This window comes from Mercurialis annua, linkage group LG7, assembly GCF_937616625.2.
Source record: "Mercurialis annua linkage group LG7, ddMerAnnu1.2, whole genome shotgun sequence".
Lineage (NCBI taxonomy): Eukaryota > Viridiplantae > Streptophyta > Magnoliopsida > Malpighiales > Euphorbiaceae > Mercurialis > Mercurialis annua.
In genome coordinates, this window is record NC_065576.1 from 40879583 (window position 1) to 40951671 (window position 72089).

At 31.5% G+C, this 72089-nt stretch overlaps 5 protein-coding genes across 11 annotated transcripts; 4 read left to right on the forward strand and 1 right to left on the reverse strand.

The window, feature by feature from the left end:
• The first annotated feature begins 10958 nt into the window (after positions 1 to 10958).
• LOC126655763 (protein CUP-SHAPED COTYLEDON 3-like) lies at positions 10959 to 17580 on the forward strand. The gene is made up of 3 exons (XM_050350055.2): positions 10959 to 11218; positions 15163 to 15428; positions 16915 to 17580. Exons 1-3 carry the CDS (start codon positions 11050 to 11052, stop codon positions 17314 to 17316), a joined length of 837 nt encoding a protein of 278 aa, XP_050206012.1. The 5' UTR covers positions 10959 to 11049; the 3' UTR covers positions 17317 to 17580.
• Positions 17581 to 24449: 6869 nt separating this feature from the next.
• Positions 24450 to 27346, forward strand: LOC126655764 (proteasome subunit beta type-5-like). Its single transcript, XM_050350057.2, has 8 exons — positions 24450 to 24546; positions 24684 to 24826; positions 24904 to 25033; positions 25115 to 25221; positions 26038 to 26172; positions 26250 to 26353; positions 26700 to 26800; positions 26886 to 27346. The coding sequence occupies exons 2-8, from the start codon at positions 24713 to 24715 to the stop codon at positions 27011 to 27013; spliced, it is 819 nt and encodes a 272-aa protein (XP_050206014.1). The 5' UTR covers positions 24450 to 24546; positions 24684 to 24712; the 3' UTR covers positions 27014 to 27346.
• An 11070-nt stretch (positions 27347 to 38416) lies between these two features.
• On the forward strand, positions 38417 to 44226 carry LOC126655761 (putative lysine-specific demethylase JMJ16). 7 transcript variants are annotated; one of them, XM_050350049.2, is made up of 10 exons: positions 38417 to 38590; positions 39251 to 39331; positions 39422 to 39555; positions 40321 to 40392; positions 40852 to 40929; positions 41072 to 41590; positions 41673 to 41897; positions 42004 to 42165; positions 42733 to 43101; positions 43465 to 44226. In XM_050350049.2, exons 2-10 carry the CDS (start codon positions 39265 to 39267, stop codon positions 44098 to 44100), a joined length of 2262 nt encoding a protein of 753 aa, XP_050206006.1. In that variant the 5' UTR covers positions 38417 to 38590; positions 39251 to 39264; the 3' UTR covers positions 44101 to 44226. The 7 variants fall into 7 exon arrangements, with proteins under 7 accessions (XP_050206006.1, XP_050206007.1, XP_050206003.1 ...); XM_050350050.2 differs by having other exon boundaries at positions 39255 to 39331; XM_050350046.1 differs by having other exon boundaries at positions 39251 to 39555.
• Positions 44227 to 45025: 799 nt separating this feature from the next.
• Positions 45026 to 47178, forward strand: LOC126657188 (uncharacterized). Its single transcript, XM_050351841.1, has 4 exons — positions 45026 to 46130; positions 46210 to 46657; positions 46775 to 46865; positions 47089 to 47178. Exons 1-4 carry the CDS (start codon positions 45026 to 45028, stop codon positions 47176 to 47178), a joined length of 1734 nt encoding a protein of 577 aa, XP_050207798.1.
• LOC126655762 (probable arabinose 5-phosphate isomerase) lies at positions 46966 to 49284 on the reverse strand. The gene is made up of 3 exons (XM_050350054.2): positions 48538 to 49284; positions 47485 to 47708; positions 46966 to 47409 (listed from the first exon to the last, which is right to left on the reverse strand). Exons 1-3 carry the CDS (start codon positions 49165 to 49167, stop codon positions 47253 to 47255), a joined length of 1011 nt encoding a protein of 336 aa, XP_050206011.1. The 5' UTR covers positions 49168 to 49284; the 3' UTR covers positions 46966 to 47252.
• Between the last annotated feature and the right edge of the window lie 22805 nt (positions 49285 to 72089).

Sequence of the window (72089 nt, forward strand, 5' to 3'; positions counted from 1 at the left end):
CCTTTTTAATTTTTTTGAATATTTATCCAAATTTGTTAAAAAAATTAAATCTACCCCAATATGGCCTAATTGGCTAAAAACCCATCAAATTTTTCAAAATCGATTTAATATTTTTTAAAATTAATTAATTTGAACTATATGAATTCCAATTGGCAACTCTTTTTTTTAATTTTAAAAAGAAAATTATATATATATATATATATATATATATATATTTAATTCCTATTATGGATATAATTAAATTAATTCTGAAAAATAACTAGTGAATCGTCAAATTAAAATAGATTTTCCAATTTAAAAAAATTAAATAAATTTTTAAAATGTTGAAAAATGTGTAACTTTTTAGTACCATCATCCTATAAATAACGAAAAGAAAAGAGAAACAAAATCATAGTCTATAAAATAATTGGAGAGGAATATAAAGGCGTCACTCTTTGGATTACATCATTTGGACACAAAACAGACCTAACAAAAATTCTTCACCTCATACCAATAAACCCTAAGCCTACAACTCAACATAATTCATCATTTTAATGTTTTTCTTATTTATTTTTTCTGGATTTCTTAAATAATTGAATTATTATTCAAATGATTTGGAGCTTACTTTATGTGTGACGTGTATATATATTATACTACATATTATGCTCTCTCTCACCAGTCTTCCGCCGCATTCACCTCCCGTTAATTTAGGCTTCCAATAATCTTAATATTTTTTTAGTTCTATGTCAATCATTCATAGCAGTGTTTTAATTTTTAAGAACGATTCAATCACAAATAGATTCTTACTTAAAAATTACAAATATGAGTCAACTTATTTGAACTAGGAAAGCTGCAGAACAAAAAGTTATTGAACTGATTAGTTCGGTTCAACTGTTATTAATTGTTAACTGGTAGCTGATAGAAGATAAATTATACGTGTTTGGTGAAATTTGATTAGTTGTTATTGTTTAGATGTAAGTGACTTTAAAAGTTACTATTATTAGGACTGAAATTCCTTCAAATTTAAAGTGAATTTGAGAGGGTCATGTTCACGATCAACGTTCATTACAAAATAAACGGTGTAGATCAAAAAAATATAATTTTAATCAAATTAATTTACACCGTTCATTTTACGATAAACGGTATAGATCGTGAACATGACCCTCTCAAGTTCATTTGAACTTGAGGGCATCCCAATCCTAATTTTTATTTTTACTTATTAAATTATATAATATTTAATAAAAATATTAACAGTTATTTTTTAAATTTATGATTTGTGTATTTTTTTTAAAAAATTATTGAACTACAACTATTCTAATAAATAAAATAATTTTATAGTATAATTTATAAATGATTGGAGTATTTAAAAATTATTCAAATAATTTTGTATATTAAAAAACGATACATTTTAGTAGGGACATTTTTGTTTAAATAATTAAAATATTATAACAGCTATCAATTGTTGGCAAAAAACTCTAAAATGGAGTTTTCCCAACAGCAGTTGTTGGAGGCAGTGTTTTAATAACCAAATCGGTGTCCCAGCCGGTTGAACCGGTTCAATCGGTTTAATAAATTTTGAAAAAAATTACAATTCGCTTGTTTTTTACCGGTTCAAGCTCTGGTTCACCGATCCAATACTCATTTTTTTACCGGTTCAATATGGTCCAATCAAAAGATTCAGTTTTTATAGTTTTAAATCGAACCACTGGCCTGTTCACGGTTTAACCGGTTCGACCGTTCGGTCCAGTTTTTAAAATTACTGGTTAGAGGTTCAAAAAGTTATAAAATGTTTACAAAAAGATTCACCAAACGTCTAAATGGAGCTTTTTAAAAAGAAAAAGCTAAAAATTCCACCGGAAAACTGAACCAAAACACCTCTTAGAACTGTCATTCTATAAATTTAAGTAAAAAATTGAAAAAAATTGGGGTACAATTGAAACAATAAAATGCAAAATAGTATAAATATTTGATACGTTTTTAACGTCAGTATAGGATCGAAAAAGAGTTATAAGATCGGATTTTTTAAGGTATTAGGCCTTTGAAAATTAGTAGCTAGAATTCATTTGATTATTTCATATTATACGTTCATTAGCTCAATCAATTTGAAAAATCTGAAAATTCTCATGACATGACTAGTTAGAGGTTCACTTTTGTTTACATTAAATTGACGATATACATATAAATTAACATCCTCTTAATTACTCATCAATTAACTTATGCTTTTTGTCCGACAAGATCATACATAATGGCGAAAATGACAAATTATCTATACAATAGCTACTTTGGCATGTGTTTACGTAGGAAAAATCTTGCCTTGACCCAGTAAACCAATTTATTGCTATCAAACTCTGAAATGAAAAAAAATACTATTATATGTTAGATTACTAACATCTGATTGATTTCGTTTATAATTTAAAGATATGGTTTAGATAAAGATCTCCCATTTTATATTGTTGGGGTTGCGAAAACGAATCTGTACGACTTTACCCATAAAACAATTTATTTTAGTTTGAAGTTATTATTTTTAGGCCTAATGGTAAAAAAAACCCAAACTTTTACGATTTGTTGCAATTATATCCAAACCTTTTAATTTTTGCAATAATATCCAAATTGCATTTTTTTTTTGTAATAATATCCAAATTGCATTTTTTGTAGTAATAATAGTCAAATTGATGGCTAAACTTGTTGTTTTCAATTAAGATATTAGGCTATTATTATGTTTTGATGTGCAATAATATAATAAAAGTCCCAAAAAATGGAAAAAAACTCAAAAAAATTCATATAAAAAGTGCAATTTGGATATTATTGCAACAAAATTATGCAATTTGGATATTATTACAAAAATTTAAAGGTTTGGATATAATTGCAACATTTCGTAAAGGTTTGGGTTTTTTTTTCCATTAAGCCATTTTTTATTAATTTTTAATTTAATTTGATTTTATTGGTAATTATTTTAATTTAATTTTAATACAAATTATATCAAAACAACAAACGGAAAAGCCATCTTACCCAAGTGATTCAATTCAGTTTAAAACATTTATGATTTTTTAAAAAGAAGTTTTCTTTGATTTAATAAATACTCTCTCCGTCCACAAAAGATAGACTTATTTCTATTTTTAGTGTCCCAAATTATATGCTTGTTTCTATTTTTAGAAAGTAGTTAATTAAATAAATATACAAAATGCCCTTAATTTTATAGATTCAATATTAAAAATAATTTTGTACATTACTGTATGAGTAATTTTTAATTTTTAATTAATAAAAATACATTAAAAAGAAGAACGCACTAATTTTTTAATAAAAATATTATAGAGAATTAGGATTATTTTAACTAAATAAACTAAATTTTTTAATATTTGTGTAAATGAAACAAGTCTATCTTTTATGAACGGATGAAATATTAGTTTAACTTGGTTGGATTTTATTGCAAATGCGCAGTTTAGACAGAATTGTGCATCAACAATGTCATGCTAGCAATTTTTATACATCAACAAAGTCCATGTCATTAATCCTTTAATCAAGATTATGCTACAAGTGTCAAGTGCCATGTCAACTTCCCATGCTCCATGCGTGTGAAATTATATTTTGTGAATAACAGAATAGCAATTATTTTTAAATTCATTTTGAACTGATTTCTTCGTATAAATAAGAAGTCGTAACTTGAATTCATTAATCAGATGTTCTTAAAGATGTCGTCTTATAATTGAAACCCGTTTAGTAAATCTTATAATCCATGTACCAAATAAAATATTCAATTTTACAAATTTATTATAGTATTTGTGCCTTTGAAATCTCCTTCTTTCTTTCTCAAATCTTCAGTTTCTTTTTTCTTGACAACCGAACAATTTTTTTTTACTAAGCAATCAAACAGAAATTTTTCAATCAATTCAATGGCGAACAACACAATAAGACTTGAAAAGACACTATCAAATTCTTTTTTCTTGCATTCGAATGAGAATCCTTCGATGATTTTTGTTTCTAATCTTTTAAATGGTAGCCATTATCATTCCTCGTATAAATCCATGAGAATTGCTTTGATTTTAAAGAATAAATTTAAGTTTGTTGATGGATGAGTTCATGTACCGAATGTTAACATTTGTTTTCTGCCCAGAAAAGATACAACACCATGTCACTCCCACCATAGCTGAAAGAATTTCTTAATTCTCATTAGATTATCATAACATACAATGTACATTTGTTAAAAAAATATGATTATCAACCAAATTATCAGCCAAGAATCAAAACTGATAATTCATATGCAAATCAAGTGGAGTTTGGAGAGTAGTTTTTCCCATCATAGCAGAGAAATTCCATAAACTAATGCCCCTGATTTGACGTATCTAGATCTGGTTCCAAGATTTTTTCTGCTCATGTGAATGCATTGTCTGTTAATTTTTAACCAGCTCCTCAAACACTCGAAGGTATGTCACATTGCCTTTTTTCTTCCGTATGTGGATGGTAGAGGGTGATGGACACACTAAATTTTCCCATCAAAAAGCTTTTCATAGAAAGAAAATGAATACCATTTGCAAGCATTAGAAAAACTCTAGAAGTTGGGTTGAAAGCGATTTAGAGATTGAATATGTGATTGTAGATAAGTATTCTGGCTTATATTTGAGTTTTAGCCCTCATGTCTGCTCTAGTACTCTCTTTTCGATTGATAATGGGCTCGTAAAAAAACAAAAAGCTAAATTTTCAATCATTTTAGAACAGATGAGGTGATCAAAGCGCCAAATCAGATGCATGCTTACAAAGCTCCCGAACCATATATTATGTCTATTTTATTTTACAAATCTCATTGGCATATTATAGATAGAGATTACTAGTCTTGTGTTGGATTTTTTAAATTCTAAAACTATGTAGAACAACCCGAACCACACTCTTATTACTCGAATTCTCAAAGCACAAAACTCAACTTCCACGAAAGATTTTAAACCCATTAACTTATGCAGTTTGGTATAGGGTTAATTCCATAAAAAGTCACGACCTTTATACGAATTTTTATTTTAATTACAACTTTTAAAAGTTGTCATATAAAACCACGACCTTTTATTTTTTGTTTCAAATCTATCACCAAATTAATTTTTGGTATATTTTTGATGACGTGGCCACCATAATCTGGCATATTTGAAAAGCAAATAAAAGGTAAAATTCACCAGAAAAATAGTCGGTGATAGATTTGAAAAAAATGAAAGGTCATGGTTTTATATTGCAATTTCTAAAATCGTGATTAAAATAAAAATTCGTGTATAGTTTGTGACTTTTTATGGAATTAACCCTTTGATATATAAACTTATATTTAAAATTTTAGCAAATAGTTTGAAAATGCCTTGTTTTTCCGAGATTATGTCTAAAATAATATTATAAATATATAATATACTATAATTTAGACAAAATAAATATTTATGTCCATCATTTTGACCATTTTATTATATATACTTATGAAAACAAAGCTTAATTTCTTAAAACATCACGAACTTTAGCGTGCTTTGCAATTCTAATACGAGTTTTTAATTTTGGCAATGTTGGACACCAACTTTTATATTTTTGCAATCTAAACGCCGAGTGATTGTCATTAAAAAATAACGTGGACGCAAGAACAATGTTTATTCCGTGTCCATGTCACTGTTTTTTTGGCAAACATTATTCGGTATTTGAAATTACAAAATAATTATAGTTGTTAAAGCCAAAATTAAAAGTTCGCGTTAAAATAATAAAACAGTTAGCGTTTATAATTTTTGAAGCAATTAACCTAAAAATATTTGAACAATTTAATCTGTTTAATTTGCAAATTGAGAATTATATCCAAACTCCAATTAAGAATATAGTTCGAGTTTTCTGTTTTATTAATTGCATCCAGCTATGAAAGAGAAATTTCACGTAAATATATTGCACCAAATATACACATTTTACTCAGAATTAGGTTATAATTGTTCCAGTTTATAAAATTAACAGATCAAACTGCCTTATTTTTTTAAGAAGATATAATTAATAAAATGGTCAAAATATGGATAGATATAATATTTTTCTTTGATGAATATATAGTATATTCTAAAATCATATATATGAGCATTTACATGTTATACCATAATTTTTTTCAATGTGAAATTCTATAAGTGAATGAAAATTATCATGAGCTCCATTATTTTGAAGGTAGGCTAACCATGCATTATATATGTGACCCCAGTCCCAGTCATCATCTACTATATTGGAATCCTAATTATTATCATAAGATGATACATGTTCATAAGATGATACATGTTGTGACAAATACCCCTTTGTCTATATTTCAATTATTATTGCCTTTCTAGCATTACTGAATAAAAACAAAGAAATTTCACTAAAATTTAATTAGATTTATGAGTTTCCATATAATTCAGTATACATATTGTAGTTGATGACATATGATGTAGGGTCTATTTGTCCTTCATCATTAGTGGACCCTACATCTCAAATACAGACCCCACTTTTTATTTTTCATGAAATCCAAAAACATTCTTATGTGATCAAAAATTGAACATTTGGGTCAATTTGGCTTATATAATTTCACAAAAAGAAAAACAATTTTTTGCTTGGGCTGTCCAAGTTTTTTTTTTAGATTTTAGATCAATCACCAATAGTTCACGTGCTTGGGACATGTTTGTTCTTGGGAATTTTGCATTAGAGATGGCCCCCGGTTTGATGGAATGATCCAACCAATTAAAAATTATTAATCTCTTAGACAATAGCTACCTGAGTTTATAATAATAAAGTTTAATTCCTTAAAAAATCCCATTTTATATTTTTTTTTCGTTTATATCCTGAACTTATAAAAACACCATGTGTATCCAATTTTGAGTTTTTATGTTTCATGTCTACCCAAAAACATTAAATTATACTCTTTTCATTTGAAAAACTATATACTAATTAGATATTAATATTATTAATAGTACAAAAATACCATCTTCTTCAAAAAAATTAAAAATAATAATAATTTTTTAAAAAAATATTTCCGATTTTTTTTTAATTTTTTTAAAAATATTTCCGACAAAAAAATAAAAAAAATAAAAAAAATAAAAAAAATTATTATTTTATAAAATTAAAAAAATTAATTAATTATTTGGATGTATTTGATTATTTTTTAAGTTAAAGGATTTATTTGTATTTTTTAAAATAGAAAAAAATATGTTTTAAACTCTTTTCCAAATGAAAAAGAGTACAATTTAATGCTTTTGGGTAAGGATGAAATATAAAAACCCAAAATTGGGTACAAATGGTGTTTTTACAAGATCAGGGTATAAACGAAGAAAAAGTACAAGGTGAAATTTTTTTAAGAAATTAAAGCTAATAATAATCAACCCATCACCTTTTTTTTAAATGAACAAAAAATGACACAAAAAGTAAACAAGAAAGACTACGATTCTGAAAGAGAAAAAAATAAACTAAAATTCAAAAGAATACAATCCAAATTTCTGAAAAAATACATGCTAGAATAAAGAAATTTACATCGTTACATTTAAAAAATAAAGACCGTCCTATTAAAACTTCATTGCATAATTGCAAGAATATCTGTAGACTTGCTACGCCTACTGCGAGATTTCCATAGTTTTTAGATAATGGATTCTCAAATCAAGTACCATAATTTGTGGTATTTTTTCGGGTCGAACCAAATGCCTCCATTGCAGAAAAAATTCTTCGAAAGTCCTCGACATAATTCAATAAATTCTGAATTTTGACAGAACTAGATCCCACACAGAATTGGCAAAGGAACAATGCATGAGAATTAATATGATCTTGATCTTTCAGAACTCCACTATCGTCACAATTAGAAAAATCATGAGAAACGATATGTCGATCAGTAAGAAAAGAAAGAGAAGTTATACAGGTATAAAAGGCTATCCACAAGAAGAACCTCACCCGCAGAGGCGACTGAGAATTCCAAATAAGAGCAAACGGTTTGCAAGAAGGAATTGACCGATTTTGCAATTTAACAAAAGAGCTTGGAGTATAATCTGAATTGCCCGACTTTTAAATAACTTTGTCGTTGCAGGCAGGTAGAGGAGCTATTAAAGATGATGCTTGACACCCAAATTTAAAGATGTTTAAGTTCCTTTTTTTCTAAAATTCTTAAACGCCTGCACCACATACATCCGTTGTTGAAAAAAAATGTTTTATTGAATTTAAAAAAATTGAATTGTTTTGTAGACTCCATACCTCTTTCAAAGAGTTAATTTTTTTATTATGAGTTAATTTTTTATATATATATCTAATGGTCCATGAATTAAACTTCTAAAATATTAAAAAGAATTATTCAAATTAAATAAATAATTAAAGAGAGAGAGCTAAATTATTGGACAAGCATTCTTCTAATTAATGTGTATGATAGTATCTAAATGATTAACAAATGAATATTCATCTATTAATACGGCTAACATCAAATAAAAAAATTAAGTGGTATACAAATAGCATATTTTTATTATTTGTTTGTTAATCATAATTTTTTTAAAAGAACAATATTAAGAATGCGAAATAAAGGGTAGGTTCGAGGCAAGAACTATGAGATTCGCCTTTGATTTAACATTTGAAATAACATATTAAGTGACCCAAAGAGGACTTTGAGAGGAAAATAACACAAAAGCTTTCATAAAGCAAAGACAATAGTCAATTATAAGAAAGGTAAATCAAACTTATCTATTGAAGAACATCCAAATAATTATTAGATAACATGATGATTATTACTTAATATTCCTTCATCAATCTAATTATAATTAATTTCCTTCATCTTTAGGGAACGTGAATGCACTTAAACAAAATTACCCATTGATTCCCATTTTGTGTTAGACCGGGTGTTTTCAAATATCTATAAATTTAAAAGGTTTAATGTTTTAAAAAAGGGTTAATCACATATAAAATCACCACCTTTACACGAATTTTCAAAAATAACACGACTTTTAAAACGTGTCAATTCAGGGCATCACCTTTCATTTCTTTTCAAAAATAACATGGACACGTTTTTAGATAAAATTTTGCTTACTTGGACACCCGATGGGAGTGCCACGTGTCATGCCACATCAGCAAAAATGCCATTAAAAATGTGTCCATGTTGTTTTTGAAAATAAATGAAAGGTGGTGCCCTGAATTGCCACGTTTTAAAGGTCGTGTTATTTTTGCAATTTTGTGTAAAGATGGTGATTTTATATGTAATTAACCCTTTAAAAAACCCTGACCTTTCATCCCCTTTTCAATCCTATCCTGACGTTGTAAATCTGTCAATTTTACCCTGCATTTTTTCATTTCAATTGTACCCTAAATCATAAGATTGACCTTTTTTTATTTGACAAAAATTCTCTAAATTAACCCTTTTTGCATTAGATTAATTTTTTATATTAAATTGACCATTTTTTTAAAAAACTTATTGAACTTTTGTCAAAAAAATAAAGGTCAATTTTATGCTTCAGGGTACAATTGAAATGAAAAAATGCAAATTGGGGTAAAATTGACAATTTTTCAACGTCAGGGTAGGATTGAAAAGGGGATGAAAGGTCAGGGTTTTTTAAAGCATTAAGCCAATTTAAAATGCATGAAATGTATAAATGTATAAATTTTATTATTTTTATTGAATATAATCAATCTCTTTATGAGAATAATTTTAAAATAATTAAAGATTAAACAATCCATCACTCATTAAAAATTATTTGGATTTTTCCACATAAAAAGTGAATTTTTAAATTAAAATGTTTTAGAGAAAAACATTTTTGTAATATATAAATTTCATGAAACAAGGTGCAACAAAAAGATGACTGAATAATTTGCTGATAAAAAATTATTACGAACTAAAAGCAGATAGCAAAAATAAAAAATGATATAAAGGATTGGAGAAAACAGTTTAAAGTAATTGAGGGTAAACTCGTCTCTTACATGTACTCTTCATGATCATTAAATTTGAAATGTTTGTTAGTGTGTCTTGTCTATTTAAGAATATTGAAGTTTGCGTTCTCTGATGCCAAGTTTGCACTCGCGAACGATCCATAATCCGACTACTTTCACAGATGCAAATGAGGTACTTCGCATCCGTGAACAATGCAGATGTAAAGTTTCGCACAAGGAATAATGCTTCGCGTTGGGCACATATCCCTTGGCCTTCACAACCTACGCATAAGTTTCAATAATTTTTGGTTCGCGCTCGCATCCAGAAGTTCACACCTACGAACATCTTCGCATCCAAGATGAATTGATTAGCCCCCACGAACTAGCCGCAACTATCTAATTTGTTCGAAGTTTGCAACAACAGGCATACTAAATTTAACCGCGAGCATACTGGTTTACTGGCGGGATTTTAGTTTGTTTCTCAATAATTTTGAAACACTCTTGTTAGATCTGTGCTTTCGATTTCATTAGTGCTTCACATTAGTCATACACACATATGGAGACTTAATACGGTTCTAGTTGATTGTCAAAATTAAATTAAAAAAAATATCAAAATGATTAAAATCCAACAATTTTTATTTTAATAGACAATATATTTATTTAACCTTATCTATACCTTAATTGTTTTTGTTGAATTAGTAACTAATTTTTTATTCATTTAAATAAAAAAGATTATAGAAATAATGCACTTTGATTTAAAAAAATTAATTAAATTTCTTATTTTCATTATAATAAAATAATAATAATGAAAAGTAGTAACATGAATGGAAAAAAGAGTATTTTGGAATGTTTGTACAAATAAAATTAATTTTGTCCATATATATTTGGATTCAATTGCTTTTAATTCTTCTTAAATTTCACAGAAACCCAAAAAGATTTCTTGCAATTTTGGTTTTTCTTGAAACTTCCCAATGATAACTAACTAGTTACACAAGCATATATGGACCCTTTGCCATAATATTATAAGAATTTATAACCAACAAAGGCACTTGTGTTGTGTCATCCTTTTCATAACTATATATATATCATACCAACCCTTTCTTCCTTCATATAAATATTTTATAATCCTTAAGACTTTATAACCCCAAAAACATTAATTTCTTCCTTAAATAACTAAAAAATCTTGATTTGGTTTTTAGAAGAGAATAATAAGAACAAAAAAAGATGGGGTTAAGAGACATTGGAGCAACTCTGCCACCTGGGTTCAAGTTCTATCCAAGTGATGAGGAACTGGTTTGTCATTATCTTTACAAAAAGATTACAAATGAACAAGTTTTGAAGGGTACTTTGGTTGAAATTGATTTGCATACTTGTGAGCCATGGCAGCTTCCTGGTATGTATTTTTCTTACACTTTTTCTTTAATTCTTCTCTCCATCTAATTTCTTGCTAATTCCATGCATGTTTATGTGATCATTACTAATATTAGAGTAGTATATTCTTGCTCTTGTTGGATGATAAATTACTAAGATGTTTTGATTTTGGTGAGGAAGATATCAAAAAGGTACTTATAAAATAAACATTAACTAATTAGAAGTATAATCAGGAGCGGAACTAGAAGGCGGATGGGCGGGCAGCCACCCCTTTACCGACCTTCCAGTTATGTCTTTACTATTTCCCACGGCAGATTCAGGATTTCATTTCAGCTCGGGCTTAACCTTTAGTTCACTTCACTTATAATCTCTCTCACAGTTCGGGTTTAACCTTCCTCTTATTTTGAACTCATTACGAATTTTACCTGTGTTTCTTAAAATATTTGATGCGAGCTCGGACTAAAGCCTATCCTAGTCTTAGGATAGTTCCACCATTACCATTTTATCCTGTTTTTTTTTTCAGTCACCAGCCGTTTTCGTATTTGTTCGACCTCTTCTTACATTTTTGGATTTTGCTACTGTGTATAGTTATATTATACAATACAATATATTTGTCTTTCTAATTATTTATTCTTCCATTATTTATTTCTTCTTTCGTAAACTGCAAGAACCCCAAAAAACTAATTGGCAATAATTACCATAGACCTTGCTTAATTTGTTTCTTAATTATCACTTAAGAAAGTCATCTGCAAAGCTAATGTCTGCGCAGAATATTTCAGTAAATATTATATAAAATTTAATATTTTCCTGTGGCAATAATTCTATTCTTTGCTGTAAAACATTGATATGATTAGCATATTTAGTTACATCAGTGGATCATGAGAATATATATATATATGGAATAATAATATTATAATAATAATATATAGAAAAATATTATAGAAATTGAATGAAACATGATTTTGGTTACTCAAAAATCAAAATAGTTTGATATAGTTCACATGTACCACCTTTCTTGGGATGCTTATCCTATAGCTGGCTAGCTAGCAAGATTTTGCTTTCATGGCAAGTCTTATACCCGCGTATTCTCCATTATAGGTTCACTATTTTCTTTTGATCTACCAATTTAATAACAACTTAAATTTACATGTATAGATTTAATTTAATTTGATTTGATATCATATCACTTTATTAAATTCATAAGAGATTCTAAATTCGGAATCTTTGTATGTTTATTATATATATTACAATTTAGATGTAATTAAGTTTACTATTTTTATAGTAGATATTAAAAATATTTAGCTACTCATATATAATGCACAACATAGTAGTTTGCATGTGCGCGCGCGTTTACTGGCGCAAAAAAAACGTTCTTCGAGTTCTTATAATTTATTCAAAATTTTCATTATTTATAAATATATTCCAATTTAATAATTATGTTGATATGATCTATCAAATTATCTTTCAACTCAGAACAGTATTTGTTGTCTTTTTTTTTCATTTTGAGTTCCGTTTTTTTCTGGCTTCAACGCTTGAAATATGGAAAATTTAAAATTAAATTTTGTTGTTATTTTTTATACTTTTAATTAAAAGTTTGCTTAATTATGAAAATTAATTTTATTAATAAGAAATTAGTATAAAAATACAACTAAAATTGAAAAAATTAAATTAATAAAACAATTGAATAATAAAAGGCTAAATTTGCAAACTTAAGTTTGTATATATATTTATAAAAAGTAGATAAAATCAATATTATAAAAATCCTAAATACATATACAATTCAAATTAAAAAATTGCATGTTTGTGACAGATCATATACACTATTTTAATTTGAAAGTATGATATGCTATTGTTTTTTTTTTCATAATGATTAAGATAAAGATAAAGATCATAATATATGATGCATGTTTATTTTGCAATGCCCATATTTGCTATGAGAACAGAAGTGCTTCAATCGCCAACCTTAAAATTGGAATTCAATTATAGTAAGTAGCAATGATTACATTAACAAAACTGGTAAAGTTGATGACATATTTCTAGTCTTTCTATAGCTAACAACTTCCCCAACTTTTAATTTTTTTTATCTTCTTTCTTTGACTTGTACTGCAATTCTGTTTTACTTCTTGTTTTTTGGTTAAAGAGATCATCATTCTATTGTTGTTTTAGTAGTGAGTACTATAAATTATATCAATTGATTGGAGTGGTAAAAATAATAGTTTGATGGTGTTGGAAATTAAAGAGAATTTTCAAACTTTAAAAACTTTGAATAAATTTATAAAAAAATTAAAAAAAAAATTCTCTTTTTAAACAAAAAAATTGGACATAATTTCAACAAAATTACCAAATAAGGATAAATTGATAAATTTTAGAAGATTTGGATAAATTTGTAAATAATTAAAATGTTTGACTTTTTGACCCGTTAGACCTAAAGACTTAATTTCTCCATAATTTTAAAAGTTTAACTGTGATTAACTACAATATAAAAAAAATTAGTAATTAAATTTTATAGCTTACATGATAATTTAGTGGCTTACTTAACATTTGAACCACTTTATATATAAACATGTTTAAAACATTATAAAAACTATACAGTTCGAAATATTATCATCAACAAGTATTGAGCACTAATTTTAATTCAATAAAATACCAAACGTTTGAGAATATGAGTTATTGAAATAAATGTTCAAACTTAATTTAGGGCTAAACTAGACAATTTATTCAAAGTCTTTAATATACAACGTGAAAACCTAATTATCCAAATTAAAAAAATTGCATGAGATATGAGTTATTGAAAAAAAAAGGATAAAAATATAAAATGAAATCATCCGACGCAACCAAGAAAACTTTAAATTAATCAAAATCTAAAAAAACTTTTGAAAAATATTAGTTATAAATTACAACTAATTTTTTTTTTTTTTTAAAAAAAGAGCTCTATATGTGCTGTAAAGAGAAGGCTTGTTTAAGATGACCTAGCTTGACTTTGATATGAATTGATTTGTAGATCCGTGTGATTTCTTATCTTTATATCTTATTTACGGGTCAATATGATGAACCAATGCACAGTAATTACATTTTCATAATTACATGATTTTTTCTTAATTAATATACTCTCAAGTTAATTACTAGCAGGGCAAGTTCATTGAAACTTCATTTTTTATAAAATAAATGATAAAAATTAATTTAGCTAGAATTAGACTTTTTTTCATACATACTGTTTGTTTATAAAGAATGATGTGTATTCATTGAATTTGACCTTCAAATTGAAATGAACTTGCAATTTTTAGATAAACTAAATTCAATTTACAAAATTATGGCCTGATGTTTAACGCTATGAATTAAAAAAGTCGCATCATTTTTAAATAAAACGTATTATTTAATCATTAACTAATATGAATGCGTTAATTAGTAGTTGTACGTTTCAAATAAATGATCCATAATTCTATGTGGTGGATATTCATTAAAAAGAATTCTACGTGATGGCTTTGATTTACCTAAAATTTCTCTACTTATACAAGTTAGTTTTTTTTTCCTGTTTTAATTTAAGTTGCAAAGTTACAATAAATCGGGATAAACACAATGTATCACATATATTGTACTTACTCCATCCCATTAAAGAATTTTTTTTAGTTTCTACATAGTTTCATAAAATCATATTTTTAATGTTACTTTACCCTTTTTAATAGCTTTATTCATGTTTTAATTTACACATAGTTTTAAAAAATTAGAATGAAAGAAAAAGTCTTTCACCCATTAATTTTCATTTAATGTACAATTTAATTAGAAAAAAAAACTAATCCAATTTTATTTTCAATTTTGAGAAAAAACACAAGAAAAAAAATTAGTGATTTCATCACTAAAATGAAACTCCATTGGAAACATGACAATGTGTAGTGAAAGCTTTGTTTTATCTAACTATATTTATATTCGTAAACCTAAATTATGTGTTTTTTTGCTCAATTATTGCAGAGGTGGCTAAGCTGAATGCAAACGAATGGTACTTCTTCAGCTTCAGAGATAGGAAGTATGCAACCGGATTCCGAACCAATCGGGCGACGGCATCTGGATACTGGAAAGCAACCGGGAAAGATCGTACGGTTGTGGATCCTTCAAGTCGTGAGGTTGTAGGGATGCGAAAGACTTTGGTGTTCTACAGGAATAGAGCTCCTAATGGTATCAAAACTGGTTGGATCATGCATGAATTTCGTCTTGAGACCCCACATATGCCTCCCAAGGTTAGTCCACATTTCTTGTCATTTATACGTACGTAAGCTGCATGTACGCATAATATACAAGTATTTAACTAAGTAATTGATTATTGTACTATGCTTTTAGTGTCTTTTAAGGTTTTTTCAAATGAAATTCGACTAATTTATGTCTACATGCCGTCTGTCTGATGTAGAGATGAGAGAAATTGAAGAATAACCGGATTGTACGTCATATAAACATAAATTAAACAAATTTTATTAAAAACATGTCAGGGTTATGGTAATTAATTGTAAGGTTTTAAATGCTAATAGCCAAACTGCAAATAGAAAAAAAATACAGTGACTTTTAAAATTAATTATCCATATATATTGAATAATGCTATATACATATAAAAATTATTTTTAAAAATTGAGAACCAGAGTTTCAATGAACGCCCTAATTCAGGAATAGGATGAGCGGTCATTTTCTCTCATCTCCAATCACCGGATATTTTTTGCTCGTTTCCTTATTCCGTCTAGTATTGGTTTCTTGTTTAATTATATCAATCCGTCTTCTTTCTCCGGTCATCGTAATTTTTTTATTTTCTGATGATTTAAACCCGTTTTTGAACTAATTTATAAGGGAAGTAATTTCAAGAAAGGGTATTATTGGTTGTGAATAATAGTTGAATTTTATTAGCTAAAAATAGGAAAAACTAGAGAAGAAGTAGACATGCAAGTTGTTAAGTTACTCAATTATATGTGTAGTCAGGTGGCATTTTCATTGAATCGTAATTTTCATTTGTTGTCCCTTTCTTGTCTCTTTGTGTGGTTTCATTTCATGTTCGGCAGATTTCCATCATTCAAATAATTTAACATTTATTCATAAAAAAAAACACTTTTTTTATTGAAGTGCAGTTTTAAATTTTACTATTTTGAAAAAACCAGCTTGGTTTTTTAATTTCATGATAAAAATCTGATCAACCACTCATTTCAACATCAAATAATTAGGGTATTCAATTTTAAGAATTGCTATATTTTTGTGTTATTTTATTGTGGTAAAAACAAAAATTGATTTATTTCAGTTTAAGCACTTAACTTTAAAATTACAAACAATGAAATTAAGATTTAAAGATTATCACAAACCTCATTTTCTTTTCTATTGCAATTTCTAGATTATTATATGATGATTTTTAAACTTTTCATGTATATTTCTTAATTACTGATCAAGTTGAAATTATGTGACAATTAAATATTTTCAATAATGAATATTATATTTTCACAGTTATTATAATTTTATATTATTTTATTTTAATATAAGAAAAATGGCGAGGGGCGATTCGGGTTACACATATACTAATTTTATCTAAAATTACTAAAACACTTTCTGTTGGCTTTAAATTTTGAAGTTTAGTGTTCATTTGAAGTTCTCCAATCAAAATGAAATAATACCAAAATTTAACAACCCTAAATTTTTTGAATAATTAATTAAAATAACTTGAATTTAAAAGATTTTATGCTTATAATTTTGCAGGAAGACTGGGTATTATGCAGAGTTTTCCACAAAGGTAAAGGAGATGATCTTGAATCAAACATCAACAACAAATTCAACTCATCAGATTTCACATTTGATAACACAATCAATCATCATCAACTTCAGCTTCCTTGTGGGTATCAACAACAATTATTATCAGCATCATCATCAACACCACCACCACCTCCTGATCAAACATTGCTGAACTTTCTTCAACTTTCCCAAGAAACAAACACTACCAACAACCCCATTACTGAATTAATAAGCTCAAAAGGAGATGATAATGGTGATTATGGGTTTTTCTGGGATGAGATGAGCTTGGAAGAAACAAGCTTGGCTGATGGATCAAGTGGCTTAAGATTTGATTTGGGTAATAACACTAATAATATGGTTTTCTTATAAATTTTTATTTTTATTTAGGTAATAGTAAAAGAGTTTTTATACATACATCCATTTGTTGATTTATGAAAAAAATTATAGTATATTAGTGTTTGGATTTTTTGAGAAACAAATTCTCAAAAGGTTTGATTTGCTTCAAATAGTGTTAGGAAGGATTTGTATTAGTGTGTCTAATTTGATTAGGGTTTTGTTTTGTTTTGTTTGCATACAATGTTTATGTAATCATATATGTACAAATTGAATCATTATAAATATATATTCTCATAATCTTATAATTTTTTTAAAACAAATTACTCTAACATTCCTCAGAGCATCTCCAATGGGATGCTACTTTTTATGCTAAATTTAGCATGAAAAAGTGGTAAAATGCTATAGATAGCATAGCATTTCAAATTTTACTATAATGTACAAAGTTAAAAAGAAATGTTATAATTATTTATTAAGATAATTATCTCTTAATTTTATTAATTGCTAATTATTTAATAATTTTTTAATTAAATATTTTAAACTAAAATTTATCTAATATTTTTTTAATTTAATAATGAGTTTTTCAAAAGATATAATTAAAAGAATCGATGAATTATATAAAAATAAATTATTTAATTTTTTTATTATATTGATGTATGGTCTACTATTAAAAAATCAAATCGATGTTATAAAATTAAATAGAAGCACAAAATTTAAAATGAAAAAAAAAAAAAAAAAAAAGTAGGTTAAAATAATAAATGCAATAAAATAACCGTGGTAAAATTATAAATAATAGTGAATTGCTATTGGTTATTGAATTTTAGCATATGCTGTAGTCTGTGCTAAATTTAGCACGTGATATAGCATATGCTAAATTTAGCACAAACTATAGCACTGCATTGGAGATGCATTTTAAGATTAAATGCTAAATTATGGCATTAGAACTTCATTTTAGCATTGCATTGGAAATGCTCTCATATATGGTATAATTTACACATACATTTCTTTTATTTTAAAATAAAATAATATTCTCCCCTAGTTTTATTTTTGTTAATATTATTTCGTTTATTTTTTATTTTATTCAACTAAGTCAAAACACTTTATTAAAATAACTAAATTTCAGTTTAATTCTTAAATTCTGCTTGCAACATAAGTATTAATGGAAATTATATTTTTTAAGATATGTAATAGCTTAATGAATCCAATTTAAAATTTTCTTATCTTTATTAATTTTTATTTTTTTCGTAAACAATTTTTTTATTTTTTCTATTTCTTTTCTTATTTCTTTTACTTTTTAAAACTAAAAAAAACAATTTTTTTAAAAAATAAACATTAGTAAATTAGAACCATTAAAAAAAGGGTTATTGTTATTATATATCCCCACCTTTAGTGTTTTCTACTATTGAAATCCAATCTAAAATTAGTCTCATCTCGCATTCCAAGTTTTCAAATTTTTCATCAACTAGCCCTGTTTAAGTTTTATATGTTATTCTCCATAAAAATGATGTCTTTGGTCTTGAATTACCAAAACGATATCATATAAGGCACTTAGGTATATATGCCACATAATAATAAAAAATTAAAATATATGATGAGACGTTCTTTAGATTGTACTTAAATTAAAAAAATAAATTGTGTTTTGAAAAAAATGCTAAATGTGGAGATATGTTATAACAATAATCCTAAAAACATTAAAAAATTCATTAACAAAAGAAAAGAAATTATTTATATTTCTGTTAGAAATAACTTTAAAATTAAAATATATTTTATTATATTAATAAAATGTTTTGACTTAGTTGACTAACAATAAAAATGAACGGAAAGATTAAAATACTAATGTCAATAAAAAGGAAGGGTAACATTCTTTAATTTTAAAACAAGATGAATACAAGTGTTTCACATCCTTTTTCCGAAAAATCTCCAGCCAACAATTTTTACTATTTTTGGTAGAAAATTGGACTGTTATGTCTTTGCAAGCATCGATTATAGATGGTCTAAAGAAAAATTCAGTCCCCAGATTTATTCAGTTTGGAATGTGGCAGTGGTAACAATCAGTGGCGGAACCACCGTTAGGCTAGAGTAGGCTTTAGCCCGGGTTGAAATAGATATATGCTTATGCAATAATGGACATTCAGAAGCATTTTGGCTTAGTGGTTGAGGGAGTTACTTGTTCAGAAGCCCCAGATGGATTTCCATGGTTGTTATTAACTATCCTTTTCTTTCTTTATTTTACTAAATACTAATAGTTAATTATCAATTTTTATTCCTTTATTTTATTAAAAGCTAGTAAAAATTTCATTATAGTTATATAAAAAACAATCAACAAAAATCTATCTAGCCCTTTAATTTTTTTTTAAAATAAATTATATGTTTTCACAAAAAAATTATTAGAGTGTAAAACGAAGCAAAATTAACAAGTTATGAGTGTGTTTTTTTTTATCTAAAATCACGAGTTTGAAATTTTCTAATTTGTATTCTAAATTGGAGGAGCAAAATATTTTCCTATTGAATTTCGTTTTTGGTAAATTTCACCAAATGAGCAAAATATCTTTTTATTGAATTTTTTTTCAAATTATAAGTATTTGCATATTTACGTTAAAAATATTTATTTTTTACATATTAATTAGCCTGAGCTGGAAAGAAATTCTGGTTCCGCCACTGGTAACAATGGTGTGGTTAATTTGGAAGCATCAAAATTTGATAATTTTTGAAGATCGCCAACCTAATATTCATGGAGTGATTCGGAAACTCTTTCGCACTCTAAATAATTGTGATCTTTTTAAAGCTTTATCCCTGTAATAACTCTATATTAGACATGACTATTTTGTCTCGCCTTCATATTAGGAGAGTTCTTAAAAAAACTCGTAAGAGTTGTTTCAGTTTATTGGCGTCCTCTTCCAACGAGGTGGGTCAAGGTGAATACTGACGGTTTTCCATTGGTGTTGGTCATTTACCACATATATATGGATCACTGCAAGTAATAGAGTGGACTAAAATTCGGGTTGTCGAACCCACGAGGACAATGGACTTAATGAGAGTGATTTCAAAATTAAGACTTTCATTTGCTTAGCACGAATAGTTTGAAAAAATATTTATTACCGAAGTAATCAACTAACTTCAAAGCAAATTAACCAACAAAAGCAAATAAATAATTAGTACGTAATTAACTAGCAATCAACAATCAATTATAAAAGCGGAGATAATAATAGAACTAAGGCGTTCAAGGGTTGATACTAGTCTCTAGGTATTGTGTTCATGGAAACGGAAAACATGGCAAAAAAACAAGGACAGAGTCATTTCTAAAGCGTCATCCCCGCTCTCTCGAGTCAAAAGAACGACAAAACCATTAATCGAACATAACACCTAACTACTCTCGTGATCCTACGCATAAACAACTACTCGATAAGCAATTAATCAATCAACTCAAGATCGCCTAAACTCTAACTCGCTCATACGGCGCTATGATTTAGGCTTCTAATTCTATTGGTCTATCTATTTAACCATCTCTCAATGAGTTAATTAGACACTAATCATGCTTAAGGTAGCTAATCCTAAACAAGCATTAAGAGCAAAGATTTGAACGTGTTATCAACCAAGCCATATATTCCAATCACAACAACATCTAGACATTCATATGAACCCCTAAACAAGGGGGTTTGGCCACACATGCTACACAAGAAATTAAAAGCTAATGAACAAACATAAATCATGATTAAGAATTACTTATTTAGTTATAAGAAACCTAAATAAGAACTTGCATTCAATCAATAAATCTTGTTTAAAACCATAAACAATCTTCAATACAAAATGAAGAACTAAGAATAAGAATAAATGTGCTGGAAAATAAGAGTTGTGGCTGTAAAACTCCAAAATGATCCTAAGAGAATAATGTTTTTCTAGTTAAAAATGTTCTAACCTAAAAATGAGATAAAAGTGGCTTATATAGGCCTTACAAAAGGAAAGAAAAGACATTTTCAGTACAAGCTTATGTATGGACAAAAAGTAGAAGTGGCCTCAAGTCTTGTCTTCTTTAATTTGATTTATGATAGCATTTATATAATGTCTCGATCGAGACATGCTTTTATTTTGCATCCTTCTCGATTGCTTTAGATGTGGTTCTCGATCGAGTTTCAAATGGTCAAAACTTTGTGCCTCTTTTCTTCCTCATGTCTCGATCGAGTCACATGCTTCTCGATCGAGATATGTAAAAAGTAGCTCTTTGCTTCATTTTTTTTGCTTTAAGACTTTGAGACTTCGATGATTCGTCGATTCTTCGGCCTTTTAGTCCAAATTAGCTCTGCGGACACTTTATTACACCTGAAACGCTCACACACGCAATAAGGCATGCAAATCTTTCCTTAAACTATTCTTGCTAAACGAATGAAAGTCTCGATTTGGAATAATTCTCATTAGGTATTGTCCTCGGGATGCTTTAAAAAAACTCCGACCTTTCATCCCCTTTTCAATCTACCCTGACGTTGAAAATTTGTCAATTTTATCCCATTTTGCATTTTTTTTCATTTCAATTGTAACCTGAAGCATAAAATTGACCTTTATTTATCTAACAAAAATTCAAAAAAGTTCTTCAAACATGGTCAATTTAATATAAAAAGTTAATCTAATGAAAAAAAATTAATTTAGAGAATTTTTGCCAAATAAAAAAAATCAATTTTATGCTTTAGGGTACAATTGAAATGAAAAAAAAATAAAAAATAGGGTAAAATTGATTGATTTTCAACGTCAGAGTAGTATTGAAAAGAGGATAAAAGGTTGGAGTTTTTTTAAAACATTAGGTCATTGTCCTCGTGAGTTCAACAACTCGGACTTTAGTCCACTCTATTACTTGTAGCGATATGTATACTTGCGATAACCTTCGATTATCAAGGTTTCTTTTCTATTAATATGGGTATTTCATTTTTGTTTTTTAGCAGAGATTAAGGCTGTATTTTTTGCTGTTATAAAAGCAGCGGACATAGATTTTCAATTTAAGTGTGATTCGTTCTATAAAGGTGATCCTTTTTAAGATAGAGGACATGCAAATTCCCTGGAAGTTAATAGTGAAATGGATTGCTTGTTTAAAGTACATCAATAAAATTTATTTTTTGGTTCCTCATATTTTTAGATAAGGCAATGGAGTGGCGAATATTCTGACTCATCATTCCATTCAAGGTTCGATTTGGTGGAATCACCCCCTAATTTTTGCAATAAAACTCTGTATAAAGATTTTTTAAAAAAAGGAAAGGTTCCGAATAATCTAACTTCTCCATTTGTTGGATAGGAAGTGTTGAAGTGACAAATCATTATGTTTATGGGATATATGGTGGTTTATGGTTTGGACAGATTTAGAGTTTTGCTTCTGCAAATTGTTTTTTTGGGTTTGGTTTGCCATTCGAGGAGATAGATGAAGGTGGTTGGTCTCGTCGAGCAGGTGAGATACCTCGAGTAAAATCAAGATTGTCCTGCATTTTTCTTGAGCTTACCTACCCATCTCGTTGATCTGCTTCGTTACTCGTCAAGTTGTTGCAAACTTATCTGTTGTTATTGGTGATGTTTGTGTTGTTTTCTATTACTTTCTGCTGATGGTGTTGTTCTCTGATTATTTTTACTAGTGGTGTTGTGTTGTTTATTGTTGCTTCTGGTGTTGTTTTATTGTCATTGATGGTGTTATTCTTCTTCAATCGACGACTCTGTTGTATTATTATGAGAAGTGCATGATTATTTGATGGTTCATGCAAGTTCAGCTCTTCATCAGTTGGTGCCTACTGCTATTGCTAATGTGTGCCGTCTTAGTTTAGCTTTTCATTATTGAATTAGCTTCATTTTGTTAGTAGCTTCTTTGAAATTGGTGTTTTAATTAGTTTGTTTACTTGTTTTGTACCCGAATTTGGTTTTCTTTTTCTGTATTAATATAGGTAGCAAGGAAAATGATGCATTTGCTATGAGGGTGTTAACCTAGTTGAGATATTCAGGTGCAATCCATGATTTCTTGACTATAATTTCAAATAAAATAGATGAATACGTGTGTGAATTATACTGTATATAATGGGTGTCAATTATTCTCTTTATTAACAACTTTTTAATATTTTTAGATGATAACACGATCAGCTCAGGTGTTGTAGTATCACGTAATTTTAAATATCGGTTCCACCCCGTGTAGTGTGTTTGTTATCGGAAAAATTTTAAAAAAATTATAAATAGCATTTTTTTTTGGATAAAATCACAACAAAAAAAAAACTCTTAACTTTTAAGTATATCTTTTAACCTAGAAATTTCATATTTACCTAAAAAACTAAAACATAAATTTAATTTTCAAACTTTTAACTTTGCTTACAAAAGGTATATTATACATTCCTAATAAATGTATCGCTTATGCATAGCGTTCAAAGTAAAAAAAAATTGTAGATATTAAGGTATTATTTGAATCGAGGGTTTTTAAAAAAATTATAAATAGCATTTTTTTTTGATAAAATCACAATCTAAAAAGATCTCTTAACTTTTAAATATATCTTTTAATCTAGAAATTTCATGGTTACATAAAAACCTAAAACATAAATTTACTTTTCAGACTTTTAACTTTGATCATAAAAGGTATATCATACGTTAATGCAGAGTGTTCAAAGTAAAAGAAATTGTAGATATTAAGGTATTATTTGAATTGAGGTTTTTAAAATCTATAAATTTTGGACAAGTCATGGATTTAAAATTTATAAAATATGAAATACATTGATTTATACATTTCGTTGTTTATATTGAATTTAAAAACTATGGATTTATAGAAATAATTAAAGTTTAATAAAATCCATTATCCATACAAAAATGATCAATTTCAAATTTCCAATTTAAGAGGTGAGATTTTAATTGTAGATTTTCAGAGATGAAGGATTTTTCACAATCCGGAAATTGTCGTGCTATTTTGATATCGGTGTGGATAATGCAAAATTTATGAATTTTGTTCCTCAAAAATCTCTCAATTCAAACGGCTACTAAGTGAAACATGAAGCTTCTAGTGATGATATTTTTAAAGACATATTTTAAAAAAAATTAAAACCATTTTTCCCTAAAAAAACAATTTTTTAATTTTTTTTAAGAAATTATAGATGGAAGCATTGGATCGAGCAAAGAAAGGGCCCAAGTCCATAGGCTTAAAAGTGAAGCCGAAGTCCAAAAACTCTTGCCCAGGGAACAAGTAACCTTAATTTTCTCTAAATACAATTCTTGATTTCCTCTTTTAATTTAATTCTCGATCTCTTCTCCAATTTCACAACGGTATGTGCAATCTCATGTTTATTTGTTTTTAATTTTTACATTTAGGTTAGTTTTTGATTTCATGTTTTGAACTGAGGATTTAGGGTTTAACATTTTCTTCCATCAGATGTTTGATTTAGGGTTTGCTTTTACTTTAGGTTTTGAAATAATTAGAGTGGACTAAATCATGAAGCTTGATACCAGTGGATTTGAATCAAGTGCACTTTTTGGAGGTAGCAGTAATGAGATGGTTAATGGGTTTGCGGCTGCCCCATCTTTTGAGCTTCCGGTTACTACTGATGTGAGTCTTAGTTTTTTAATCTTTTGAGATTGAGAAAATTTATGTGTTTGAGCTGAATTGGATTTTGTTTTTGTTAGTTTGATGGGTTTCAGAGTGAAGCTAAACTGATGCTGAAGCATGCCAAGGGGACAACTACACTTGCTTTTATTTTTAAACATGGTGTTATGGTTGCTGCCGATTCTCGAGCTAGCATGGGCGGCTATATCTGTATGTCGTCCTTTTGTTCTGCAATTTCGTATAATCAATTGTTGTTTTACATTTTGTTATAGTATCTTCCTGTTTCTTCAGCATCTCAGTCGGTGAAGAAAATTATCGAAATCAATCCGTATATGCTTGGTACTATGGCGGGTGGGGCTGCTGACTGCCAGTTTTGGCACAGAAATCTGGGAATTAAGGTAATTAACTTCTTTGCTTTGCTTATGTCTTCCTATGCTATGTACATGTTGGCTACATTAGAAAGTAAAGGAAGAGGTTATATTTAGAAATTACTCTGTTACACTTAAAGTGGTAGCTAATATTCTCAACCAAAACTTATTTGTTGTATGCTTTCTGCGTTATGCGGCAACTGCAGATGTGGTCACTGTATTTTTGCTTGGATAGGTTTAGTTTTTTCGGTATAACTGCTGCATGTTTTAAGGATAATTTTCAAGATGGTGAAGGTGAGTTATTGTCATCATTTATATGCCTATTTATGTGGCTTTAGTACCACTACTGAGAGCACACTAGACCTCTTGGGCCAGAGTTGTTTCTTGAACAGTTTTGAACTTAGGATTACACTGTGATCTGTGAAGTCATAAGACAAAAATATACATGTTTTCTAACTGATGTGTACTGTGTACACTAGCATTCACGTGATTTTGCCAATTTTTAGACCTTAGACAACTGCTTTGCCCAGTGTATTGTGTAAGCCTGCTTCCAAAACCTTTAAAATATTGCTCGGTTTAGTCGATGAAGGAGTTAGTGTTGCTTTTAGGATTACGTTTTCCTGTCCCTTCTTAAGATCAAAATGTTTCTTTTGAGAAAATGTGATACTTGCTGGCTGATAACCTGGTATGCAAAGTACTTTGGTGTCTTCACATGCTTGCTACTAGCTGTTGCATAGATGATTATGGCATTACCCTTTATGCTTCTTCTTTAAAACCTTTTTGGGATATCTTTGATTTTCATTGACATCTGTTACACAAGTGTTGATAATTCTTGACATTACTCAGTGTCGGCTTCATGAATTGGCAAACAAACGTAGAATTTCCGTCACAGGAGCATCAAAGCTTCTGGCCAACATACTGTACTCCTACCGTGGGATGGGTCTGTCTGTCGGCACCATGATTGCTGGATGGGATGAAACGGTAATGAGTGCACATATTATTTTATAATGATGTATCTCAAATGCTAGTTATATATAAGCTCTGTTTTCTTCCTGTAGGGTCCTGGACTATACTATGTTGACAGTGAAGGAGGAAGGCTGAAAGGAACACGATTCTCTGTTGGATCTGGTTCCCCATATGCTTATGGTGTACTAGATAGTGGGTGAGTGCTTAGAGTTTTTCATAGTATGCGATTTGAGCCTTTTTCATGGCTAATAGTATTCAAGCCTCTAATTTAGTCCTTGTTTCTCAATGAAATAACTGACGAGCCCGCTTGAGCTGTTTGAGATTCCTGATGGCTACACAAAAGTTCTATATATGACAAATTTGAAAATGGCAAGATAAAGTCTAGAATAAATCTTTTTTCATCTTATATAAACGAATTAATTTCTAATGTTGCTTTATCAAACAAAAGTCTAGCACCGCTTTGAAAATGATATTCGTAATCTCGTCTTATAATTTGAGGTGATGTGGTTAATCTTTTTGTTGACCAAAATATTATACTTTAGGTACAACTTTGATATGCCTGTTGAAGAAGCTGCAGAGTTGGCTAGAAGAGCTATTTACCACGCTACATTCCGAGATGGAGCCAGTGGTGGAGTTGCTAGCGGTATAATTTTTCTCTTTTTTGTGCATTTGCATGCATACAGCCTGTTTAATGAGCTAATCTAAATTAAAAATGTATCTGGAATCAGTTTATTATGTTGGACCAAATGGATGGAAGAAGCTATCTGGTGATGATGTTGGAGAACTCCACTACATATACTATCCAGTTATGCCCAGTACAGTTGAACAGGAAATGGTTGAAGTCGCTGCGGCATAAAGAAACTTCAACTGATAGGAATTGCCTGCAGTAGCTTCAAGCTATCGGTGCTTCTCAGTTTATTGCCGGAACAGTTTGCAGGTTGCTGTTGTTTATAGTCGATGATGCCGTGAGTACGATGTTGTCTATTTGTTTCAGCCTTTAAAGAAGAAATAACAAAGGAGAATTTTAGCATTTTCATGCAAATGTTTCAGATCATTACTGAACTTTCTTGTGGTCTTGTTTTTTAGTCTTGCATGGGAGGATATGTTGGCTTCGTATGTTGCAGGTGATGATGTGAAATCAGATATTAATTAGGCAAAATGATTTTATATATTTATAATTTTTTAACCATTTTTAAAAGTCTGGTCAATTAGTTTTGAAAATGTAGACAAATATATTTTGAATGTATCTCTGATGCAACGTTGATTGTTTATATGGATTTATTTATTTTGTTCAGTAAGAATAAAAGAATTTTATAATTTTGATTGAATTGAGATTTTGGTATAATTGTCTCAATTCATAAAAAGTTTATTAAATCATTCTTTTTTTGTTAAATAATGGTCAAAGTTATATACATGCAAAAAAATTCAAATTGTTTTGTATTTTTGTAACTTTTTTTTGGCTTAATGTTTTAAAAAAATCCCGACCTTTTATTTTCTTTTCAATCCTATTCTGACGTTGAAAATTTGTCAATTTTATTCCATTTTGTATTTTTTTTATTTTAATTGTACCTTGAAACATAAAATTGACCTTAATTTATTTGACAAAATTTCAAAAGAATTCTTTAGAAATGGTCAATTTAATATAAAAAGTTAATTTAATACAAAAAGAATCAATTTAGAGAATTTTTGCCAAATAAAAAAGGTCAATTTTATGTTTTAGGGTACAATTGAAATGAAAAAAATACAAAATATGGTAAAATTGACTGATTTACAACGTTAGAGTAGGATTAAAAAGGGGATGAAAGGTCAGGGTTTTTTTAAGACATTAAGCTTTTTTTTTTAATTTCAATTTCTTTTCTCCATTGCAAATATATCTAATTCAATATCATTTTCATTACCTCAAAATTAGAAAAATTGGGGAACTTAATTAAATAAAAGTGTAGTTGGAGAACTCAATTATAAAATTAAAAAAAAAGGATCCATTTATGTGTTTTGTCATAATGTAGTTTGAAATTTAGGTCGAACCTAGGGGTATAACTAAGTCAAGTGGATTAGAAATACTAAGAAGCTCGAATTCGACTCGAGTCTAAAATTTAAAATTTAAAATTTGACTCAACCTCGATTGACTTTTAATTTAGGAGTTCAAGCTCGAACTCGTTAAAGTATATGGTTAAAATATTTGAGACACGAACTTGACTCAATTATCTATATGAATATTTATATTTAAATTTTAATATAAAAATTAAAAATAATATTATAGATATATAATTGTTAAGGATAAAGTATAATTAATTAAAATTTGATTAAGCTCACTATCTTGTTGACTCGAGTATTTTAAAGTTTAAATTCTGTTCGATAATTAATCCGAATAGCTCAAAATTAAGATCAACTCGATATTAATCGAATCAATTTTGAATATTTTTAAGTCAATTTTAAATAATTCACGAGTAGACTCGATTTTTATTTCGCACCCAGTTGAATCCCATTATATTCTGTGAAAGAGTATTATGGCAAAGCTACTAAGTATTTTTGTCGGTCTGCACTTGTAGCCGAAGCTCTGGCTCTCCGAGACACAGTCAAAAGCGCAAACTGCTTTCTTTGGTCTAAGGTGGATTGCGAATCTGACTCTTCCGTTGTGATTAACTGTTGCAATCGCACCAATGAAGAAGTCCCGTGGGATATTCAGTCTATTATCGAGGAGATTAAGGATCTAGCTACCAATTTTCAGTCATGTACTTTCTCCCACATTCATAGAGAACAAAATGCTGCTGCAGATGGGTTAGCAAATGCCCCTATATTTTATGTAATGAAGGATGGTTTAACCACCCTCCTCCTGAGCTCATCAATATTTTGTACATGGATTTATCTCTTGATTAATGAAATTATCATTCTGTTCAAAAAAAAAAGCCAAGGCCAAAAACAACTAAAGCCATCTAGATATACGGGACAAACAAACACCCGCAATCATCTAAAATGTAGTCGACTACTCCCCGAGGCATATTATCGTAAATGACCAGTCCATTTCATGACGGAACCGCAGTTAGCCACACGATCCGCACAACAGTTACCTTCTCGATGAATATGAAAAATACGAATTTGCCAGTCTTGAATCGAGAAGTTTCTGATAGCATCCAACAAGCTAGAGTTATCATTTGTAGGATAACCGTCCGTAGTGAGTGCATCTACAACAAACTTGTTATGCATTTCGAGGATGACATTCCTAAAGCCTTTGTTGCAAGTGATTTCCAGCCCGTCGAGGACTCCCCATAATTCTGCCTGGAGTACAGAATAATGACTTATAAATCTACTGAAACCCAACGAACGTACTGCTCCATCAGTGTTGATCTTCAGCACTTGGGAAGGAGGGTGAACCCAACCTATCAAGTGTTCCTTCTTGTTATGCAGCCCTGGATTGGCGAGAATGGCATAGCGCGATGAGCTTCGCTAGTGTACTCCACATTGTCAGTTATTTTTTGAACAACTGAATCTGAGCTACATTTCTCGTCTTTAAACATGAAGTTGTTGCGCTGATTCCAAAGGCTCCAACAAGTAATATACCTTATGATTAAATAAGATTACTTTAGTTTGATAGAGATTGGCAAGTGTAATGGCTTTTCTCATACTAATAGGAGAGTCAATATGATAGCTCGTATTCTAGTAAGGATGACCTTTAATACGGTATATAATTTTTCTATGTGCGTGGAGAGTGTTTCTTCAAAATACAATGGTTGATAACTTGATTTGCAGTTTGATTAATGAAACTTTTTCTTTACAATAAAAATGGAATAGAATCAACATTTCAAATTGAATTGAAAAACAACCAATAACCTAAATCTAGTGAAAGAAAAAAATAATGATTATGTATATTAAAATGAATATATATATTTAAATATAATTATATAAAAATGTCTTTAACTTATCCAGTTATTTTAATTTTGGATTTTTATAAAAACTAAATGAAATCCAACCTAAACTAAAAATTGAATGATTAAAGAGACAATCTGATCTTTAAATTAAATAATTTGCTTTCAGTTATTTTGTTTAATTAAAAACAATACTATTAATATTTGGTTAAGAATAATATTTTTTTGATCAATTAGAAATAATATTTTTAAATTAATTAAAAATAAAATTAGATGAACCCGGCTTTATATTTATTTATATTATAATTTTGTTTTATACTTACATAAAAATTGAAAATATTATATTCAATTAAACTAAAATGACGCCCCCTGAGTGAGTCCTCGTCACCAAAAAAAAAATGACGCCCCCTGAACTTGTGACACGGAGTCATCTTACTCAATTTATATTTTTTTGAGCAACTAACCCCAAAACTCTTCATTTTTGGATCAAATAATCCATAATTTATATTTTTATTTGGCCTAATTATTTTAAAAACCCCCACCTTTTAACATTTTTTTCATTTATACCCTGACCTAGGAACAATATTCATTTGTACCCTTTTTTTGATTTTTCGTTTTCATCTCTACTCCGAAGTACTAAATTGATCTCTTTTTTATGTGCAAAAAAGACTAAAATAATCCTTCATATTTATCTACTATTTTAATTACATATTAATGTTATTAATTGTACAAAAATACCTTCTTCTCTAAAAAATTCAAAAAAAATAAATATTTAATTTATATTAATTGATATATAATTATTTTAAATTAAAATCGTAAAAAATTTAAAATTTACATAAAATTAAAATAATTTATATTTTAAAAAAAAAAAAATCGGGCTCCTCTCCGAAGCACGAAAGGAGGAGCAGCTCAACTCCTCCTTCCATGGAAGTAAGGAACATCTCGTTCTTTCCTCCCATGGAGGAAGGGGCGGATCCGCTGGGAGGAAGGAGCAGATCTGCTCCTTCCTCCCATGGAAGAAGGAGAGCTCCTCCTTAACAGGTTTGAAAAATTAGAGGAGTATGATGGTAAGTTAAAAATATTTTTTTAAATAATTTAATTTTTTTAATAAAATATTTAAATAATGAATTATATGATATATTTGAATTTTTTTTAAGTTGGAGAATTTATTTGTATTTTCTTAAATAAGAAAAAATATGGTATAATCCTTCTATTTAGATTATTAGCATTTTAATCCTTAAATTATTTAAATTGTCAATTGTATCTTTTCGGGATAGAGACAAAAACGAAAAATAAAAAAAGGGTATAAATTAATTTTTTTTTTAAAAAATTAGCGGGTTTGAAAAATTAGAGTATGGTAGTGTTGGCAAATAATCGCAAGTGTACGATATCGCTCAAGTAATATAACTTGGAAGACCAAGTATCGATCCCACAGAGACAATGGACTTAATCACTAATTTCAAATATTCTTTAATCGGCTAGCTAGAAAAATCAATAGGGTTTTGTAATTTAATTAAACTAATATAAACTGAAAATAAATAATAAAATAGGGTTTAAAACAATAAGATTAAAAAGTTCAAGGATTGATAATCCCAAATAAATAAGCAAAATTATGGAATAGGATTTCTTAGTGATTTTATCGCGAATCGAGCTATTCTAAAGCACCGAATCCCGCCCTCTCAAGCCTCAAAGATCCGAATAAAATCACAATCTAATTAACTAACCAATTATTAACTCGCTCTCACGATATTAAAACTGAATTAAATAATCAAATTATAATTATGAAGCAAACTCAATGACTACCTAAATTCCAACCCGCTCTCACGGCGTTTTTCTCTAAGTTCTTAATTATCTATGTCTATTTAATTAACAATCTCTCAATTAGTTAATTAAACACAAAATCATGAACTAAGTAGCTAATTTAATCCAAGCAATAAGATTAATAATTAAGACACGAATTAACACTAATCCATCCAATCCAAGTAATTACCAATTTATAAGTTCATATCAACCCTTGAACAAGGGTTTTAGTTACTCATAATAAAACTGAAACAAAACAAGAAGGATGATGAAGAAGAAAGCATAATTAGAACAATAAATACCGGAGTTGTCAATTTCGGAAAGAATCGTCTTGATTAAGCTTGAAATCTTCAACAATCGTCTTGCAGAAACTAATTATAAACTACTTATAAACTGCTGAGAAACAGAAAACTAAAACGCTAATCTAAGAGAAAATAATTAAAACTAATGTATTCTAAATTATTCTACATATTAAATTGAGTCTAGTACAAGGTCTTTATATAGTAGGAGAAGTTCCGGAGTCTTCTAATTCGTATTACAAATCAATTTGTAATAGGAATTGTAATTGTAATTGGAGGAGGAATTTCAGTCCAATTCAAAGTCTGCTGCACGCGTAATTTTCTTCTTTCCCGTTCGGGAAACCATAGTCCCGTTCGTGACATGCCCAATTTTAACACGGTTCCCGAACGGAAGCCTCGTTCACGTTCGAAAAAACTTAAACCGAGAGCTTTGAGATGTTGATTTCTTCTTGAGTCCCGAACGAGACAAGGCCTTCTCGTTCGAGACTCATGCTCATTCTGCATGGTTCCCGTTCGTGAAACCTTTGTTTCGAACGGGAACAACCCATTTTTCTCAATCGCGTTCGTGAATCTTCAATTTCTTCGTCCGCAAGCTACGCTTTTACTCGTACACGCAATCCACCATAAATTTGCCCTAAATAGTCGTTTTTCACCTAATTTCCACTGAAACACTAACAAACACTATTAAACGTAAAAACGCCAAATAATGTATAAAAACAATACTACACATGATGAAAACCGAGTAAAATCGACCCTAAATATAGGAGTAAAATACTCCTATCAAACCTCCTCACACTTAACCTTTGCTTGTCCTCAAGCAAGAAATAAATCTTACTCTACAAAATATGTTAGAAATCCTTAGCATATAACTTAACAATAAATCAATCAAAGAAATCCCCGACCCTATGAATAATATGAAAAACAACCTTCTAAAACCGACAACTAAATAATGATGCAATCAAATAACAATAATAATTTTATGACATAATTCAATATAACAACGGTTACTAACTCATTAGTACAAGGTCAAATTGAATCACACTTCAAGCTTCACTATCACTTGCGGGACATGGAAAATAATCAATTTTTCACTTAGGCAAATCATAGCACAATTTAGTAAAAACTAAGCTAATGGCATCAATATTTCAACAAATAGGGTATATAACAAAGAAAGCTCACAATTGAAAACATGAATACTCACCATAAGCTTGTTCATAGTCCCGGACTCCGCTACTTGATTCGGTAATCAACAAAAATCATATGGTCTTTTATTGGGTTGTAATGTGGCTAAGGTAAAGGGTAGGTAAAAAGGTTAAACAAAGGCTAATTATCAACTTAATAAACTATTTATTACTACTATTAACTTCTAGGTTGATCTAACTCCGGTTTTGCGTTTATGTGAACTTATAACTTTCTTTTCTTTTTGAATTACGCTCTACTCATTGCTTTTTGCAATCTCAGAATTTTTTTCTTCTTTTTAGCTATTACTTGCAAATTTTTTAACTCTTTTTTTTTTCTTTCAATCTTTTTTCAAGGCGCAATCTTAATCTTTTAAGCACAATGTAGTTCACTTTCTCTTTTCACTAATCTCGAGTTATTAATCACCTATATTCATCATAGTCATAACAAATAATATATCAAGTTGATAAGGTAAACAATAGAGGTAAAACATAAAACGGTAAATGGTAAAATATGGTAAAAACAATAAAAAGGCTTAAGGCTCAAATTGGTGTAATCTAGGGGATAAAGGGTAGTCTATTTAAGTTGTCTAAAAGAAAGGTTATACCTAATTGCCATAATCATTTAATTGTTGAAAACTCAATCGTGTAACTTTGAACGGACACCGAGCAAGTTCTAGGAATAAAACACGAAATCAACACTCACAACAAGGAAATTAAGCTCAAAACTCTCAAAAGTGTGTAGTGTCATGCCATAAACTCAATTCCTACAAGAATTATGCTACTTATGCCAAAAGTTTGAAAACGACTATACAAATAAACAATCGACATGTCATGAATCCGCATCAAGTTATTCAATTATGTTTCAACGATTTGAACAAGTCTAAATTTTGAATTCACCCTTATTTCATCGGATTATGTCAACGAATTATTAAGTCATTAAACAAGCATCGCTTATCAATTGTCAAATTAAGAAATCGCGTTTATACATTCATTGATTTGGGGAAATCTAAAATTGACAAATTTAAAAGATAACACCAAACCAACTAACACTTTTTTCATAATTGAAAGACAAAGATTTAAAGCAATACAAGGCATTTAAAATAAACTACTAACATCCTAAAACACCCTAATACTATCTACTAAAACACAAAAACACAAGAAAAACAATAATAATAAAAAAAAAAAACTAAACCTAAGAAAACATAAATAAACAAACAATAATAAATAAATAAAAATCCTAACTAAACGATATGTTTTTCCTCCATCCTCACACTATTTCATGCAATGTCCTCAGTGTAATGAAATAAAAAAAAAATTGAAAAACATGAGTGTAAGATGAAAGAAAAATAATACCTCTTGGGATTGCCTCCCAAGTGCGCTTTAGTTAGAGTCTAAAGCTTGACTCTTCGCGTAAGGTTGCTAAAAATACAACCTAACATGAGGAAGCCGTCTTGGTAGCATTTTCTTCCTCTTTTTCCTTGTTGGCTCCTTCAAGAAAAACTCGGATGATATAGAGTATGCTTGTACTCTATAGTAGAGAACATGAGGAGTATGAAGCATATTCATATGTTTAGTATTATTTCCATCATACTCGGAATCAAACCCTTCTAAGAATGGATCTTTGAAATCAAAGGTTTTATTGAATTCCTCGTAGAGTACTGTAATACCAAATTGCTCTCCACTTTCATTATTTAAGCTCATGAATGTTGTAATTGGGTGGAAAATCGGAGTTTCAAGTTCACCATCCTCACACTGTTCTTTTTCGACATCTACATGTACCTTTGTTGGATGATGTCCAACTAAAGCATTGACATATGGAATTTCAGCCATCTCATCCTCACTATTGATCGGCACATCGTCAACTTGAACCACCTCCGTAACATGCGGATTGTCAAGTGATTTTCCGCTTCGAAGCTCAATTACTTTTACTTGCTCTTTTAGATTTGATTCTGTTGTAGATGGTAGACCATCTTGAGCTATATTTTGAATCAAAATAGCCAATTGAGAAATTTGTGTCTCAAGACGGTGGTTGACCGCGGCTTGATTTTGGAAACCGGTTCTCATCTCCTCAATGAATTCGTCAATCTTGCTTCCTTCATCCACATTCCAATTTTGCTGAAAATCCGGTGATTGTTGTGATTCATTATCAAAGTTGGAATTGAAATCCCATTCGTTTTTATGTGGGTGATAACTTGAATTAAAGTTCAAATTTTCATTGAAGTTCTCCCAAGTATCGTTCCAACCATAAGTTTCACTAGCTTGCCATTGATCACCCATATAGTTGGCATGTCCATTCCAATCTGGATAGAGTACATGACAGTCAACTCGAGTATGACCAAAATCCCCACAAATTTCACAATTATACTGAAAATTTTGGTACTGCATATAATTTTGATTCCATGCCATTACTCTTTCCAAAATAGGTACACCAAAAACAAATTGAGGATAAACCAACAACTATCAAATTTCCTGCACACCCAAAAACAAGAACACCCCACGTAAAATCCAATAAACACGAAAAAATAAAAATAAAAAACAGAAAATAAAAGCTAACACAATAAAGAATATAATACTCTTAATTTATTAAGTACGCAATTGTCCCCGGCAACGGCGCCAAAAACTTGTTGGCAAATAATCGCAAGTGTACGATATCGCTAAAGTAATATAACTTGGAAGACCAAGTATCGATCCCACAGAGACAATGGACTTAATCACTAATTTCAAATATTCTTTAATCGGCTAGCTAGAAAAATCAATAGGGTTTTGTAATTTAATTAAACTAATATAAACTGAAAATAAATAATAAAATAGGGTTTAAAACAATAAGATTAAAAAGTTCAAGGATTGATAATCCCAAATAAATAAGCAAAATTATGGAATAGGATTTCTTAGTGATTTTATCGCGAATCGAGCTATTCTAAAGCACCGAATCCCGCCCTCTCAAGCCTCAAAGATCCGAATAAAATCACAACCTAATTAACTAACCAATTATTAACTCGCTCTCACGATATTAAAACTGAATTAAATAATCAAATTATAATTATGAAGCAAACTCAATGACTACCTAAATTCCAACCCGCTCTCACGGCGTTTTTCTCTAAGTTCTTAATTATCTATGTCTATTTAATTAACAATCTCTCAATTAGTTAATTAAACACAAAATCATGAACTAAGTAGCTAATTTAATCCAAGCAATAAGATTAATAATTAAGACACGAATTAACACTAATCCATCCAATCCAAGTAATTACCAATTTATAAGTTCATATCAACCCTTGAACAAGGGTTTTAGTTACTCATAATAAAACTGAAACAAAACAAGAAGGATGATGAAGAAGAAAGCATAATTAGAACAATAAATACCGGAGTTGTCAATTTCGGAAAGAATCGTCTTGATTAAGCTTGAAATCTTCAACAATCGTCTTGCAGAAACTAATTATAAACTACTTATAAACTGCTGAGAAACAGAAAACTAAAACGCTAATCTAAGAGAAAATAATTAAAACTAATGTATTCTAAATTATTCTACATATTAAATTGAGTCTAGTACAAGGTCTTTATATAGTAGGAGAAGTTCCGGAGTCTTCTAATTCGTATTACAAATCAATTTGTAATAGGAATTGTAATTGTAATTGGAGGAGGAATTTCAGTCCAATTCAAAGTCTGCTGCACGCGTAATTTTCTTCTTTCCCGTTCGGGAAACCATAGTCCCGTTCGTGACATGCCCAATTTTAACATGGTTCCCGAACGGAAGCCTCGTTCACGTTCGAAAAAACTTAAACCGAGAGCTTTGAGATGTTGATTTCTTCTTGAGTCCCGAACGAGACAAGGCCTTCTCGTTCGAGACTCATGCTCATTCTGCATGGTTCCCGTTCGTGAAACCTTTGTTTCGAACGGGAGCAACCCATTTTTCTCAATCTCGTTCGTGAATCTTCAATTTCTTCGTCCGCAAGCTACGCTTTTACTCGTACACGCAATCCACCATAAATTTGCCCCAAATAGTCGTTTTTCACCTAATTTCCACTGAAACACTAACAAACACTATTAAACGTAAAAACGCCAAATAATGTATAAAAACAATACTACACATGATGAAAACCGAGTAAAATCGACCCTAAATATAGGAGTAAAATACTCCTATCAGGTAGCAGGTTAAAAATATTTTTTTAAATAATTTAATTTTTTTAATAAAATATTTAAAAATAATGAATTATAGAATATATTTGAATATTTTTAAAGTTAGACGATTTATTTGTATTTTTTAAATAAGAAAAAATATGGTGTAACCCTTCTATTTAGTTGTTATTAGTATTTTAATCCTTAAATTATTTAAATTGTCAATTGTATCTTTTTTGGGGTAGAGACGAAAACGAAAAATAAAAAAAAGAGTACAAATGAAGTTTTTCCTAGGTCAGGATATAAACGAAAAAATATTATAAGGTGGGTTTTTTTTAAGTAATTAGGCCTTTTATTTCAAAAAATAGATTTAGGATAATTATATTGCAACAATTAGGGAAGTCTATAATTACTTTTTTTGCATCTCTCACCTCTGATTTGTATTTTATGCGTTTTAAAAATACAGTTATGGAATTAGTTGACCCCAATATAAAAAGTTTTGGGGTTAATTGTTCAAAAAAGTATAAATTGGATAAGATGATCCCGTGTCACAAGTTTAGAAGGCGCGTTGATCCTTTATTTATTATTTAATACCAAATCAGATTAAGCTTTTACTACAAATTGAATAGGTCAAATGTCGTAAAAAGGCCAAACTTTTCATAAAAATTTCACAAAAGTACTGACCTTTTAATTTTGTCGATTTTGGCCAAAAACAGATTATTTGGTTTCAATTGTGGGCAACTCTCAATTTGATTTCAATTTGCCTATGTGGGCCTACGTAGCATGCACATATATTGAAAGGTCAGGATTTTTGTGAAACCAAATAATCAATTTTTGGTCAAAATCGATAAAATTGAAAGGTCTGGTCTTTTGTGAAACCAAATAATAAGTTTTTGGCCAAAATCGACAAAATTAAAAGGTCAGGATTTTTGTAAAAGATTTGTGAAAGATTTGGCCTTTTTACACATTTGGCCAATTGAATAAACCAAAACATTTAAACTGGTACTTGGACAGGAATCAAACCAAATAAATTCTATTTTTTCCGGCAACTCTTTCGGTTGAACTCGAACCTAAGTAAAACCGGCGACAAATTACTCTGGACCGCCGAGATCTTACAGACTGAAACGGAAGAAGACAGCTTCAATTTATTCCTTTTCAATCTTTCTCCATCTGGGTACGTTTTTTTTTTTAATCCTTTTCAAGGAAAAAATCGAATCTTTAATAGATATATAGATTTTATAGATATACCCTTTTGTTCTTTGGCTGAAATTTGTACATGCCCAGTAATTTGTTTTTGTTATCGTCATTAGTTTTTTCTTTAAAAATATTTAGTTTGTCAAGTTTATTATAAATGCTGTCAAGTTTTTGAAGTGTAGCTATGCTCAGGTTAATTGGTACTGTTTAATCTGATTTCATTCACTTGATAATTATTGTTTATTGATTGGCTTAATGTGTTGGCTTGTAACAAGAATTTAAATTTGACTTTGATAAACTAGACTAGAGAGACAGAAGAATGTGAAACATTACTAGAAACTTTGAGGTGCATCTAATTCAAGCATTATGGTATGTGAAATATATGTTGCTCGCTTCGCCTTTGGCTCATTTCACGCTCTATTATGAGCATGTTTCGGTATTTTTCTTGTTTGTAGATGATCTTACTGATAATCTTATCGGCCCATTTCATGATTTTGCTGTTTCATTTACTAATTTCTTGATTGTCTTGAGAGAAAGTGTTGGAACAATGGAGAGGATTCTTGGAATGTGCTTTAGTTTTGTAATAAGCAACCCGAGGTAGTAATCTAATAAGCATTGTACTTGTTTCCTCTTAAACTAGGCAGTGGATCACTGATGGGGATAAAGCGCACGAGGACTGGTTCGCCTAATAAAAATGCAGAGAAACTTTCTGTCCCACCAGGTTTTGCATCTCTCACATCCTTTAGATTGAAAAGAGTAGAAACTAGTGATAAAACCAGTATATTTATGGATTCTGCAAGTGCTCCCGTAGGAGATCAAATCCAGATGGATTCTTCATTTAATGAGATTGATGCTGAATCGATTAAAAGATCTTTTAAGTATAGACCATGGATGCTCCAGAACAGGGAAAATCAAGTGGAGTCTTATTCTGAACAAGTCGTTATGGTACTGTATCCGTCCTTTCTTTTCCCTCCCAATTTTGTTTTGCATTTTATGTTTTTCAAGTTCTTTACAATTTGGTAAGAAAGAATTCTGATGATAAAAAGAAGGGTTAATTACATATAAAATAACCACCTTTACACAAAATTGCAAAAATAACACGACTTTTAAAATGCTGCAATTCAGGGCACCACCTTTCATTTCTTTTCAAAAACAACATGGACACATTTTTAGTGGCATTTTTGCTGGCGTGGCATGACACGTGGCACTCCCATCGGGTGTCCAAGTCAGCAAAATTTTATCTAAAAACGTGCCCATGTTATTTTTGAAAAGAAATGAAAGGTGATGCCCTGAATTGACACGTTGTAAAGGTCGTGTTATTTTTGAAAATTCGTGTAAAGGTGGTGATTTTATATGTAATTAACCCAAAGAAATCATAAAATAATGGACATCATTTTTATATGTCTAGTCATAGTAGCAGGTTGGGATAAACCGGATTCTGCTGATTTGGATGAGTAAAATTCGGTGTCTGCATAAACGGTGAAAAGAGTAAGCAGGTTATTTTAAATTGTACATGCATTTGCGCTGGAAGCTAAAATGACAAAGATAAAATATCTTCTAATGTGCCCTTTACTCTGATATATGGATTTTGATCAATTGATTTGAAGGTGAAATAATTATGGTGGATGCTTTCGTATGCCTCTTGGTGAATCTCTTTTTTCACTGTTAGAATATAAATCAAGTGTTATATTTTATCTTTTTCACTTGCAGGATCTTCCTTGCAGTACCTCCCTTCCAAGAGGGGTTGCCCACGGATGTCCAGATTGTAGTAATTGTCTGAAGGTTGATTTTAACCGATAGCGTAGCATTTCTTTGATCTCTGAGATTACTGCTCAAATTGTATTTATCCTAACTCTATGATTAATAAGCCATTTAATTCTTAAAAAATAAAATATTACTCTCTCCGTCCCAATAGAGTTGTCCACTTTGCCTTTATCACACAGTTTAAGAAAAACAATCATTGTTATGAGTTTTGTAAATTTTTCCTTATTTTCTTATCATTACCCTTATTTAATATAAGCTCTACTTGCAATTTACTTTCAATTTACTCATTAGTGGACTTTAAATAGGGGCAATATAGAGAAATTGAGTATAAAAGTTGTTACTTTTTAAAAGTGGACAAAGAGTTTTGGGACAAAACATTTGGATGGAGGGAGTATCATATTTTTTATGAAAAGTTCCGTGTGAAACTTCTCATGTTTAATGCTCATGCTCATGATCATTTTTGAAGCTTTGGAATAGGTAATGGCAAGATGGCGTCCTGAAGATGCTAGAAGGGTTGTCCTTGACGAGGCTCCCATTTTCTATCCTACTACAGAGGTGTTTCATCTCTTACTGTAAATGCTAAACATTGTTTGCTGGATTTTCTTCCATTTTCATGCTCATCATTTCCTAGTCAATTTTAGACTGCTTTAGGTAGTAGAAATCTTGAATCCTAAAGGAGTATAAATTTTAACTGCAGGAATTTGAAGACACGTTAACCTATATTGAAGGTATCCGCTCCAAAGTGGAGCCATGTGGACTTTGTCGTATTGTTCCTCCTCCTACATGGAACCCTCTTTGTCTTATCAAGAAAAGGAACATCCGGGAAACATATTCTTTTGCTGCAAGAATCCAACGGATAGATGGGCTTCAAAATCATAGTGTACAGGAAAAAAATGGTAGAGTTCATGAAAATGGAAGCCGTAAGAGGAGAAACAGCTTTAGATTAGATTCTGATAATGCACTTGGTGATGGCGATCCTGATCAAGTAGGGTGCTTTGACATTGAAGGTTGTGAATCTGATACTGGTCCTGAATTTACCCTTGAAACTTTTCAGAAATATGCTGATGATTTCAAGAGTCAATACTTTTGTGCTAGTAGTAAAGCTGTCGGTTCAGATGTGGACCCCACTGTGGATCAGGTGAGGTGGGAACCATCATTGGATGATATTGAAGGCGAGTATAGACGAATTGTTGAGAATCCTACTGAAGAAATTGAGGTAAGCTCATTTTGTAGCTTTCAGCTGTAACTTCCTTAATTTTCTGTACAGCTTGTATTAACATCCCCATTTGCTGCGGCAGGTACTTTGTAGCGGAGACTTGGACTCAGGAATTTTTGGGAGTGGATTTCCTACAAAATCTCGTTCCTTAAATGTGCCTGATAATCATCATTATATAACTTCAGGATGGAATTTAAACAATACACCTAGGCTTCCAGGCTCTCTTCTTTCTTTTGAAAGTTTTAATTCTTCTGGTGTTCTAGTGCCTCGAATAAAAATAGGAACTTGCTTCTCATCATTTTGTTGGGTAAGATTTAAAAACTTTCACATGATAAGTTTGTTAATTTTATCAATACTGTCCTCTCCTTCAATATTCCGGTGTTTATATAATCTACTTTAACTTTGAAAAACAGAAAGCCGAAGAGCATCACTTGTACTCCCTATCGTACGTGCATTTTGGTTCCCCTAAAATATGGTATGGCATTCCAGGAAGATACAGTGCTAAATTTGAGACTGTTATGAAGAAACACCTTCCGAATTTGTCCGCGGAACAGACAAAATTGCAGGATAGACCAGTGAGTAACGATAACCTTGTCTCCTTGTTTGCTTCTTGAAGAAAAGACAAGTTTTCTTCTTAGAAAACCGCTTCATGAAATAGCTCTCTGCTTTTCTTATCATTCTATTTGCTATGTATGCTGTACATTGTGGATTCTATGTCCATGTATCTTTAGGTTATTTGTAATACCAGTTTAGATTTGCACGGTAATTTCCATTTACTGTGATATCATATAGACTAAATGATCAAACACATCCAAACATTTAGCGAGACTTGTATCCAAACCTTTCAATTAAATCAATTGTAGTCAATTTTGATTTATTTTGTTTCAATTGTAGCCAATTGAAACAAAGCTACAATTGAAACAAAATATATCCAAACGTTTGAATGAATTTGGCTACAACTGAAATAAATAAATCAAAATAGAGATTCGCTCTAAACGTATGGATTTATTTGGTCATTAGGCCTAAAATATATTCTTTGTTTTGCTTTTAAGTTTTTTAGTTCACTTTGTCTTTTATCTTATATTTGGCATGTGTAAACCCTTGGGATGGATGTAACTTTTGGTACAACTATTCTGTTTCAGATATCAAAACTATCCATCTCAGCATTGAAGTCTGAAGGCATACCAGTTTATCGCTGCATTCAGTATCCTGGGGAGTTTGTTCTGGTCCTTCCAGGAGCATATTATTCAGGTTTCGATTCTGGCTTTAACTGTTCCGAAGCAGTGAATATTGCTCCGATTGACTGGTTGCCACATGGGCAGCATGTAGTAGAACTCTACTGTGAGAAGAGGAAAAAGACATCAATCTCCTATGATAAGATGTTGTTGGGTGCAGCGAGGGAAGTTGTACGAGCACAGTGGGAAATGTCACTGTTGAGGAAGGTAACTCCAGAAATTTTAAGATGGAATAGCGCCAGCGGAAAGGACAGTATTTTAGTAAAAGCACTGAAGGTATGTAAATCCTTAATATACATGATACTTTGTTTTGCTTCACTTTACAACTTCACGTTCTGCTTTGAATAAGACGTTAATTTATCATAACGGGGAAGTATCCATAGATTTTCTTTACATTTTACGCATTAAGGTTTCTTACTATTCTTCTTTCCCAGTCCTCTTATGCATTTCGAGTGCTGTTTACTATACCGAATTTCTAAATTCTTACAGCAGCAAGTTAGGGGTGTTCAAAAATTGAATTAAACTAAATAACCGGACCAAATCGTCAAACTTGATTTGGTTCAGTTTTTGGCATCATAAAAAATTACCAGTTTTCCTGGTTTGGTTTGGTTCGGTTCTAATCTTTTCTTACTTTGGCAGTCGCGTATCGAGTTGGAGAGCAATAGAAGAGAGTATCTTTGTAACTCTTCTCAGTCACGGAGAATGGACCAAAACTTTGACGACACAATCAAAAAAGAATGCAGTATATGCTTCTACGATTTACACCTTTCTGCTGCACGGTGTCAGTGTTCTGCTAGCAGATACTCATGCCTCATTCATTCGAAGCAGCTATGCTCTTGTGCTTGGAGGGAAAAGATCTTTCTATTCCGCCTTGAAATTAGAGAGTTAAATACTCTTCTGGAAGCTGTAGAAGGAAAACTAAGTGCAGTCTACAAATGTGCCAGAGAAATTTTTGAACTCTCTCTATTCACTTCCATCTCTGAAGTTACTTTGCAAACAAGAACGCATATAGGTGATCTAGGTTTACATGCAAAAGAAGCAGAAGAGAAAGAGCACAAATCGAAAAAGGCAGGGAGACCCAGTAGTACTGCTTTACGTATCAAGCAAGAATTGAAGGCACGAATGCTGCTATCAGGATCGTTGGATGCACAGAACCAGAAGCAGAAATCTTCAATACCTACATTCGCTATAGATGAAACTGCAGCAGGTGATGTTTTGATATCATCGTCTGAAAGTTCTTCGTCAGAATCGCTGGAATGTGATATTAGCAAATAGCTTCTAGATATCTTTTCATTTACCTTTATCACTTGGTTTTGCAAATGTATGCTAGTTTCTACAAAGTAAAATTAACTTTTTGTATAATCTCTTTTCCATTTTTAATCATTATCTATCAGTTCCCAGGGGTTTTTGACAAAAAAGTTCCCCCCTTATAGGGGATTGATTATATTTTTGTGCCTGGGGCCCACGCTGCCCGCAAACAGCCATTGCGGGCCAGTAATGAAATTCCCTGCCACATGGCAGGGAATTTAATGTCGCCCGCAATGGCTGTTTGCGGGCGACATCCCCTATATAAAGGGGTGTGTGGTGAATTGTTTCACCACACTTACACTACAAACATAACAAAAATGGCTTTAGATTAGTTTCGGCGGATTTGGAGTAATTTGGCGGATTTGGAGTAATTTGGCGGATTATTTTTGGAGCTTCCCCTTAATCGGATTATTTTGGAGCTTAATATTTTATTATTATTATTTTACGAGGACTACAAGAGGTAAGTCCGTATTACTTTTTACTTTTTATAGCTAATTTTTTTAATAAATAATAAATATGTATTGTTAGATTTAGAATAATAAATGTGTATTGTTAGATTTAGAATTTAGTTAATATTAGATTTAAAATTTATATTATTAGATTTAGATTTAGAATATTAAAACGATTTGTATGAATATAAAACACAAAAACATTATAGAATGAACATTACTCATAAATATTTGATAAAATATATAATAGTTTGGTTAAAATGTGGACGATTTGCTAAATAGTTAAATAAATTAATTTAAATTTTTAAATAAACTGTTTATAAATTGTTAAAAATATTACTTTATAAATATATATGTAGAAATTACTTTAATATTAATTAAGCCTAGAAATGTACATTTGTAGAAATTACTTTAATATTAATTTATTACGCATGTTTGTAGTAATGGCGTCAAACAATATATTATTTGTGATATGGTGTGATGGTAGCATCATAAACTCCCCTCGTGGAGTTGAATATTTGGGGGGTAGATATGTTCATGTGCCGATTAATGGAAGAATAAATTTTGGGGAGTTGGCCGAAATCTGTAGAACGACAGTATCTACTAGTGTGAGCCCTCCGGAGGTGACGAAAATTTATTTTCGGCTACCTCATGTTGAAAGGTACGAGATATGTTCATACTCGTTGTTCGAAGTGCAAGATGACCAACACGTATTTGCGATTCTGAACCAGACAGCTCGGATGCCGACGTTGAACGTGTTAGAGTTCTACGTGGAGTATCATATTTCGGCTTCTAATGAAACTTCGATGCAACTAGATTTATGTTCTAGTGAGTCTGAGAGAGGCAGTGTGGAAGAGGAAGAAGATGAGCACTATGATAGTGAGGAAGAGGATATGGAGGATATTCTAATCGCTGAACAACCAAGTAATATTACACATTACCAGTCTCGACTTCCGCAACACATACGATGTGTCGATCTCAGTGACTTTGATGTGGACGAGACATGGGAAGCGCCGAACATTGAATGGCAGCGGGGGATGGAATTTCAAACCGGGATGATTTTCTCGAGTCGATTGGCTGTGCGAACATGTGCCATTACTTATTCGGTTGATAATGGACGAGAGTTTAAGAGTCGCCGGACAACAAAAACAACACTGGTCCTAGTTTGCAAGCATCGAGAAATGTGCGATTGGTGGCTGCGGGCCACCCTGCTTCAGAAAACCAACACATGGACGTTGACGAAATATATAGGGCCACACAAATGCGATATGCTAGCGTCAACTCGTAACCACAGAAATTTTGGAATTATTCAAATTGCCGATTTTATTAAGACTCAAGTGTTGGGGCAGCGTGATATTCGGATTAAGACGCTTATGGCAGGAATTTTAGAATCCTTAGGACTGGACCTTCCATATAAGCGGGTGTGGTATGCAAAAGAGAGAGCAATTAGCAGCGTCTATGGGGACTGGGAATATAACTACACGCAAATCACGAAATTCATGGATAATGTGGTCGAAGTGAATCCTGGATCCTTTTGGCATGGTGAAGGTATGAAAATAAATCACTTTTGTAAATTTAATATGTAATTAAATTTACATTATATCCTAACTATATCCATTTTAAACAGGCCGACTAACTGATTGCGGTGGGGTGCAATGTAGAATTTTCAAGCGAATGTTTTGGACCTTCTTTCCGATGGTTGACGGATTTCCATTTTGCAAACCAGTTTTATTCATCGACGGGACGCACTTATATGGTAAATACAAATTGCATATGTTGATAGCGTCGGCGGTAGATGGCAACAACCACATAATGCCAGTGGCGTTTGCAATAGTTGAGTCCGAATCTAGTGAGAGTTTTGAATATTTTTTGAATCATCTTGGAGATCAAGTCATTCGCGACCGAAAGGTGGCCATTGTATCAGATCGTGCTCCCGGATTAATATCGGTTTTGAGGCGTCCGGAATGGGAAGGGATTGATCATTTTTTCTGTATTCGGCATTTAATGGCTAATTTCCACACTCATATCAGAAATAATGATATGAAGTTGCTGGCTGAGAAAGCAGGTATTTTGCTGTCACTCGTCAACATTTCTGGTTATTGAACCAAAAAAGAGTATAAATTCGTATGTCAAATTGGTGTATAAATTAGCCATTGCGGGCTGCTTAAGCACTTAATCCAGCTGTTAATCAGCTGGATTAAGTTGCCCGCAAACAGCCATTGCGGGCCAGATTTCGGCCCGCAATGGCTGTTTGCGGGCAGCGTGGGCCCCAGGCACAAAAATGTAATTTTTGTGTTCTGGGGCACAAAAACAGAAATATTAATTTGAGAGGGGCACTTTTTTGTCAAAAACCCAGTTCCGAGATTGAAAGTTCTTGTTAAAATTACAAACTATGCTAAAGTTCATGATTTTAATAAAAAGTCAAGTTACAAAAAAGCCTTTCGACCAAATATAACAAAAGGGTCTGCAATCTCTAGATCAAGTATCATTTATGAACTGAATACAGATAGTGAATCCTCCTTTGCTATACAACAATACCTACTACACATGTGATGGTACAAACTATCCCCTGCCTAAGGGTAACTTCAAGTTTTGATGGAGATAAAAAATAATACTCACCCTAGGAAAAAGAATTGAAACAATATAAAAGAATTGAGCTAAGTTCATTGATCAGAGACCAGCTGAAACCAAACCGTGCAGTGTAACAATGCCAATCACAATATTTTGATGATCGACCACAGGCAAAAACTGAACAGGCGATGGTGGCGATTCCATCTTCGTCATGGCTTCCACTGCCATTGCATCTGCACCAATTGTTCTAGGATTCCTGAAACAACAAAAGATTTACTAAGAAATATATTCTTCAACAATTCGCTATAAATTTATGCATGTTTTCTCTTACCTGTTACACATTTCCCCTACTGTGAGCTTGAAGATGGCTTCTCCACTAGCCTTGAGAGTTCGCCGAAGATCACCATCTGTAAATGTCCCAATCAGATGATAATCTTGATCAATGACAAGTAAGCAACCACATCCTTTACTAGTTAGCTCGACTAGTTGATCCATTATAAGATCCCCTTCCTTGCAGACTGGAAGCTCATCTTGCTTCTTCATAACATCTTTCACCTACATATTTCATCACTCATCAACTTCAAACTTTTCATGAACTCAATGCTCCACATACACAAATGCTAATAGCACTAAATGAAATTTCAAGAAATAATCTTAAACTATGGTATTATACACTAGACCAATCAGGAAGAAGGGCGTTTTCTTAATGCTGACTTGCAGCAAATAGCAGATCAAGTAAAATAACGGAAAAATAAGTCAAAGAAATATTAAGCGAACGGATTAAAGGCACATGACAGTGGGATATAGTGCATCATTGGTGCATCTACCATGACAAAAATCGCAAACTTCAATTTGCTCAGTGATGTCAGAGTAACAGCAAAGATCCCATTCACAAGAAACATTAGTACCCAACTCACTCTAAAAATGAACAAAATGCCTGATCTATTGCAACTCTATACATTTCTTCAACTCCAAAACAAATAATGCAGCAATCGTTGCAGAATCCGCAATCGATCCCTTAAACTGCAATTCCAATTCCAATTAAAAACATCAAACTGCAAGGGATTGTAAGTCCACCAAAGCACCACCAACCCATCAACAATTCTATGCATTTATCTTCAAAGAGTTGCTCAACTATCATCATTTACATGTGAATTGAATCTCACCATTTACTAGATGAATATATCAACAATCATTCCACTATAAAAGCAACATCAACTCTAGAAAGCTCTACCCTATTAATTAACCACATTTAATCCAATCTTACAAACTGCAACTAACATACAACAATCCACAACCATTATCAAAACCAGCAGACAAACCAAGATCCATACAACATTACGAAAAGTTAACAAAACCCAATTAAAAAGATTCAAACTTTCACCTTAAAAATCAAGCTTTTACCAATCCTACCAGCAGGATGATTAGCAGCATACTCATCTTTACTCAAATTCCTCGCACCCATAAGCGCAATAGCGACCGTGTCGCCAAAAACCATCTGGATAGCAGTAGAAGTAACCGGAGCCAAATCAAACGGACACAGCTCTCTCTCCAACGGCAAATGCACATTCATATCACAAACCGCCGCTAAACCATTCCCTTCAACACAAGTAACCGCCACAAGATACACATTTTTCGCCCTAGCACACGGCGCAAGCTTTAACAACTCGTCGCTATTCCCAGATTTACTAAACATCACGAGAATGTCCCGCGACGTCAGCATCCCAATGTCGCCGTGCAATGCGTCGACGGGGGAGAGAAATCCGGCGCGAATGCCGAGGGAAATTAGGGTTTGGGAGATTTTATTAGCGACGAACCCGGATTTGCCGACGCCGGAGAAAAAGACGGTGCCGTTTGAGTTGAGGAGGAGTTGGGTGAAGGATAATGCTTGGGAAATGTTGAGATTTTGGAAGAAGAAATTGATGTGGTTTTGTTGTGATTTGAAGAGGTTTTGAAGGGTTTTTTCGTTGATTTTGAGATTTGGAATTGGCGACGGTAAGTCTAGTGATCCCATTGTTTTTTTTTTAGATCTGGAAGAAGAAGAAAATAGATGGAGAAATGGTGTTTATAAAGCAGATTTGTTTTCACTTTTGAAGTTGGTTACATTATGGATAATAAATGCGCGGGAGGGAGATAAGTGTGTGTGTGAGTCTTTTTTTTCGTCGTTATATGTTTATTTGACGTAAAAGAAGTGATTAATTGGGGACGCGTTTTGTCGGTGGATGTGATTTTAAATTGGATTATATACATAAAAATTTGTTTAAAAAATATTATTCTAGATATAATTACAAATTTTTAGTAATTTTTTTTTTCATTTGCTAAATATGTATTCCCACCATTTTTTTTAATTGTCCATTTAGAAAAAATTACACACACCAAGACAATGCTCATTTTATCGTAAATTATAAAAAAAATATTAATATAATTTTGGCCAAATGTCTTAAAAAGGCCAAATCTTTTATAAAAGTTTCACAAAAGTTCCGACCTTTCAATTTTGTCGATTTGGCCAAAAATAAATTATTTGGTTTCAATTGTGGTCAACTCTCAATTTGATTTCAATTTGCCTATGTGGAGCCTATGTGACGCCTATGTGGCATGTCAAATATTGAAAGGTCAGGACTTTTGTGAAACCAAATAATTCATTTTTGGCCAAAATCGACAAAATTGAAAGGTTGGGACTTTTGTGAAACCAAATAATCAGTTTTTGGCCAAAATCGACAAAATTGAAAGATCAGGACTTTTGTGAAAAGTTTGGCCTTTTTACAACATTTGCCCTATAATTTTCTAAAGTAAAATATAGAGTCATTTATTAGGCATGGGTAAATTTAGAAAATAAAGATTAAAATCATCTTAAATCTCTAAATGGACAACTATTGATGGAAAAATACATTTACTTAAAGTGACAACTAAAAAAAATGAAGGGAGTATTTGTATGACTGCCTCATCAGTATATTTAATGAAACTAGTTTTGCGTTACGTGCTATGCACGTGGCTCATAACGTAACTCGTCAATAAACATATTAGTTAATTTATTCAGTTATTAAATTTTTTTTTTCATGCTGAATTTATTCTTCTTTTGGTTTTATAATAACCCTAATTAAATAATTAACTTAATTTTATTAATAATATCTTTAAAAATAATAAGATATATATTTAAATAATAATATATTGACCAAATATAATATTTTAATTTTGTAGTTAAATCAAACTAAAAGATAGGTATTCCTAATAATTTGGAGACAATTTAGTTATTTATTATATACTAAAACTGAATTGGAGATAATTTAGCTACCTATTCTAATTAGCACTTTAATTACAATAGTGATTATTAAATAAGACTTTAATTATAATAATAATAATAATTATTAAATAACTAATTAGTTAATGACTATAAAACTTTTATTTAGTAATAAACTGAAAGGATTATTCGGTAAATTTGCCTGTCCCCCCTCCCATCCGTGCTTTTATATATAGTATAGATAAAGTTGATTAACAAAATGTACTTTACTTAAATAGAATCAAAGTTTAGATTTTTCTAGTTATAAATTAAAATAAAATATCCAGCTGTAAATAAATCAACTAACATTAATGAATTATTTTTCAGAAATATTTGCACCAAAATTTTGACAATAAATATTAAACCATTAGTATTTGGATTGGGATTCTCAAATGTAATAATATCAATATATAAAGTACTCCCTCTGTTCCTAAAAGGTTGACGTTTTAGGGTTTTTCACGCAAATTAAGAAAAGCACTAATCCATAACAGATTTCCTAAATTACCCTCAACAAGCCACACGTTCTTGCACAAAGAGAAAATGAAAATGCTTCACTTCCATCATCTTCTTCTTCAAAAGGTAGGATACACCGACAATGCCCAGATCCAAATTTTGTTTCTCTTCTTAACAGCCAAGTTGATTCAAAATTAAGTGATTTTAAATTTTGAAAGAGAAAAATTAACACCATTAAAAAAGTATCAGCAACGATAAATTCAGATACCAGCCAGCCATCAAGCAGTAGATCTTTTATGCTCATTCATTCATTAATTCACCTCGTTTTTTTTTAAAAAAATCTTTGTCTGAACCTCTATTTCTTGTTCCAAACTCTACTCCCAAATCCAAAAAAATTACACAGTTGATAGATAATTTTCCTAAAATTGGAGCAGTTAAGGAGGAACAAAGTTGTATTGAATTTATAAGCTTTTGATGTTTGTATTGATCTTTTATATTTGATTTCGTTTTTGTTTATTTCATGAATCAAGAGAAAAAAACATATCAAAGTTGCAGAGGAAGATGATCAAGGCTATGACACCTAGTTGAACAATAAGGCTAGTTTAGGCATAAAGTGGTATAAATCAGGGGCGGATCCATGTATATTAGGGTGGGGGACCCCATCCTTTTTTTGGGAAAAAAATTACCTAGACTTACAGAGATAATTAGGTGAAAAGCATTTTTTACTCTAATCCTAACATGCTATCACTTTGAATAGTGCTATATAACCCAGCTATTTTAACCCACCTTCTTGTACCACCTGACGTGGCAACAAGCGAGTGGATCAATTTAAAGAGGGAAATTAATGCATACACTTTTGGATAGGAATTGAGCAAATAAAAATATGTCACGTAAGGCGGTACAATAAGATGGGTTAAATTAGGTGGATTAAATAGCATTTTCCTATCACTTTATAGCCTAAAAATTAAATGTGATAATAAAAATGAATGGATTATGGACAATAGACTATTGTGGTATGAATTGACCGCTATTAAACTTTAAAATTAAAATTCGAAACAATCTAATTAATTCGAAACAATCTAATTAATTCGAAAAAAAAAATTAATTAAAACAATCGTTGAGGTATGTATTTTTTATTAATAAATATTAAATTAAAAAAATTTCTTCAATTAATTATTTAAATTTAATCTATTTATAAATATTTTTTAATAAATCATGTTAATACACTATTAAAAAATATATAATTAATAATATGTGGTTGAATAATTATTTAGTAGCATAAATTTAAAAAGATGTATTTGATAGATGAATAATGATTTAAATTAAAATATGAAAAGTCATTGAGAATAATATAAAAGACATAATTATTTGAATGTTATTTAATTTAAATGTTATATTTTTTTTAGTTTAAAATTTATATTTTTTTCCGGTCCTAAAAGTCTTTTATGGCGGAGCCAATTGCGACCGCTGTCGATGGAAATTTCCCTTTCATATTGATTAATTGCGACCGGTTTTAGCGACCATTTTTTACTTCGCTAAAAAGCAATTTTTATATATATGGACCCCACCATACAGAATTCCTGGATCCGCCACTGGTATAAATGATCCAAACGTCAACTAATTAGGAATTTTTTTCAACTTCTAAAACGTCATGTAAATAGGAACGGAGGGAGTACTATATTACAGACAGTTACAAAGATTGAAGGTATAAATTTTCAACTGTATAATGCTAAGTTATGAGCCTCTATATTGAACAGTTTGTTGATATGAACCACCGAATAATTAAAAAGAGAAGATTTCAGCTGCCATATATCTTAATGAATTCTCCAAATTTTAAATAATTTTAAATTAATAATTTGAGAGATCTGAAGAGCGTCTTCTACTAAAATTACCCGACTGTGATGCTTATATAAAATCCGGACTAGAAGCTTCTCTTAGAGCTAATTTTTTTAAAATATATCTGGGTTTCTAATATGTTGAGAAGTAGTATGAAAACGACCAATGATAAATCTCTATAATCAATCGATACACTTGTAATGAAACCACGATGATGGTCCTTCAAAGTGCAAGTATTGTAGTAGATTCTTAATAAGATTAGAAGGAGGTGGAATCCACTGAGCTTGAGGGTAACACGAGCAAAAATGTATATACAATATTCAGTGGTGTAGCCAGAAATTAAAATTAAGGGGGCAAAATAAATTTTTTTTATATGATATATAAAATTTGAAAATTTATTAAAATTAAGAGGATCAATATATAGTATTGTCTAAATAATATGATGAATTTTAAAAAAATTACTTAAGAAATTTGTCTTTTTGGAAAAATAAAAGGGGTATATGATATATAAAATTTGAAAATTTATTAAAATTAAGGGGATCAATATATAGTATTGTCTAAATAATATGATTAAAAAATTACTTAAGAAATTTGTCTTTTTGGAAAAATAAAAGGGGCAAATACCCCTTTTATTCTCTATGTGGCTCCACCACTGACAATATTAGTCAGCCAATAATATTATAATATGTGAAACAAAGGATCAAATTCACCCTTTTAACTTTTTATATAAAATATTAAATGAGTCATTTTTAAAAGTAAAAATTCAAACAGACTCGTTAACACAAAAAAAAAATGCTAATTACCGTTTGTTTAATAAGTTATTCACGTATTGGTATTTTAATTTGTTAAAATAACGTGTAATTAGATGACTTAATTTATAACTGCTAAGTCCGTCTTTTTTTCTTTATTTAAAAATATTTTATCATGTTCATGAGATAACTTTTCTTATATATTTATATATTTTTGTTTTTGGCAAAAAAACAAATTATGCAAGACAACTTGGATAATAAAATGTGTAAGAACATAATAAACAAAGTATAAGAAATGTGGAGAATAACAATCCAAATTACATGGAGTTCTATTAGTAACAGTTAAGTACACACTACTGAATTATATTAATATATAGTTTTCTTGGAAAATGAAAAAAAAAAAGAAAAAAAAGTCTTTTTTTTTTACACGGTGATAGAGTAATTCTTCTCATCATCCAGCAGAGACAGCTCATTCTCATCTCATAATTAATTAGAATAAAGGATAAAAAAAAGAGAAAAATTAACAAGTACCCAACATAGGCAAACTTATTTAGATATTTACTGTGGACAAAAAAAAAGTTGACAACATTAATTTAAAGATTATAAATTACACAAATAGGTTTAGTATATATAAAAAATACGGTGGAAATTATAGGTGAATAGGAAAGGTGCTGAATCTATTAAAATGCTTAATTATAGGAACTGTTATGGAATGATTGTATTATGGAAAGATTCTGATATGATAACTCTAGATCTTTTAAAATCCTTAAATGCTAATAAAATACCATGAAAATAGGAGATTAAAGGATTCTTTAAATAACTGATTTGATTTGACAAAAAATATAATTTCCAGCAAAAGAAGAAATTCATAAACTCAACCAAACTGTCGAACTATAAATTTCCAGCAAAAGAAGACAATCATAAACGCATCATTCTAAGCGGGTAAGTTTTTTCTTGAATTAAAATAAAATCTTCCAAATTGAAATTATTTTTGTCATCTATAAATTTAAGAATAATAAAGTTATTTTAAATAATTTTGAGTGATTTATTTATATTTAGAAATTGTTATAATTTTTAATAAAAGTAATTATTCCATTAACAGTGGCTAGTTAACTAATAGTTAACTAATGGGTTTTTAGATAAAAAAACTATTAACATCATAAAATCATTTTTAGATAAATCTAACAATAATATATCCTAAAATTAACAGTACACCAAATTAGTTAACTGTCAGTTAACCAGTAGTCACTTATTAGTTAATTATAACTAATAAAAAAAGATAATTAACATTATGTATTCATGTTTTAGATAACCAAAACAAATATAGTTAACTAATAGTTAACCGTTAGAAAACATATAATCACCCCCTAATTATTTTAAAAATAATCATACGCATAAAAATAACTGTTAATTAACTATTAGTCACATATTAGTTAACTGCAACTAAAAAAAAAATTATCAATTTATATTCATGTTTTATATAAAAAATCATACAAAGTTAGTTAACTGTTAATTAACTATTAGAAAACATATAGTTAACCTTAATTATTTTTACATCATTGCTAATATCGCAATTACAAAAAAAAAGACAACAGCTGCCATCCACCGCGCCTTCGTTCATCGTTCGCTTTCGTTCATCGTTCGCCTATCTTCGTCCCACTCCAACGACTGCTTTCTTCGTTCAACTCAAACCGCCTTCGTTCATCGTTTTTTTATCAGTTTGACAGAACAAAATTGCAATATAAAAAATAACGACGAAAAGAGGACGAACAGCCATCTCATTATCAGAATCTTGAATTCCCCAAAATACTCAAGAAATCCTAATTTTTTTGGTTTCGAACAAGAAAGACTACCGGCGAAAAGAGGACGAACGACCAAGACCCATATCGGCGAAAAGCAGCTCCTTCAAGACTTACAGCAGCTTGGAAATCCACGGCAAGAATTGTTTCCTCTTCATGAACGACATCAACTTCAAATCTATCGGTGATTGGAGTAGTTTCACGAACGCCGGCGGGCTTGAGACAATAGAAGTTGGTTGGCGGCGAAAAATAATGGAGAAATATTGGTTTGAACGAAGAGGATTGTCTTGAGACAATAGCAGTTGTTTTGAATGAGGGTTTACAAATTTAAAATTATTGGAGAAATATTTGCCGAGAATCTCGGTGAAATCAATTTAAAATGAAAGACATGAAAATCCTTTCCAATTTCTTGTAATCGTAATTGTCAAATTGAAAAAGTATAATATTGAGAGAATAAAAGTTATATTTACAAGAAAAAAGATGATCATCGTATTTCTCAATAATAAAACTCAGGGCTGTAATTTTGAGAATAAAATGGGTTAAGCCCGTATGTGGGCTAATTTTCTCTAAAAAAAATCCTAAATCTACCACGAAGTATTAAATAAGTCCAAATTCGTAAAAGTTGATCAACCAAACTCACAATTTGACAAAATATATCAAAAACCTCCCTAAAAGAGTGGGATATCCCCTCCCCCTCAACTATGCAAAACCGAATCAATTTACCCCTTAATATTTATCGAAAAACCGCTCTATTTTGACTTTTCGACTGCCGTTTGTCGCCCTCCTTCCTCTACTCCGATCTAATTTAAATTTTAATAATTTTAAAAAATTAAAATAAAATTAAATATTAAATAAAATAAAATTAAAGATGAAATAATTAAAATAAAAAATATTATTTTTCCATTCCGACGAGGTTCGTCTCAATGGGCAGACGACGAAACTGTACATTGTCTTCATGAAGAGGACGAAGCACATGAAAACGAAGAATAGATCTTTATCTTCATAAAGTCTAGATCTTTGTCTTCATGATGAAGGCAAAAAACAGATCTCTGTCTTCTTCATGAAGACGAGATTTGTTCATCTTCGTCTTCTTCAATTCATGACGAAGACGAAAAACGGAAAAAAGACGGCCATGGTCGGTCGGTAATGGTGGGTAGATGAAATCCAGAGGGCGGTTTTTATGTTTCAAAATTTGAATTTTTTTTTCAGAAAACTTTAAATATTAATTTGAATAATTTAAAAACAAATAAGGATTATTTTAGATTTTTTTCATGGATAGTGTGTTTCAAATGGGGGCTGAGAGTGGGCGAGAGTAGCCGAGGGGTGGATTTAATCCGGTTTTGCCAAGTTGTGGGGTGATTTGATCCGGTTTTGCTAAGTTGTGGGTGATTTGATCCAGTTTTGAAAATTTGAATGTATTTGATACTTCGTACCGAATTCAAGGAATGAATTGATCCGTTATTCTAATTAATTAAAGCGTCTATCTCAACCAGAATTATGGTAGAGACCATAGCTATACAATTTCTAGGTATTGAGAAAGAACTGTAAGTAGTATACAATTCCTAGGCATTGAGAAAGAACTGTAGGTAGAGGTGAACATTCGGTTCGTTCAACTGTTCAAACCTAATCAAACTGAATCAAATTTTTCCTGCAAAAATAAACCAAATCGAAGTTTTAAAGAATTGAAAATTTTCAAATCCAGCTGAATTAAACTAGTCGTTTTCGTTAGATTTGGGTATTTCATTTTGATTTGCATTAATAATTAACTAAACCTTTTTATGTCCAAAATCAAAGCAAAAAAATAAAACTTAATATTTTTTTAAGGCCAAATGTTGTAAAAAGGCCAAGCCTTTCACAAAAGTTTCACAAAAGTCCTGACCTTTCAATTTTGTCGATTTTGGCCAAAAACTGATTATTTGGTTTCACAAAAGTCCCGACCTTTCAATTTTGTCGATTTTGGCCGAAAATGAATTATTTAGTTTCACAAAAGTCCCGACCTTTCAATATTTGGCATGCCACATAGGTGTCACATAGGCAAATTGAAATCAAATTGAGAGTTGGCCACAATTGAAACCAAATAATTTGTTTTTGGCCAAAATCGACAAAATTAAAATGTCAGGACTTTTGTGAAACTTTTATGAAAAGTTTGGTCTTTTTACAACATTTGGCCTTTTTTTAATATCAAATTAAATTGAGCCTAATATATCACTTTGCATATAGATCCTCAATCTGCTGTTTTTAATTACTTCTACAGCATGCATGCACCTTCCGTAACAGTGCAGATGAGATATACTCCCTCCGTCTCATTCTAATTTACAAATTAACTAAATTACAATAACCAATACAAACTAATAAATGACATAAATAATTACTTCTATACCCCTCTAATGATAATGGAGCTAATTAATGCTATTAGTATATTAGTCGAATTCTCATTAAATATTCACCATTTTTTCATAAAAAGTTTAAATTTAAACGAGGGAAAAAATGAAAAGTTGAAGAAAAAAATTATAGTTTTGTTAGTTTTGTCAATTAAAATGGGACATTAAAATTTTTATATTTTATTAATTAGAGTGTGACGGAGGGAGTATAACACTGTAACACTATAGGGAGCATAAGCCAAATTAGAATATTAATATTAAGGCTTAATTTCTTAAAAAACCCCCACCTTATATTTGTTTTTCGTTTATACCCTGACCTTGTAAAAACACCATTTGTACCCAATTTTGAGTTTTTATGTTTCATCTCTACCCAAAAGCATTAAATTGTACTCTTTTCATTTGAAAAAAAGTTTAAAACAATCCTTCATTTTTAACTTATATACGAATTAGATATTAATGTTATTAATAGTACAAAAATACCATCTTTTTCAAAAAATTAAAAATCATAATAGTTTTTTTTAATTTTTTTAAAAAATATTTCGAATTTTTTTTATTTTTTTTAATTTTTTGAAAATATTTCCGACAAAAAAAATTAAAAATAATAATTTTTTTTAATTTTTTATTATTTTATCAAATTAAAAAAAATTAATTAATTAATTAATTATTTAGATGTATTTGATTATTTTTTAAGTTTAAGGATTTATTTGTATATTTTAAAATAGAAAAAAGTATGTCTTAAACTCTTTTCCAAATGAAAAAAATACAATTTAATGCTTTTGGGTAGAGATGAAACATAAAAATCCAAAATTGGATACAAATGGTGTTTTTACAAGGTGAGGGTATAAACGAAAAAAAAGTGCAAGGTGGGGGTTTTTTAAGGAATTAAGCCTAATATTAATTGATTTGTAATATTTAATTGGTCGATTTGAAAATCAGGCGACAAGTGTCACTCTATTTCATGGATACTTATCCAAACAATGCGCATAAATTTTCAGTTTCACTTTTCCACTGTTTATTTACCTGTGCGTACGTGACTCATTTAAATGCTACGCACTGCCGGCTAGCTATAGTACCAAACCCTAACTTTTATTCGCGTTGTCCGTGCTCTCATAGATGTTAATGCTATGGGTATTAAGTAATTTCTTATGGCAAAATAAACGGAAATGGCTCCCCTCAAATCCAAAATTCCCTACATTTCCTATAAATCTATATCTATACTATATATAAAAGCACGGATGGGGGGGGGGACAGGCAAATTTACCGAATAGTCCTTTTCAGTTTACTATTAAATAAAGGTTTTATAGTCATTAACTAATTAGTTATTTAATTAATCACTATTGTAATTAAAGTCCTAATTAGAATAGGTAGCTAAATTATCTCCAATTTAGTTTTTAGAATGTAAAAAATAACTGATGGATACCGAATCCTACTGTAAGTATAATGGAGCCGAGTTGCAGGAGATCCACTCTCAGGCGACACCGGACTCCCCCTGAAGACGGAAAGATATGAAGGAGATACCGAATCTCTAAGATTCGGTAATACACTAATAAAGACCGAATCCCACATGATCCGCCAAGAGCGCGTCAGGTCCGGGATTCGGATACACGACTAAATATAGAAACCTTGTCCTATTTGGACACAAACACTACATATGGAAGGATAAGCTCTACTTTAGGAAGATAAGACTATTTAGGAAGACGTTCCTAAATAGGACTCTTATCAGATTAAGGTAGATCTCGACAAATCAGGAGAATCCTTAAGATACGGCCGAATCCCTACAAAGTAGGATTCACCTACCTAATACAACTCTACTAGGTATATTCGACTACTATAAAAGGAGCACGAGGTATGCCTAGAATCACAATTACATTCATATACTCAAAACGCTGCTCAAAGCTCTAAACTGACTTTAGCATCGGAGAGTTAATCGGACAACCACCGTCCGGTTAGCTTCTACCCTGTTTTGCAGGTTCACTCACCGGTTCAGAAGGCAGACTCCATCAATTGGCGCCGTCTGTGGGAAAAGCTTAACTAAACTTCAAAAGAAGGAGCTTTTCTGAACTCAAAAACAAATCTCATTGAAGAAGATGACTTCTGAAAGAGTAAACCTGAAGGATCAAACGACACAGAGAAAACGAAAAGCAACAGAACTCTCAACTCCTCCTCCAGTGACTTTTGACGGAGAGGACTTCGGGAGAATAGCTGAAGAGCACAACGAAGCTCTGGTGGTGGCCATGATCATCGAACACTGGAACGTTGAGAGAATCCTGATCGATGAAGGAAGCGCAATAAACCTAATAACAAAAAAGGCCTACGAAAGCTTAGGAGGAGACCTAGCGGAACTAAAACGAAATGCCACGCCTGTGGTAGGATTTGGGGGCTTGCCAATTAAGCCCAACGGAACAATTACACTCGATGTCAAGCTAGGAAGGACAAGGAAAAGCGAGGAATTACCTACACGGTTTAGCGTCGTAGAAATCGACCTGCCGTACAACGCGATACTGGGGAGACCTTTCCTCCACGACTCAGCCGCCGTGACGAGCATAAAGGCGCTAACCATGAAGATACCGACGAAACAAGGAATTATCACGATACAAGGAAACCGAGCCGAGGCGAAAAAATGCTACGAGCAAGCAATAAAAGAATCAGGCGAAGCAATGGCAATAGAAGAAATCCTTAATCACGACATCGAAGAAAAAGAAACAGCACCCGAAGGTGAAACAAAGAAACTCCGACTCGACAAGGAGAAAAGAGTAAATCTCGGCGCAAACATGAACCCAAAGATCGAAAGCGAAATCACGGCCATGCTGAAAAACAACGTCAAAACCTTCGCTGCAAACGCATCAGAAATAGTCGGAATAGACCCCCAAGTCATTACTCATGATCTAAATGTAGCAGAAGCGGCGAACCCAGTGAAGCAAAAGAAAAGGAAGTTCTCGGAAGAAAAACAGAAAATAATCGCTGAAGAAGTAGAAAAACTGGAGAAAGCAGGATTCATACGAGAAGTCCACTACCCCGAATGGGTAGCTAACGTAGTTATCGTAAAGAAAGCCAACGGGAAAAACAGAATGTGTGTGGATTACACCGATCTAAACAAAGCGTGTCCCAAAGATAGCTACCCTCTCCCAGATATCGATCAACTCGTGGACTCTACTGCTGGACACGCGATGTATAGCCTAGCCGACGCAGCTCAAGGCTACCACCAAATCCAGATGAAGGAGCAAGACCAGGAAAAAACTTCATTCATCACGGAGGGAGGAACCTACTGCTACACGGCAATGCCTTTTGGCTTGAAAAATGCTGGAGCAACATACCAAAGACTTATGAATTTCATGTTCAAAGACGAGATAGGAAGGCGAGTCCAGGTGTATGTAGACGACCTAATCATCAAGAGCGAGAAGGAAGAAACCCATGCAAAAGATCTTGAAGAAACATTCAACATACTGAATAAGTTTGGAATGAAGCTGAACCCCGACAAATGCACGTTCGGTGTACAAGGCGGGAAATTCTTGGGATTCATGATATCTCAAAGAGGAATAGAGGCGAACCCCGAGAAGATCAAAGCAATTATGGACATGAAGGCACCAAGAAACATAAATGAAGTTCAAAAACTCAACGGGCGAATCACAGCACTCGGTAGATTCATGTCTTGCTCAGCAAAAAGATGCTTGCCTTTCTTCAAAGCCCTCAAAGGAACACAAAAATTTGAATGGAATGAAGACTGCGAGAACGCCTTTGAAGAAATAAAGAAGTTCCTCGTCACCCCTCCATTGCTAAGCAGACCGCTGAAAGGGGAGACGCTATACCTATACATCAGCACCACGCACGAGACCATCGGGACAGTGCTGGTAAGGGAAGAAGATAACGAGATGAAGCCAATCTACTACATTAGTCGAGTCCTGAAGGGCGCGGAGACACGATACCCCGAGATCGAAAAAATGGCACTTGCCGTACTGACCACAGCTAAAAAGCTGAGATACTACTTCCAAAGTCACAACGTTGTGGTAAGGACAAATCAACCATTGCGAAAGGCGATCCAACGACCAGAAACCTCCGGAAGATTAGTCCACTGGTCCATCCAACTCAGCGAACACGACATAAGATACGAACCTCGCCCAACTCTGAAAGCACAAGCTCTGGCGGACTTCGTAGCAGAAATAACTCCAACCGAGACTGGCCAACCCAAACCAGCCTTGGTATGGGAACTCCACGTAGATGGAGCATCGAATGAAAAAGGAGCTGGAGCAGGAGCCATCCTCAAAGGACCCGAAAAAATCAAGATCGAATATGGAGTAAACATCCAATTCGCCGCCAGCAACAATGTAGCTGAGTATGAAGCCCTAATTGCAGGCCTCGGCCTCGCATTAGAAATAAGAACGGAAATCCTAAAAATCTATAGCGACTCCCAGCTGGTGGTAAATCAGGTCAAGGGAGAATATCAAGCCAAAGAAACAGGGATGATCGAATACCTGAGTCAAGTCAAAACACAGCTTCAACAGCTGGAAGCACAAGGAGGACAATGGGAAATCATTCAAATCCCGAGAGAGGAAAACACCGAAGCCGACGCCATCGCCAAATCAGCGTCAGAACTCGGAGATCTATTCACTAAAATGCAGCTAAAGGAAATTCTCGAATCACCAAGCACCAGAAAAACAGAAGTCATGGCAATCGAGGAGGTCGACTCCTGGATGACTCCACTGATCAAATATCTAGACCGCGGCGAATTACCAACAGACAAAGTCGAAGCCATTCGCACCATCAGAAAATCTGCCAACTACTCTTTTCACAATGGAGTTCTTTACCGAACCTCATTAACTCATCCATGGTCTAGGTGTGTCTCGCCTCAGACAGGAGAATCCATCTTAAAGGAAATCCACGAAGGAATATGCGGCGCGCACGAAGGAGCAGTTACCATAGCAAGAAAAACAATACTCCAGGGATACTACTGGCCGACCATCAAAGAAGACGCAAAAGCATTAGTCAAGAAATGCGATAAATGCCAAAGACACGACAACATCAGTCGTGTACCAGCAGTACCTCAAGGATCAATGGAAAGCCCATGGCCGTTCGCCACTTGGGGGATTGACATAGTTGGACCGTTCGAAACGGGAAAACATCAAGCGAAATTCCTAATCGTCGCAATAGAGCACTTCACAAAATGGGTAGAGGTAGCACCTGTCGCAACCATCACCGCAGCCAAAGTAGAGGAATTCTTCAAGAACGAAGTAATATGCCGATTCGGCATACCCCACACTGTAATAGCAGACAACGGCAAACAATTCAATTGCAAACGGTTCAAGGCATTTTGCAAAGGACTAATGATCAATTTGAAATTTACTTCGGTGGCGCACCCCCAGACAAACGGAATGACAGAAGTCACCAACCGAACCATAGCACAAGGAATAAAAAAGAGACTTTCTCAGTACAAGGAGAACTGGGTAGAAGAATTATACAGCGTTCTATGGGCATACAGAACAACTCCTAGAAAAGGAACTGGCGAAACACCTTTCAGGCTCGCCTACGGCACCGAAGCAGTAATACCAGTAGAAATTGGCATACCCAGTATCAGAGTAAACTATCTAGAAGAAGAAACCAATGAGGCTAGAACAAGACTATGTCTAGACCTACTAGAGGAGAGAAGGGATGAAGCGGTAGCCCGAGCCGCTACATACAAGAAGCAAGCCGCAAAATACCATAACAAAAGAATGAATTTTAGAGAATTTCAAAGAGGCGATCTAGTCTTACGAAACGCGGAAGTTGGCAGAGGAAACGCAGGAGTAAAGAAAATGCAAGCTAATTGGGAAGGCCCCTTCATCATAGAAGAAGCTACTGGCAAAGGCGCATATAGATTAAAGACAATAACTGGGTCCATGGTACCCAGATATTGGAATGTAGAACACCTGAGAAAGTATTATCAATAAATTCATGGCTTGTACTTATTTCCATTTTTGAAATAAAAGGCGATTTGGCGAAACAAACCTTATAGGCTCGCTCGAGACCTAATACATACAATTTAACAAGAGTCGTTTGAATCTTAGTTAAAAATAATTTAGACTCGTCCGAGTCAAATAAATAAAAGGATCCATTCGGACCTACAAATAAATCACACCAGCAGAAGTTTAGATTAACTTCTCAAAATAACAAACGAGTTTAGATTAACTCTACAACTAAAGAAAAGCAATGGTCAAAAGATCATTATATTAACAGAAGCAAAATTACAAAGGATCCGCCCACGATCCAATACAAAAAATAAAAAGGCGAAAGCAAAAAATACAAAAAGGAGAATAAAAACTAAGCCTTATTCAAAGCGTCTTGCTTCTGCTTATCAAGCTTCGCCTTCACCTCCTTCGCCAAAGAAGCAGGATCCAACTGATTGACTCCAGAAAGATCGACGCCAGGATTCTGCTCCCGCAGCTTTGCCCCGATCGCCAACCGGTATTGAGTCATGACCTGGGAATAAAAGCTCCCAGAGTCACCCAATCGCCGGCGGAGACGCCCCTCTTCTTTCTTCAGATCATCCCTCTCCTTAGCGAGAGCACCTGAAGAAGACTGTAGAGACTCGACTTCCTCGGACAAAGTTCGAACCCGAGCCTCTAAAGCGGAAATCTCCCGAGTCTTGGTAGATACGGAGGACCTCAGCTGTTGGATCAGACCAGTCGCCTCGCCAGCCTCCTCCTCCATCTTTTGTTTCTCGGAGAGCCAGGATTCGGAATCTCTCTGGAGCTTCTTCAATTGATCCACCGCATCCCTTCGGCGGCGCTCCAAAACAGCGATGGACTGGACCACCTGCGAAAGAAAACAACAAATAAGAAAAACAAAAGAAAAAAGAAGAAGCAAATCATAATATAAAAAAGAAAGAAGCATACCGAAAAACCGCCGAGACAGGCGAACTCAGCCAAATTATCGCCATGCTCGCGATCAATGGACTCAATGTCCTCCTTTATCATAATATTCTCCATGCAAGCATGAAGAATGGCGACGTTTGAAAGACGAGGCGGATTTTGCGCGTCCGCCCAAGCAGCAAACCGAGGTGCCTCCTCGAAAGACACCCCAGAAGATTTCTTCTTCTTGGGACGCTTGGCAGAAGCCCCAGCCTGGTCCTCAGCAGGACGCTTCTGACCGCCAGTAGGCAACCCCTTCAGAGAAGGAGCTGATTCCTTCGAAGGAAGCAAAGGCGACTCAGAAGTCGCAGCAGGAACTTGATCGCCGGAAACAAGACCAAGATCCACCGGATTAGGCGTTGGATCCGGTACGGCGACCGAAGACGGATTAGGAACGCCACTGGTGACCTCGCCCATATCTACAGTCATATCGACATGAAAATTGTCAAGCAAATGTTCAAGAGAAGTCGACATCCTACAAAACAAAAACATAACAACAAAAGATTAGAAAAATACCTTCTAAAGGAAGACCCGCCAAAAGTATCTCACGGCGACTCAAATACTGTTCTAAAAGAACGCTGTACTTGGGCTTGTCAAAACGACAATCCGACAGCAAAGACAGGGCGAAATCCTTCTCCCCATCATCCAGATCAGGTACATTAGTAAGCGAAACCTTACTAGAAGTAAAACTCCGCGAAAAAGAAGAGAAAGAAGAGTGCTGAACCAAGAAAAACTTAGGGGTCCAACCCTTCAAAGAAGAAGGAAGACTAAAAAGAGACCGATTCGGTCGACCACCAGCAAAAATAAATTCCTCACCCTTTCGGCGGGAGAAAACATAAAAATAATTAAAAAGAGCAAGCGAAGGCTCCTGCATCCGAACCCTACACGATTCCATAAAAGAACAAAGAAGGCGAATCGCGTTCGGATGCAGTTGACCCAAAGGAACACCTAAATTATGACAGACCTCTACGATTAAAGACTCTAAGGGAAACCTAAGACCCGCTAAAAGCTGTTCATGAAAAATTACTATCTTGGAAGGCGAATCGGTGCTACGATTCGCCCGATACGATTTTGCCGGTCTCAGAATAACATACGACTCGGGAAAGCTAAATTCCTCGGAATAACCGAGTATCTGCTCTCTTGACAAGGAGCTCCGGGTATATTCTAGCTCGTCACGAGCACCCTTCGCCCCCTCAGTTACTTCTGACATTTTAAAATTTTTAAAATGGGGGGGAAACACGGAATGATAATGAAATTAAAACTCTAAAAGATCAAAAGAAAGGAAAAGAAGAAGAACAAGACGAAGAACAAGAAGAACAGAAGGAATAAAATGAAAACTGAAAAACTACCAAGAAATTAAATTAGAGAAAAGGTAAAATACCTCGCAAGCAAATACGCAGGATCAAAAGAAAGATAAGGAGCAACTTGAAAACGAGGAATCTTGACAGCAGAAGAAAAAAACCCACAGAAAGCTTGAAGAAATCGAAGGTTTAAGCAGTTGCAGAGAAAGCAAAGGTTAAAGAAGAAAGAAAATTGAAGAAAATGAACAATTATATAGCCTAAACCAAAGAAACCGAAAAGACGAGATCCCATAATTACAAATAAGGATCAACTAATAGCGCACGAAGACACTTGTCCTTCATCCAGTCATAACCCTCTACTGATGGACAACACGTGGCAACGCAGAATCTTACTAAAGATGAAACGTCGCCCACAAACATATGAAACGACTCGCCCGGAATGCAAAGCGACTCGCCCGCATAAAAAAACTCAGCTCCAAAAGAGCTAAAATCCACTAAGGCATAAATGCCAAACTACTTCAGCTCACTTGCGGGGGGGGCTAATGATGGATACCGAATCCTACTGTAAGTATAATGGAGCCGAGTTGCAGGAGATCCACTCTCAGGCGACACCGGACTCCCCCTGAAGACGGAAAGATATGAAGGAGATACCGAATCTCTAAGATTCGGTAATACACTAATAAAGACCGAATCCCACATGATCCGCCAAGAGCGCGTCAGGTCCGGGATTCGGATACACGACTAAATATAGAAACCTTGTCCTATTTGGACACAAACACTACATATGGAAGGATAAGCTCTACTTTAGGAAGATAAGACTATTTAGGAAGACGTTCCTAAATAGGACTCTTATCAGATTAAGGTAGATCTCGACAAATCAGGAGAATCCTTAAGATACGGCCGAATCCCTACAAAGTAGGATTCACCTACCTAATACAACTCTACTAGGTATATTCGACTACTATAAAAGGAGCACGAGGTATGCCTAGAATCACAATTACATTCATATACTCAAAACGCTGCTCAAAGCTCTAAACTGACTTTAGCATCGGAGAGTTAATCGGACAACCACCGTCCGGTTAGCTTCTACCCTGTTTTGCAGGTTCACTCACCGGTTCAGAAGGCAGACTCCATCAATAACTAAATTGTCTCCAAATTAGTAGAAAAGCCTATCTTTTAGTTTTATTGAACTATAAAATTAAAATATTATATTTGGTCAATTTATTATTATTTAAATTTTTATCTTATTATTTTTAAAGATATTATTAATAAAATTAAGTAATTATTTAATTATAATTATTATAGGGACATGTAATTAAATCCTTAGCTAATTTAATATTAATTATAAATAAAAAATTGATCTAATTATAATAAATTTATTAATACGTTCATTGACGAGTTACGTTACGAGGCACGTACATGGCACGACAAAAAAATCAAATTTCAAGTTGGCAAATCCTCTTATCCCTGATTTTTTATTCTTTAATAAAACGTTAATATCCTTAATACTAACAAAATTTTGTGTGCTCACAACCTTTCTAAATTATGGCTGCCAATTTCTGAAGTTGTTCTCATTAGTAAGTTTTTCTATTCTATATTGCTTTTATTCATTTAATGTATCGGTTTTGTTGCTCTTTGTTTTTTTTTTTAATTAATTTGAGTTTTTTTTATAAGGCATCATACAACTACAATACAAATCGAATTCACATGCATATATATAATGTTTTCTATCTTTCGTTTTATTCTCCATAGCCACTACTTGAGTACGAATAGAAGTATTATTCACGAATGTAGTTTCTTTTCTTTTTATGTTTCTTTCTTTTTATTTTGTGCCTAATCAAAAAACTAAATGAAAATTATAACTTGATTATAACTTTGACATTTTTATTTTGCATACTTCTCTTAAAAATTTAATTGTCTTCAAATTAGTAAAAATACCTATTTTTTAGTTTGATTGAACTACAAAATTAAAACACTGTATTTGGTCAATATATTATTATTTAAATTTTAATCTTATTATTTTTAAAGACATCATTAATAAAATTAAGTTAATTATTTAATTATGGTTATTATAAAATCAAAAGAAGAATAAATTGAGTATGGAAAAAAAATTAATAAATAAATATATTATATTAACTTTTACAAAAATACTTAACTAATTTAATATTAATTATAAATAAAAAATTGATATGATTATAATAAATTTACTAAGTACATTGACGAGTTACATTACGAGCCACGTGCATAGCACGTAATGCGAAACTAGTGCATTTAAATGGATGACAAATAAACAAGGCCTAATCACTCAAAAACCCCTCACCTTTAAACTTTTTTTCAATTCTACCCCGACGTTGAAAATTTGTCAATTTTACCCACTTTTGAATTTTCCGTTTTCAATTGTACCCCAATATTTTAATTTTTTTTAATTTTTTTACTTAAATGATTAAATCGTTCAATTAATTAAGTCTAAACATGATATTAAATTCTTTTTTATTCAAAAAAGTACAAATAAGTCCTTTATTTTTAAAAACTAACTAAAAACCATAATCAAATTAACACTAATTTAAATTCTTAATTAATTTAACTAACTTTAAATAAATTTTAAAAATATACAATTAATATATGCGAGACATGTAGAATGTTTTAAACAAATTTCCAAACGCAAAAAACGTTAATTTAATTTTTCAGGGTACAATTGAAACACAAAAATGCAAAATAGGGTAAAATTGACAAATTTGCAACGTCAGGGTATGATTGAAAAGGGGCTAAAAGGTCGGGGTTTTTTAAGACATTAGGCCAATAAACAAAATGCTAAAAATATTATTACATTAAATTAAAATTTGCTTATGTGTCATCCATCTAAATGAACTTGAGGGAAATGCAGAAATTTTAAACTTGAGGGGAGCCATTCTATAACACTGGCGGAGCGAAAAATTATTATATAAATTTAGTTTACCACGTCATCCGTGTATTAAACCAATCACATTATACACGTCATTAAAATGATGGAATTATTATAATATTTTTGTTATTTTTTTACACTTTTTAATAGTAATATATAATAATATCATCATTTTAATTACGTGTTATAATGTAATTGCGTTAATACACGGATAACGTGTTAGACTAAGTTTATATAATAATTTCTCGTGGCGGATCCATGAATATTTTATAATGTGTACAAGATTACATTTTATTTTCATAAATAGAATTCATTGATGAAGAATAACTTACAGATGTAAAGTCATATAGCAAGTAATATATGATCTTTTAATATTTGATTTAAAATACTAACAAACACTCAAAATACAAGCAAAAATTAAATCGAAATAAGACAAATTTAGACATCGATTTCGCATGAGAGGACTGAATGAGAATTTGATAGCGAAGTTCCGTTGGAGCGGGTATTTTGATTTGTCCTTCCGATTTGACCGACGATCCAGCTCGATCCGTTAAAATCTAGTATTTCCGATTCTCAAGTTCAATGAGATTCTAAGAAATTAGAACGATAACCTTCCAAAAATCTTAAATCTACAAGAAATTGACTATGAAGCTTAAACGATCACTATAGATTCTTGAGATCTAAGAAAACAAATCACAAAAAATATAAAATCATAAATTTCTATTAAAAAAAACACTAAAATTCATATCGGATAAACTGTCAAATGGATAAATTTTATTGAAATAAAAATTGTAAAATATTAAATTTTTATAAGTGGAGAGGAGGTGATTTCTAATTAAAATCGGAAAATCACCTTCTCCCACCTTTTAAGAGATGAATTAGAGAATAAGTTATCTAGAGAAAAGGGATAAGAAAGTTTTTAGAGAGAGAAAAGTTTCCATATGCTAACAAGAACGATCGCATAAATTAAAGAAATGAATTAGGATTTAGCAGACTATTAACCATATTTCATATTGATAATAAAGACAAAAATAAAAAGGAAATAATAAATTATTGGTTAAAATTAAGGATTAAAACATAATTTTTTTTATCTGATCATGAGGTGTTCTGAACGGTTTCCAACTATAAAATGACACCTTTAAGCCTCCCATATTCAGACTAATCTCCATTCGAGTCGGGTAGGTTTCTAACGGGAGGCAAAGCTCTGACCCCAAATTTTAAACGGCTGCATACATGAGTACGGTTCAAACCTCCGAGCTCATTTAAGTTAGAAGAACGCCTTATCAACTCATCTACGCTTTGGGATTGCTAAAACATAAACTTTACTAAATATATATTTCATACAATTCGTATTTTAAAAATGCGGATTGTAGCTCGATGCGGATTAAGTGTGTTCAGGTAAAAATTGGTATTTTTTTTCAAAGAAGGCATTAAATTGGAATTTTTTAAATTTTATAGGAACACATCCATCAAAAATCCGTATTTGTGTCCGTACAGAAAATTCTAATTTAACCGCCTAAAAGTGGGAAGGTAGGACCCAATCAAATGGATGGTCCCACATACAAATATTTCTACGAGATTAGAAAGAAAAGGTGGCGATTGAGACGCGACAGCGATCTAGTACGGTATCACGTTAGTCTAGGCGCCGTGGATCCCATTTCTAATAACACGACACGTGTAAATTTACATGTATTTAGAATAAATTTTTATTGACAAACTCTAGCCGACATTAACAGCAGGCGTGCACGTGGGATTTCCACTAATGTGAGGTACTGATATATGCGGGTCCCTTTAATATGCTGTGTCTATTATTTTAAGAAAAACAAAATCATTTACGCTCTTGATTTAAAAACAAATCCTGAAGTTTGTAAAGATTGAAGTATGTTATTAGTCCAAACTTTTCGATTTTAGCAACCAGACTCCAATACTTTATTTATGAGTTAAATTTGTGACATGATTATTCATTTTTAAAAATATTAGAAGTATATTTAAATATTCTCGAACGAATTAAACTTAATAGAGCATATAAACAAATCTTAAAAGAATAAATAATTCTTTTCTCTTTTTTTTTAAATAAGCCACTCTCATTTTATTTTTGGCTTAATTTCTTAAAAACCCCCCATCTTGCATATTTTCTTCGTTTATACCCTGATTTTGTAAAAACACCATTTGTACTCAATTTTAAGTTTTTATGTTTCATCCCTACCCAAAAGCATTAAATTGTATTCTTTTCATTTGAAAAAGAGCTTAAAACATACTTTTTTCTATTTTAAAATATACAAATAAATCCTTAAACATAAAAAATAATTAAATACATCCAAATAATTAATTAATTTTTTTAATTTTATAAAATAATAAAATAATAAAATTATTATTATTTTTAATATTTTTGTCGGTAATATTTTAAAAAAAAATTAAAAAAATTAAAAAAATTTGGAAATATTTTTTTAAAAAATAATAAAAAAATAATTATTATTTTTAATTTTTTGAAGAAGATGGTATTTTTATACTATTAATAACATTAATATCTAATTAATATATAAGTTAAAAATGAAGGATTGTTTTAAACTCTTTTTCAAATGAAAAGAGTACAATTTAATGCTTTTGGGTAGAGATGAAACATAAAAACTCAAAATTGGGTACAAATGGTGTTTTTACAAGGCCAGGGTATAAACGAAAAAAAAATACAAGTTGAGGTTTTTTTACGGAATTAAGCCTTTATTTTTTAAAAAAGAATATTAAAAAAAAGAATATTTTTACTCTTTGATGTTGGCATGAAATATTAAAAACATCAAAATTATAAAAAAAAAGTATAAAAATCCCATAAACATAACAAACCGAACAAAAATAACCAATAAATATAGCGAACAGAATAAAAGAAATTTATAATTATGGAAAACCGAATTAAAAACCTCCCTCTGATAAAAAAAGAAAAAGTGAATTTCATAATAAATCATAATATGTTTTAATTAATCAAAATTAAATTTTAATTAAATCAAATTAAATTAAAGACCTTTTTAAATATTTTCCAGTTGATGTTTCTAGATTTTATATTTTTCTTATTCTTTTCCCTTTCAAATGCCATCATGTCCGAGCAAAATGACCGTCGAACAACCGCCACCTTCTTCGAAAACCTTGAATCTTAGATGGTCTGAGCTCGATGGACATTGCCGCACTAGCGGAGATGGACGTCGCCAGAGTCGCTGCCGGAGTGGAGGTTGAAGAGGATAAATTTTTGTAAACATTAAAAAAGATTTTTAAGATTTAATATAATTAGAATTTAATCAATATCAAGTATTTATTTATAAAATAAAAAATATATCAAGGATCATTATATAGTATTTTTTTTATTGGAGA

Excerpts from the sequence above, each read along its gene's own strand:
- LOC126655763 (XM_050350055.2), top strand. The coding sequence starts at position 11,050 with ATGGGGTTAAGAGACATTGGAGCAACTCTGCCACCTGGGTTCAAGTTC. Across the intron at positions 11,219-15,162 it reads TGAGCCATGGCAGCTTCCTG|AGGTGGCTAAGCTGAATGCA; the intron begins GTATGTATTTTT and ends CAATTATTGCAG. Across the intron at positions 15,429-16,914 it reads CCCCACATATGCCTCCCAAG|GAAGACTGGGTATTATGCAG; the intron begins GTTAGTCCACAT and ends ATAATTTTGCAG.
- LOC126655764 (XM_050350057.2), top strand. The coding sequence starts at position 24,713 with ATGAAGCTTGATACCAGTGGATTTGAATCAAGTGCACTTTTTGGAGGT. Across the intron at positions 24,827-24,903 it reads AGCTTCCGGTTACTACTGAT|TTTGATGGGTTTCAGAGTGA; the intron begins GTGAGTCTTAGT and ends TGTTTTTGTTAG. Across the intron at positions 25,034-25,114 it reads TAGCATGGGCGGCTATATCT|CATCTCAGTCGGTGAAGAAA; the intron begins GTATGTCGTCCT and ends CTGTTTCTTCAG.
- LOC126655761 (XM_050350046.1), top strand. The coding sequence starts at position 39,265 with ATGGGGATAAAGCGCACGAGGACTGGTTCGCCTAATAAAAATGCAGAG. Across the intron at positions 41,898-42,003 it reads GCTTCTCATCATTTTGTTGG|AAAGCCGAAGAGCATCACTT; the intron begins GTAAGATTTAAA and ends TTTGAAAAACAG. Across the intron at positions 43,102-43,464 it reads TTTTAGTAAAAGCACTGAAG|TCGCGTATCGAGTTGGAGAG; the intron begins GTATGTAAATCC and ends TTACTTTGGCAG.
- LOC126657188 (XM_050351841.1), top strand. The coding sequence starts at position 45,026 with ATGGCGTCAAACAATATATTATTTGTGATATGGTGTGATGGTAGCATC. Across the intron at positions 46,658-46,774 it reads GAGAAAGCAGGTATTTTGCT|CTGGATTAAGTTGCCCGCAA; the intron begins GTCACTCGTCAA and ends GCTGTTAATCAG. Across the intron at positions 46,866-47,088 it reads TGGGCCCCAGGCACAAAAAT|ATAGTGAATCCTCCTTTGCT; the intron begins GTAATTTTTGTG and ends AACTGAATACAG.
- LOC126655762 (XM_050350054.2), bottom strand. The coding sequence starts at position 49,167 with ATGGGATCACTAGACTTACCGTCGCCAATTCCAAATCTCAAAATCAAC. Across the intron at positions 47,709-48,537 it reads GTAAAAGCTTGATTTTTAAG|GTGAAAGATGTTATGAAGAA; the intron begins GTGAAAGTTTGA and ends TGAAATATGTAG. Across the intron at positions 47,410-47,484 it reads GTAGGGGAAATGTGTAACAG|GAATCCTAGAACAATTGGTG; the intron begins GTAAGAGAAAAC and ends TTGTTGTTTCAG.